Raw genomic sequence first — 72,089 nt, forward strand, 5'->3', positions numbered from 1 at the left:
GAAAAATAATATATACTTATTGCTGGCTTACCGAGATGCATATTATTACAGAACATTGCAATGCATGACTATTTTATCATCCCGCAAAACCCAGGTAGATTTGTTTCTCTAGTTCTAAGACTCATTCCTGACGTTACGTGTTAAGTATTACGTAACCACCAGCTTGCCAGAGGGCATATTCACTGGAATGGAACAAAATGGCTGCTCCTGTTACATCTAATAGCCACCACATTTAACCATTTTATTAATTAAATATAATAATATACTTGTTGATATTAAGCAATAATGTGCATTATATATCGTTGAATATGCATACCAGTCCAAAAGCATTGCTTAAGCATTCCTTTAGTACCATAATAGGACTATGCAAAGTCAGGGCTTCTAGATTATGGTAGTCCCATGCACTCCCATGGCTAGTGATATTCAATGTTGGGCTTGTAAATAACTACTATTGCCATGCCCAACGGCTAATAAAAAACAATTTGTGAAATGTTGCAGTTAAGTCTATTTTGTAACTATGAATATCCTGACCCCACCCCAACCCCCTAATGTTAGTGTTTTTAAGCTCTATCTCCCTCGATTAGATGACATATCTGATTATTACTATTATTTAGTAAAATTGTATTAACTTGAAGTAAAATAAAGCTCATTAATTTTTAATCATGGCTAGTAAATTAAAAAAATTACTGATCCCATGGCTAAAAAAATGTCTACAAGCCCTAGTAAAGTGACGTCAACATGTTTTGTTTCTTAAAGTTTCATGCAAGAACAATTAAATATGACCTATAGAATGGAGCTCTATATAGATTGTGAAATTTATTTATTCCCCACTCCCAAATGTTAATGAAGTAAATTTTAAAAGATGACACTTTAAATAAACGAGGCCTATATACATAGGCCTATTTTTACATACCTCTTCTACCATTTCTTGTAATTCTTAATTTTTTATTCCGCCTACTCTTGAATTGTCTTTGCTTATAATTCCTTTTTTTTTCAAGAAAGTAGAAAGTTGTACACTTGCCATTTTCTGGACCTCAAGCAAACTTGTATTGTTATGAACTATATAATCAAGACATTTGGGCAAAAACGCCGACATTGTTAATTTTTGACGAGAGAAATTTTGAAAAACATACTCCTCAGAAATTATTCAAAATTATGTTCATTTAGTTGTGTATGCATTGAAGGTCCTTTATCAATATTTATATATATATATTTATTAATATTACTGCAGTGAAACTCTGCTATTACCACCCCTTATTAAATGGTTTTATTTTGGGGAGATCTTAATATCGGATAAATAATAATCTATTACAATGAACTGTCAAGCCTAATTTAATGACGTTTGTGAGTTTGACCTTTATGTCCTTAAAGGAATGATCAGGCAAGGCTTTTGGACTCCGTCTGGTGTGCATATTCAACAATATTTAATGCATATTAGCTTAAAATGTTGGTATATTAATTTTCAAAATGGTAATGATATGAGTTGACTAAACAGTGTGGAGCGAGTTGGTTTTGAGGCGAGTTGACCTGCTCCCGTTAAATAGTGATAATTATGATTATAACTTGTGTTGTATGTTTATTTCTGTAGTGGATGTGATTATTGCTTGTACAGATTGCTGTCAGCTTAGTAATATTTTTTATTCCTTGTCATACGGTCATAAAAGCACCTTATTCACTTTGGTAAAACATTCCAGATGTTTGACTGTGGGTCCCGTGACAAAATAATAATTAGAATTTAATTACAACAGTTTGTAATAAAACTAAAACAAGTTCTGTTTCCTTCTTTTGTGTTGTTATTGTTTGTATGATATGATAACATGTTTTTAAAGTGCAATTTAAGTAAGTTCTTTTTTAAAACGAAATTCGGTCACTGGCCATTCAAAAGTTGTACGGGCGAGTCAAAGTGCTGCTGTGAGTGGTCCCATTGACCAGTCAAAAAATATCCCAAGTGCATACCCTGTAAGGTTTCCCAATATATTTAGCAACAATATGATATTTTAATCACATTTGGCGTGTTTACATTGGGATATTTGAAACAAGTTGAATATATAACGTTATTATTCAAAGTTGTTTGCGTTTAGTTTTTCAGTAGGTTTTTTTACATTTCAGGTTTATATTTTCAACTCTTAGATATATTTATAGCAAACAAAAGGACACCGATTTATATTAGCGCAATGCAATACAACACTATTCACAATAATTCCATTGTATATTTACATCACATAATATAATTTTCAGATATCTGCACACACATTTTCAAAGAAGTGGTTGTGTAACATTTTATTTATTACAATACCTTAAAAACAAATATGTATGTGTACCTGCTGGAACTTCTCTATTTAGAGTTACAACTCGTTGCAAAATAAATGTAGTATCAAAAGCTACTTTAACATGCATTTAAATGCTACACTATTGTCCCAAGATTATTTTAGCACTTTTTTGTTTTGTCTTGTTAAAAATATTACTATGAAAATAAACTATTACACATGACATATCGCATGATCGGTTTCCAAATCGTTTTCTTGAGTGGCACAGTTTGTCATTACTGCAGATGCATAAATATGCATCGTCATGCATGGCTAAGATGCCTATACATGGATTTTTCTCTTGGGTAGACTGTGTGCACACATTGATCTTATTTCGCTTTTATTTGTTGTAACAATGTGACAATTGTGAACTGGACTGAATGTCAAGTAAGCTAGGTGTTAAAACTTTAGTTTTGTTTGCATTTTTCTGTATTTTCCTTTTCAGTTTAAATAAAAATAAACCCAAAAAGAATGATACTGTTTCCTATAATTAAAAAAAAGCGGGAAAGGTGTTTTTTAGACTTGTTTTCGTAATCATCAGGGATGAAGTGGTCACTGCAGATCCTATCGCATCATGACAGTCCTTTCCATTACACATGGGTTCGGTTTATAAGAACCGCTTCCATGCCAACCCTGCGATTGTTGGTTTGTCTAAAGTTTGGAAAAACTGCAGCTTTGATAATTCCAAAGACTAAACAATGGTTTACATTTGAAAACAATCTCCAAAAGAATATTCCATCCATACAATTGAATTCACTGGAATAACATTTTCGCGTTTAAAAAACAAAACGTTTTCCAAATCAAATGTGTCAAAAGTCAGGTCAGGTCAGGTGTGAAAGCCTGTGCACAATAACGCTTTCATAGTATGCCACCTAGCACGTCACAGGGTCACACATGAATTAGCTAGAGGTTTTTTGGCAAGTGATGGGAAAAACACGACTTCTTATTGCGAATATATTAAAAACGGGTAAAAATTTTGGAATTTGTTTTATTGATACTTCATATATACACAAAGAAAAAAGTTAAGCACCCCTAGCCCCATTTGTAAAAACTGCAAATTATGTGAGGAATATGTCAAGAATGGTGAAATAATAGGAGGGTACAATGACAACTGTGACGTCCCACAACAGAACGACATGCACGTGCATCATGCCACCCATGCTTTTCTCAAAATGCAATATCAACACACTGCAATTGTTGACATTTAACATCACTGTCTTGTATTGTTGAAGTTTAATTGTTGAATATGACAATTGGACGTTTATCAGAGGCCCAAAGATGGCGTATTATTGGTATGCATGCAACCAGCATGACCTTCAAAAGTATAGGACGTCAACTGGGGTATCATTACACGGTAATCAGCAGACTGATACAAAAACACGGGCATACCAATGCTGTAAAGGATCTCCCACGGTCAGGGAGACTGCGCATGACATCACAGCACGAGGACAGGGCCCTGCGTCAGCTCATACGTCGTCAACCCTTTGCTATATCTCCTGTTCTAAAGAGCCAATGGTTACCCAATAGACGGATGTCAGCCAGAACAGTGAGGAATCGTCTGAAATTTGCGGGATTGAAGGCCAGAAGGGTCATGAGAGATGCCGTTTAGCGTGGTGTTTGGCTCAGAGAGGTTGGAATCTGAGGTCCTGGTGAAGAGTCCATTGGTCCGATGAAAGCCGGTTCCTGCTCCATGTCACAGATGGCCATTTGAGAGTTTGGAGGCATAACAATGCTGCCTACACACCCAGGAACACACGTCCTATGACCCCGTATATTGGAGGTTCAGTAATGGTTTGGGGTTGCCTGTCACATGATTGTACGCTGGGTCTTGTCACCATTCAAGGCAACCTCAATGATGATTAGTACATCCGTAACGTCCTGCAACCAGCTGTTGTGCCATTTTGACACCATCCACTCGCCACCAGACCTCTGTACATTGATGACAACACTAGGCCACATCGTTCCCGAGCAGTAACAGCTTTACTCCAAATTGAAGCTGTGACGAGCCCTGACCTAAACCTGCTAGGGAATGTTTGGGACATCTTGGGGCATTGAGTACAGACAGTGACCCCACTTGTACAGACTCTGGCACAATTAGAGGCAGTTCTTCATCGAGAATTGCAGCAGATCAGACAACTTACTGGAGGGATGAGACGAAGGATGGAAGCTGTCATCCGGGCACGTGGCGGGTTTACCCGCTATTGATGATTTGTGTCATGAATGTCATCTGTGGACTTCAAATGACATTAATCATCATCAATCATGATGCTGACTTGTGTTTCTGCCTCCATACTTATTGTGCCTCAGTTTTTGGCTCAAATACAGCATATTGGAATTCTTCTCAGAATTATGATTAAAATTTCAAAACTGGATACACTTGTTATGTTTTCTTACTGTCAAAGATGTATTCTTGCAAAACACATTTGTTTTTCCGAGGTTATGTTATCAGGTTTTCAACGCCAAACCTCGCAAGACAAGTCATTGTAAAAAATACAGGGGGTGCTTAACTTGTTTCTTTGTGTATATATTGTAAAAAGTATACGCAGATACCAAACAATAGTAAATTATGTTTTCAATAAGCCTGGACCTTTAAGAGCCTTTTTTTTTAATGGTCATTTGTAAAATAATTGTAAATATAAAACTATACCTTGACTAGAAAAAAAAAATACAATTTTTACCATGCCATGATAGCATGTTGGGTATGGGATACTCGGGCAATGTTTCCCCCAGGATTTTAGTTTTAGAACTGAGCACTGGATTGGGGTGAGAATGCTAGGGGGCTTTGGGAGCATTATAGTGCAATAAAATTTTCTTGAAAATTTAGTTGCATTTAGATGCATTCTGGAGTACAAAATATATGGGGGTCATGAACACTTATTATAGAAGTCTAAAAAAAGAAATTTCAGTAATATAATGTTGTTTATTATTATTAGCCAGACCTGTCAACCCTCCCGGATTCCGCGGGAGTCTCCCGGTATTTGATCAAATCCCCTTTACCTGTGCGGGAGACAGTTTCTCCTGTTAAATGACATTTTTGTAAGCATAAAAAAAATCGATCCTCTTTTTGTCAAAATAACAGAAGGGAAGTAACTCTCATTCGGAAAATGTCGACTACTTTCGGTTTCCGAGAATGTAACAGGCCGAATTGTCCCCGACTGTTTAACCTTTGCCGAAGTGAGAATTGTGGGATAGCCTATTTATATTGTTAAAAAAACACATGGAGTTTATAAAATGACGTGTTATTATAATGTTTGTTGTCATCGTAATGGCTACGAAGCGTGTTGCCGCTAATTTAGTTCTAATATTAATAACACCTCCCCCCCCCCCCCACCACTGGATTACATAATGCAACTATGACGAATCTGAACTGCCAGACTCCCGAGTTGACAGCGATACACATGCATGTTAAAATCACATGGTACACTTCAAGAAATTATTTTTGTGTTTGACATTGACATAAAGTTACTCACGGAAATGGGTATAATTCCGGTATATTTCACACGATGTTTTACTTATGATTAATGAAAATACAATGTTTATTGCATCATTATAATGATTTTAAATAAGTACCACGCCACCGTTCCTCATTATAGTAAAAACTGAATATTAATTTATAAGATTTATACAAATTTGTCTTTGGTACTTAGGTACACTAACCACAAATGATAATGTAACGCAACCTGTAAGGCTTTAAGTGTAATACCGTAAATGTACTAATTAATTTTTGTATTTCTTGTTCATGTTCTTGACATTTTTGGATAAAATAAATTTTTTTTAAAATATGTATTAAATCATAATAATATTAAACTTAAAAAATTTTTTTTTTTAATGCCAAGATCTAAGGTTAAGAAGTATATAAAGTATTCATATAACTTATTGTAATAATGTTTTTTTTAAATCTTGCGATTTTGGGTTAAATTGTGTGAATTTAAAAAATCTCCTGCTTTTTGACAAAATCTCCTGCTTTTTCAACACACACCTCCTGCTTTCTCTTGACTAAAGGTTGACAGGTCTGTTATTAGCATAATGTGAAATCTTTGATAAACAATAATTTGAAAAAGACGTATGGAATAAGCACAATAGTACATAATATCGTATAACCGGAAATTTTCGAGGATTTTTATTTTCGTGGGTTTCAAGGGTAAGTAGACAGCATCGAAAATATAAATCCTTGAAAATATTTGAAAAAATCAACAAATTCTATCTAAAATATTTATTGTGAAAACCATAACACACTTACAATTTACCGGAACATTTTATTTCCTGTCATGCGCAGTCCACCGGATAATAGTATAGTCAAGACAACAAGTTAGAATTTTAAAAAAGTTATTGCGTGAATCTCACTGTTTGTAGAATATAATGAAATATTTTTAAATTTCGTATATTGTTTTAATTGTCAATGTCCGCCCACACTGCATCACTGATTCTGGGGTGGATGAAAGCAGATTTCAACATTTTCTGGTGTATTTTTAATTCTGCCATAACTTTCATAATCCACCTTGCATGAATTGGTTTTATCGCCGAAGTACGCATTTCGATCTTGATGTCTGTTACAACTTCGCCGTCTTTCATAGCCAGGGAAACCTGCTTTGAATACCATGTGGTAAACTCAGACTTCATGGCATCCTTAAGTGGTTTGTTCACACATACGTCGTAATTGGCTTTACACAAAATCAAAGACTGATCATTTGTCTGTCGAATAGCATACCGGGTATCACAGTGGCCAATTAGGCTACAGGTGACTGTTCTATTGTTTAACTTTACACATCGGTGGTATCGAACAACTGGCAGCCGAGGTGAAACTTTAATAAACAATAGCAAGTATTCTCGCAACTAGACTTGCTAAAACTCAAAAATAAAATCACTTTAAATTTAGATTTGGCAAACGACGAAAATAAGAAACCTTGAAATGTTTTTATACCCCAAACCACGAAAAATTAAGACCACGAAAATGTCCGGTTGTACGGTACATAGCATATACATGTACTGCTGAATTATTTAATTGACCACAAGTTACATAAATGTTATCATTGAAGTTTTAGTTTTTTAATATAATTATGCACATGCAAAGACATACTAATATATAATAGTGAATTAGTTGAATTTTTTTTTAATCTGCAATTCATTTTTCAGCTTTATTAATAGTTTTTAACAAATAAATTATACTCAATAAATTAAAAATACAAGGCTGCAATCGATGTACACCCCCTCCCCGTTGTTGCACTATTTAAAAACATTTGCGAGTAACAGAGCTCATGTTTACTTTGAGCCCAGCCATGGCTTTTTGGGAGAGACTTTTTCTCAGCTATGAGTGTATAAATACCCCAGAGAAGTGTTTTGGGACAAAGAATGTTAAATAATATACTCACAATAATGACACTTGGGCCAAAATCCCTAAACATTTTTGAACCAATGCCAGCCATCAAAGAATAGCTCACAAGTGGAAAGGGATCTCACCACATCCACGGCCATACAAGTGGTCACTAAGGCATACATTGACACAATAATTATATTTAGATGAATAAGTGGACATGCACTACCAAACAAATAACAAAGTTTAAATCAACAAATGGACACTATTTAAAAAATAAAGTTTAAATCACTAAATAGAGAAGACAGTGGACAGACATATACATTTAGTACTTCCTGGGTAAGTGTTGTAACCTATTGGCAAAATTCTTTATTTATGCAATTGGTAACACAATTGGTTACCTTAAGAAGTATGGGCAAGTGGAAACATGTATGGGGCATCGCTTGCCCTGTGGAAATTGATTTTTTTTTTTTTTAATTTAACCCCTGCTTGTCGTAAATTACTGTGTTTATTTACACTGTGGATACAGGAGTTGGTAGGAGCCGACATCACTTCATCCCAAGCTAAAGTACCGGATGCAAAGAAAACTAAACAAAATGGCTGCCCCAAGTTAGCAGGAATAATCAAGTTTTTTTTATTAACTCTAAAATTGTGTTTTTCATTTCTTAAAAGTGTCAGTATGTGTTGGTGGTTCGGGTATGCATCTTCCCAACACTTAAGGCTCATATTTGACTTATCCTCCCCTTTAATTTGCCATTGTGCTCCTAGAGTGTCTCCCTTGCTGCTAATCGGAACAGTAACCCATGAAGTGGCGACAGCGGGTTTCCTCTCAAAATCTGACGCCATATAACCGTAAATAAAATGTGTTGAGTGTGTCGTTAAATAAAGCATTTCTTTCTTTCTTTCCTAGAGTGTCCTCAAATGTTTTGTGATGTCCTGATTTCATGCCCCTCAAAGGCAATACCGTAGATCTTTGCCTATAAGTCGAATTTTTTTCACCCAAAATTTATTTTATAATTTGTGGGGGTCGACTAAAAAGAGGGTAAAAAAATTTCACCCAAAAATATTACTGTTTTGGGGATTATTTTACAAGTTTTATTGTTGAAGTATGCCTTGTATTTATACTCAAATATGTTAATTTGACACATTTATTTTTTATAACCTATTTTTATTGGCATTAGAACGGTTTTGGTTATGCGAAAAGGCGTGCGATCTCACTCACATGCCAAGACAACAGTCCACTTAGTTAAAATAACAGTCATCACTAATAGCAAAAATGTAAACAATACTAACTACCTGTTGCCTGAGTTTATTTTGAAATCTGGTCACTAGCATTAATGGTTGTTCAAACAATGTTTTGTCAGTGATTAACTTCATGAATATTAGGGGTGCAACGATACGGTCAAAACCGTATTGCGATATATTGCGATATAAGAAACTGTATTGCAATATGTATTGCAATATGGTTGATATTATTTAAATTTAATATTTATGGGTTGTTTTTGTAATGAAAACAGAAGCCATAACTTTTTAATGATCTTTATTAGTTTTAGCTGTCAGGCTAAATATTTTAGGCCATATTTTTATGTTTTAACACAATACTAGTCTACTAGAACACCGGTATGACGGTGTCAAACTATTTATAAATTGTCACATTCGGAAATCCTTACTATCGGGCTTTTCCGAGGTTATTAGCCGAGGTATTTTGAACGATCGGCCGAAGTATTTTGAACGATCGGCCGAAGTATTCAGAGTTCAGTGAAAAACAGCAAAGTGTGATTCTTATTTGTTGGTTTATTTCTTTGAAGATGATAGCCGTAGCCGTAGCCGTATTCCAACGTAAATGAACAATGAATGATAATGTGTAAGTAACAAAACATTTATTTATAATTATTGTTAACTGGTTATTTTCATTGGACTTTTAACACGTTTTGTTTAGAAGTTAGAACCCAAGTATAACCGACCTATCACTTCGTATGCCAACAAGTAAGCCGACTACGCTTGACGTGATTGTTACATTTTCTGTCATCACCAATTAATAAAATGATGTGGTTTTTGTTTGTTTGTTTGTTTGCCTATTTCAAGTCAAATAAGATACAAGGAACAAAAATAGCGTATAAAAATCGCGATACGCAAAACTGTACCGCGGTTTGTATCGAGCTGATCAATTATCGCGGTATACCGGTATACCGGTTTATCGTTGCAGCACTAATGAATATTACTGAGCTTTCCCTTAAAATAACTTAAGACTGATCTCTGCAGTTTACTAGAGCATCATTTGGTACAAAAACCAGTGTACTTTCCAGAGTTATCCTCCTTACATGTATTAATATGGCGGCAAAACATGTGAAAAAACGATGATACATGGACTTTCAGTTTTATCGTAGTGATCTGTTGTCAGTGTTTACAAATAAAGTTGTTGTCTGTGCATAAAATCATGCTGTACAGTGCCATACAGTAACAGTCAAACAGCTTTCACTATCTACTAAGGGAATATTTTGTTTTGATGCAATGTGGGTTGACTGGAATATTGCGATGAACAAAACGTGAAAACCGAAGTTTGTAAACTAATTTTCTTTTGTTCAAAATATTGTACATTATTTTTCTCATGTGCTGAAAATAAGAAATACTTCAATATTTATAAGTTGTTTTTCATGGGTCGACTTATAAACGGGTCAATAAACAAATACATTTTCAGGGCTGGAAATTAGGGACTCGACTTATAGGCGAAGATATACAGTAATTGTAGTGCCCCATCTAACAACAAAAACCCAACCCTGATAATAGTATAAACAGAAAACTAATTTTATACTTGTACTCACTTGTGAACATTTTTAAAATGATTTTTAGCCTTTCTGGTTGTCTTTTTTTCATCAAACAGATCCACATCCAGTTTGACATGGGAACTTTGACCAACATGAGAAAATACACCAAGATCCACTTCCAATCCTAAACCAACAACAAATTCTGTAATTGATTTAGTCAGCTCTCCGTTGTGAACAACTTTCCTTATTTCTTCAAATTCTTCCAAAGAGGATACAGTCAGAGTTATTCTAAGTTCTGTAGATATTTTGACCACTCTGACATTTTCATATGCTTGAAAACATTTGGTCAGTAAGTGGGTTTCTTGTAAGCATTGATACACAGTTCTATGGTCTTCTATCTCCTCATCGTCTTTACCACTGTCATGTACAAGAAGAGGATCAAGACTTATATCAAATTCTGAAAAAGAAAAAAAAAGTTTAACAAAATTATTACTGATATGGTTTAAAATAAATTGCAGCCATTTCAAGGAAAAGTGTTACTTTAAATGGGCAAAATGTGAGAACACAAAAATCAAAACTGCATTATTTACATGTATGAGTACTCATATGACATAGCTAATGTTTTTTGTTAATTATTGTACAACGTACATAAATGACAGTGAAAAAAAATATATATTGTATATAATTTTCATAGTTTAAACAATATTGCACTTTATTAGGGACTCCTTATTAGTTAGGGACATTATTGTACAGTGAATATTGGTCCCATTTTGCTGAATATACAAGAGGTGAATATCTTTTTTACATTGCATACTTTTTTATTCCTCATGTGATACCCGGTAAACAAAGAGTACCAGTGAGGTTTATGATACACCTGTCAGGAATTTGATGGAAAACAATAGATATTAATGAATATGTTACAGGTATGATTCAATACTAATTATGTGAAATGTTTGCAATGGGATGGATGAACAGTTTGTATTGGACCAACTACATGTGAGGTTTGGTGGTCGTGTATGCATCTGTATGCAAGATATGGTCCGGACAAGGATTTACTGTTATGTGTAGTAACCATGAAAAGTAGGTCACCGTGACCTAGTAATAGTATGCGACACACCACCATCCCAAGTTGTTCCTACATGTGAGGTTTGATGGTTCTGTATGCATCTGTATGCTAAATATGGTCTGGACAAGGATTTACTGTTATGTGCAGCAGACCGGGAAAAGTGGGTCACAGTGACCTAGTAATAGTACACGACACACCACCACCCCAAGTTGTTCTTACATGTGAGGTTTGATGATCCTGTATGAAAGATATGGTCCGGACAATACAAATTTAACAGACGGACATACTTATAGACAGACAGACAGACGTACGGACAGATGGAAAACACCATACCATAATACGACCACATCATAGACAGGCATATAAAAAGACAACAGATATCTATAAAATACCAAAATATTGTTTTGGCATTTTTTGATAACCATGCAGTGGTCAGAGTGTGATGACAACATATTTCAGCAAAACGATACATGCATGTGATGATCAACTGCATGGAATCTTGAACAAATAATTTGAATGAGAGTTGTCTTTATTTTATCGGGCTATTCGAATATAGCCAATCTATTAATTCATCATTAAAGACATATAAATTTATCCTGCAATCACTTTATATATACACTGGCAAGATAGGTCACTTGACATAAATCACTTGACATAAATAAGTCCGACTCAACTCTAGATTTTCAATAAATTATTGGTTTCAATAAATAACATTTATTATGCATGAAAATGTATGGTAATGAACTGTTGAGCTGAAATCACACTGATATTCTTCTCATATAAGTACATGTAATTTATTCATGCCATGTCAGTAAACAGGTCACAATGACACACTAAAATAAAAACCTATAATTATGGTAGGCCATTAAAAGTAGTTGGTAAATTATGAGTTGTAAATATTAAAATTAAAAAAATATTTAGCCCTAGAATGCATTAACATAATTTTTGTTTTTTTAAGTTAATGTTTATTAATTTGTTGCAAAAGTTATTTGAGTCATTCTGCAGTAACTGGCAGATTTCAGGTCCAATTCAAATAAAATTTTGACTACTTTTTGTCTCTATTTTTCTTCATCAGCTTGGTAGATTAGTATCATTAGTAAATAATCATAATAGCAGCAGTAATCTATCTGGCCGATTTTGATTTATAATTTATTGAAATCTGCATGGTGTCCCATCTCAGTGTCATCTACGTCACGACATGTAGGCTTTCTTGAACTTCCATTTATTTTGTTTCCCATATTATTTAACCTAATAATGTGAATCCCAGTATATTTACATTACTTTGTAAAACTAATATTCACATTTTGTTTGATATCTTAGACATAACTGAACAGTGTTCAGGTTCTCGAACTGTGACAGTCTGTAAAATGTCAGGCATTCACCGTAACCAGATGTAGATAATCGCTCTATCCAGATACTTTTAATTTTAATTAATGCAGGAAATTGTGTGAAGTTAAACAAGTGCATTCCCTCTGGACACCACTATCTTTCAGTTTGATTAGTTTTAACAGTTTATACTTGTTAAGTAAAAATATCTGTTGTGACTCACCGTGACGTAGATGACACATCGTGATGTTTATGACATTTGTATGCATAATGATAGCCTTAGGACTCATGGGGAAAAGTAATAACACAACTGTTCAGTTTCTTTGTTATTTTCATATTTATTTGTAATAAATAACTGGAAAATTATTGATCCCACACATAATCTTTCCATAATTAACTCAATAATATTTAATTTTTTTAGACTTGTAGGCCTATTGGACAGCAAGAGGGTTTCCCTGAATAATTTACAGCTAAATATAGCATGGTCACCATCTTTGTTTCTTTGTCAGTTGTCTGCAAAGGATCATAGAAAACACTTACACATAAAACAGTGACGTCACTATAGTTAATGCGTGTAACAGACTCCAGATTCTGCACTAAAATACTTTTGTTTCCTACTTGGATTTGGATGTAATTTTGTATAGGCATATAGCTGAAGGTATAAACTTTATTTTTCAAAGCAACATTTAATAAATATTTTGGCGTGAACCTCAATTATTGCAACTTTGATATAGCACCTTTAATACTAAGCAAAATCTTAGAATACCAAAAGTCGATTCTTATCTAGGTAACAGATTGTTCGCTTATGTGACACAGATTTTAATGACAGTTTTTTCCAGCTGATACTATTAGTTTAAACAAAAATATTGTATTGCCTTTCATTAAATAATAGTTTATTTGATACTTCATTACTTGGTAAAGTGAGTTTACCATGTAAGCAATTTGTGGGCACTAGTGAAATAGTGTATTCTGCTAAGACTCAGCCTAAGTGGTGTTTATTAAATTTGAGCAAGGTTCTAGCAAAGGTTTACCTCTTGGAAAGTTAGCTTGGTTTGAGCAAGAAAGTATAGGCAAAACTGTTACAGTGAGATAGAGGCACATGTATAGCTGTCAGGGGTGGGGAAAAGCCCTTTTTTTTCGGTCTGGGACCGATTCTCGATCTCTGAGACCAAATTTTTTTTTTTTAAATGTGCTAACCTAGACATCAGTCTCTCGTGCATGATTTAAAATAATAAATTAATAGTGGTCAATATGGCTGGTGTTTCAGACGTTTGTGATTTTAAAGTCTGCCTAAGTATATCGCCAGTCACTGAAGTCTGACCTACAGTAGTGTCAATCAACTGCCACTAGGCTACACATTTGTCAAAGTCCCTGAGCCGGTCAAGAGATTAAACAGACGTTAACGATAGCACCATCTTGGTTTAGAGAGCCATCAAGGTATTATACTCCAATTAAAACAAAGGACCCAGAATTTGCAACTGGTTACAATCAACACGTGTCAACACCTGTGTACGGAGCTCTGTCGGATCGAGTGTTCTAGTCCGAAGCAAGAGGCTTTTGTGCAATACAAACTGCTTAAAAATAGCATAAAATATACTGAGATAATCTATAAATGTATTTATTGTTGACTGTTCAATGTAGTGTATCCAATAATTATAAAGGACTTTAAAATTAACAAAAGGTTTCCACTTTTTTTGTTAACAAGTGGGAGTAAGCAGAACAGCTACATGTACTGGTTATCTCAAGAGCCAGTAGAGGTCAAATTTCATTCAATCAGTGATGACGTTATTACTCTCTTTGTCTAAACATGTGCTAGTTCAGACTGTCAAACGCCTCAACGGTGCCATCTTTTATTAATTTTCAGGACACAGTACTGAATACTCGTACTTTTTATACATATATGGGAATTAAAATTCATAACTTTTATTCTTTTTTATATTATTTATTCCATTATCATGATTATGTAAAATATATACAATTTGTGGGGGGTTTTCACTGATGTGATAAAAAAATAAAATAAAAAAGTTTCATGTTTTCATGTTTATCGTTTCGCTTTAATGATTCAAGATAAAACTATACAAATGTCACTATGATTTTTAAAAAAACTATTTGGCAAATATCGTCTTTTAAATGTTTTTCTTTCTCTCACCCCCCCCAGTAGTAACGATAGCAAGTGGGACTGATTGACAATTTTATTTTTTCCCATCCCTGATAGCTGTTTTAATTAATATATATATAGAGGTTATTACCAGAGTGTTTTTCGGTATCATCAATATCATAAATTAGGAATAAAATTTGTATTATGCAAGCCTCTGGCGAGCATAATACATTATTTTTATTCCTAATATATGATATTGACGATACCGAAATACACGAGGGTAATAATATGTTTATCATATAAGCTCAAGCTTAATACAACGTGTTTTTGTAAACTGTACATGCATCTTTAATTCCAGTCCTCCATTACTAGATATTCAAATGACGTAAGAATATGTGGCGCTGTGTATTTTTGAATGAAAATGACGTCAAACTCGAATGACGTCATTTTAGATGTCCTTACATCAAAATAAAGTTATGCCTAATGTTTTTTGTTTTCTGAACGCTGGACAGCTTTCAGTGTCAAACTGCCATTGAAATGTTTTTATTTGATGACTATGAATGCATACGTCAATCATGGAGTGTCACCCAAGTACGTTTGCTTAAATGTCAATAAACCAAGTGACGAGACCTCGACTAATTTACATCTAATTTGCAAAGTTATCAAATTCTCAAAGTATGTGATCTGAAAAATATCACATACTTTGATTGCACTGAAAATGTAAGATATTATATGATATATATATCCCCCTCTAACACCCCCCTCCCCCCCCCCCCCAGCCATGTGTTGGTGGAATAATGGACAGAAACAACTAAAAACTTAGGAGATAACCATATAATTTTTTTTTAGATTTATGGGTGTTATATCCATTTGATCCAGCAAATATCATTTTTAACTGAAGATGTTAAAAATGAAACATTTGCGGTCATCAAATAGACAATAACACCTGCAAATCTTTAAAAAAAAAAAAAAAAAAAAAAAAAAAAAAAAAAAAAAAAAATCCATACGGTTATGTCCAATGTAAACTGATTCGTTTTTCTATGGAACTAATTGTATATTTGGTATTTCTTGAAAACAAACCGTGAAACCCCTCAAAACCGGACAGCCAAGGGACCAAGAAAAAAGTCCGGTTGTGAGAGGTATTGGGTTTACAGAAGTTTCAGTATTGAGGTAAACCGATTGTTGGTTGGTGTTCTCTACTGATATTGTAATTAATAAAACTGCCAAAAAAACAGGTACACTTTCGAACTTTCAAATTATTTTATGTTTATCATCAAGTGATAATTCAACATAGCTGCATTTCATTGCGGTAATCATGAGACATACATGTAGGCTATGAAAAGGAGCTTAATCAAATTCGTAAGTTAATCTAACTTTGTACCAATCGAGCTCAGAATAAAGGGAGTACATGTGTTTCCTCCAGTTATTTAAACATCAAAGCTGTTAATTAATCCCTTAATTGGTATTTGTCAACTGCACAACAGTGACACTGGAGCGCTCATGTAATTAGCTCTGCATACGCAATCACGTTATCGGCTGAGTGGGTATTCAAAGTATAAGTAATGCAGTAATGATTGACGTCGGTGTGACCGTCCGGTTTTCTGAGGTAAAATTTGCATTAAAGGAACACAATGGGACCGGATAATTTCGTCCAGTGCAGTTTAGAGGGGTTTCCAGTTTAGAGGGGTAAATTTTAGTGTTAAAAGATATGAAAATCACTGGATCGTGTAAAACGTCTGGTTTTGAGGGAATTCCGGTTTACTGAGGATCCGGTTTTGAGGGGTTTCACTGTACATGCATGGCTACAATCTAACTGTAGACCCGTGAACCATCAACATGACCAGAGCCCTCAAAAGTACCCGGTCTCCGGCGGCAAATCGCCGCCTGAAACAGCTTTTGCCGCCGCCTACTTTTCGTTGATGGTAAAAAAAAAGTGCTTTCTCTTCTTTAATAAAGTCTCCTACAAAAGGGATCCAAAAACAAGGTGCCAAAATAGTTGTTTATTTGTCTTGAAACGCGATTAGTTCACATCGAAATTTTTATCAAGCAGCGTTACCGTTTTGGGTGATGTCGTTGGTTCGTCGTTACACGTGACTTTCAACATGGCTGCTAGAAAATGTAGGAAGCTACCGGTTCCGACATGCTCCAATAACCTTTTTCAAATGTTTCTTGGGGAGGGCCCCCAGACCCCCCACTTTACCCCTGCTATCATCACTGTTGTAGCCTGCTACTTCTTAAACTATTGAGGGCGCTGCATGGCCTGTTCCAATTGCTAATGACATCACTTTCGAATGACGTCATTAGCTTTGCAGATGTTATTTTCATTGGATCCCCGAAAAAGAATGTAATTAACCAATAACAATACAGAACACACTTGCCATCAGTTTTACAATATATTGTAATTGGCCAGTCTTTACCCCTTAATGAAGGTGTGTGTGTGTGTGTGTGTGTGTGTGTGTGTGTGTGTGTGTGTGCATATGTGTTTGCGTGCACATGCATCACTTAAATCATTGTGTATTTCATCAACTGGGTGAGAATAAATTGTTAGAAGTATGCTGTTTTGGGAATACATGTTCTGGGAATGTTGACAAATTAGTGTAAAGATTTTAAAATTAATTTGTTCAAAATTAATAGCAATAGAAAGAAATTTTTATTTAATGATGCACTCAACACATTTTATTGAGAGAGGAAACCCACTGTCGCCACTTCATGGGCTACTCTTTTCGATTAGCAGCAAGGGATCTTTTATATGAACCATCCCACAGACAGGGTAGTACATACTATGGCCTGTGATATACCAGTCGTGGTGCACTAGCTGGAACAAGAAATAGGCCATTTTAATATCAGTGCCTATACATGTATCTTTGTTATATGATGGACATTGTTTCATCTAAGACACACTCAAAATGTCGGCTATCATTTCAACAAAAACAAAATGGCTGTTGTGGATATTAAAAAATGACACTATCACAAACTTGCAATACCACATGGAAATAGTAGTTTTATGGAAATTCAATGTTTCTAGCACCTCGAAGAAGTCGTGACGTAGATGACAAAGAATCTGGGGACATAGATTTGTTTAACTAAAAACTTTGATTATTAAAGATATTTAGTATCTAACAAGTCCTTTTGGACAATGAAGCAAGGTTGGAAAAATCCCGTGCCCGGACGCCTGGGATAACCAGATTTCATGACAGGGCAACCAGTTTTGCTCATGACATAAGCCCGGCTTATTTAAAAAACAAAATCACATCTAAAATAAAAATAAAAAAATCCCACCCAGTATGCTCCCACCCAGTATCCTCTCTAGCAAAATATTTGAAATTACTATTCAATTACTTTACCAGCCGCTAATCCACACATGTTCACATGACCTAAGCAAACTTCAATCAGCCGCCAGCCATATGACTCGGACATCGCAAAAGCAATAAACGTGATGCACCGTGTCTGTTTTCACAGTGAACATACCGTATTTGACAGGAAATTAGCCCATGTCTTTGAATAAGCCCCCTCCATTTTAATAGCATTTACGAAATTAGGCCCTTATTCATAAATAAGCCCACCCCCAACTTTGTCACCTTAAATAAAATAACAGAAAATGCAAGTTTGCTCTAAGTTCATTAAAAAGGTCATATACCTCCTGCAGACAATTAAACACAAATGTAACACAATCTTTTACCACCAGTGAGATTCATCTGATTAAAATTAGTTCTACTGGTCTACCAGTAGATCTAACAGCATTGCGTGGACTCCCATGTCCAGGTGACATTTCATCTATAAATAACAATTTAAATATTGACCAATTACACTTCACCTTTTATAGCGTTATTCGGGAGCATAAAAATTCTAAAAATATCGGACGAGACTAGTTATGCAATAGGCGAACATGTTGGTCTATTTCAACATTAAAAAACAGGGGAAAAGTGCAGTAATAAACTCTGGATTGTATACTATTATAAACAGATTTTATGGTTATACCATCACATTTTTTTTTTTTGTCTTGAAACGAATTTTATATAAAATTTTATATTGAAATTAGTTTCTGGCATACTTCGTAATTCAACTGAATCATTTCGTATACCCTCGGCATAATCCCAAATGTTTTCAAATTCTTTTCAAATCATTGGCATGATTTTGCAAGTAAAGTTTTGATTGGTCGAATGAAAGGTCAACTGGACATGATCTCCAACTGGGTGCTGTTAGATCCACAGGTAATAGTAATTAACCAGTGGAGCTAATTTTAATTATATTGAGTGAGATTTAGCAGTGCAACAATAACAGCGTGTAACATTGTTTTTAATTTCATGTCTGCAGTATTTCTTTGAAGTACCCAAGCCCAAATCTGAACTAAAACCAATATCTATTTTTAAAACCACACTGGGTCTGGTGTTAATGCTAATAATAATTAGGCAAATACCTTCTTCTAATATTGGCTAAGAACAATTGCAATGACCTAGATTGACAACTACATGTATACTTAGCTGTAAATTTAAGTGTAAGCTGGCTGTCTGTGTCAGAAACGTGTATATGTTACAGTCAATCTGTGAAACCAGTCATTACGCGTAATGCCTAAACAAATCAGTCATTTCGCGAAGTGCCTGTGATCACCAGGCGATACGCGAAATGACTGAAAATTCCAGGCATTTCACGAAATGACTGATAATCATGGCCAGCCATTACGCAAAATGACTAAAGTGATTCAAGTCTTATTTGTGACACTTGTATACAGGCTTCTGGTCTTAAATATTGATAAAATCACATTTTAAGAACAAACAAGGATAAGTATATTGACTATACGATTTAAAAATACTACTTAATATTAATTATTATTCACCTTTTGCTATGACTTTCATCTCTATAAAACTAAACATGTTTCTGGAGTTTACTCATAAGTTCTTCTGTTGCAACCAGTACATGGCAGAGTCCTTTGAAGATAAATTTAAAACTAAGCCTTACATAAAGTATGAAGTTTGTAGAAAAGTGCTAATTCCAAAAGATGCACATTTCACAATGCTAGATCTTAAAACAGCAGCAGCTGATAGTGGAACAAAGAGCAGACATACCAATATGTTACTATAATTATTTGAGACTGACTACTTGGTAACATTCAACCTCATATTCATGTACAACTTCTGAAATGATTTGATTTGAGTTTAAATAAAGCGTTACATTAGGACTTGAGTGGTGTGGTATTATAGATAGCACTTTAGTCATTTTGCGTAATGGCTGGCCATGATTTTCAGTCATTTCGTGAAATGCCTGGACTTTTCAGTCATTTCGCGTATTGCCTGGTGGTCACAGGCACTTCGCGAAATGACTGATTTGTTTAGGCATTACGCGTAATGACTGGTTTCACAGATTGACTGTAACATATATATTACAGTCAATGTGTAAAACCAGGCAATCTGTAGAATGCCTGAAAATTTCAGGCAATCTGTAAAGTAACTGATTCACTCAGGCAATCTGTATATTAAAATAGATTGTTTTTTCAATGGATTAGAAGTCCATTGAACATGCATTCATGATAACTTTTGATGTTAACCTGTTTTAATCTATTAATTCTATACTTTGAAAAAATAATCGTAACGGTTAATTACCTTAAAATAGATTGCTTTTTCAATGGATTAGAAGTCCGTTGAACATGTATTCATGATAACTTTTGATGTTAGCATGTCTTAATATGGTATATGAATGTTTTTGCAACGGATTAGAAGCCAGGGTAAAGGTGTTTCTCCATAAATACAGTATGGATAGGCAGGCATATCATTGCTCAGCAATGGCAAAGTTAATGGATGTTCGTTTTAAGGAATTACTTCTAGCAAAGAAGGCCAGTGATACAAAGTTAGTGCTTATGCTGAAAGAGGAATATTTCCAAACAATGGATGAGTTGAAGGAAGCTTGTTCGGTCAAATTAAAAACTGTTAGACAATACTACATTCTAGGACGGTACGAAATACTCCAATGTGGTGATGTGGAGAAGTGAATTCGCAAGTGTGCCAACTCGGCAGAGGAACCAATATACTTTGTGGACATTGATGAAATGTATGACATCATTAAGCATGCTCACATTTCAACTGGACATGGAGGTCGCGACAAAATGGTTAGGTTTTTGTCTAGATATGCAAACATTACAAGGGAAAGCATTGAACTCTTCAAGTCTCTTTGCACTGAGTGCCAGAAGAAAAGAAAACGTGCTACAACAAAAGGGGTTGTCGTGAGACCGATATTATCAAAGGATTTTGGATCACGAGGGCAAGTGGATCTAATTGATATGCAATCCATGACAAAGGCACCACACTAGTGGATCATGGTCTATAAAGACCATTTTACAAAATACTGTGTCCTGCGCCCACTAACATCTAAACGTGCAGTAGAAGTAGCCTTTCAGTTGATGGACATATTTCTGCTCCTCAGTGCCCTTCAAATTCTAGAGAGTGATAATGGCAACGAGTTTACAGCATCTGTCATCACAGAACTCAAGATTCTGTGGCCCGATCTCCTCATGGTTCACGGCAAGCCTCGGCACCCTCAGAGTCAAGGATCCGTTGAACGGCTGAACTGTGATGTGAAAGATATGTTGATTGCATGGCTCGGTGATAACAACTCAACAGACTGGCCTATGGGATTGTGATTTGTTCAATTCCAGAAAAACTGCAGTTATCATTCTGGCATCAAGCAGACACCATACAAGGCCTTATTCGGTACTGATACACGAATTGGATTGCGTACCTCTGTCTTACCAACTGACATTCTGGAACGCATGGTGTCTGAAGAGGATCTCATTGCAGCATATGCTACAACAGACAGTTCATCAAACATGGATGCTGCAGAATCTGATGGACCTGAGCAGGACAGTCAACGTCACCAATGATATTCCCGAATCCTTGTCAGGTATGTTCACACTGTTCGTCACTATATGGCATGCTGTGTATGATGTTATCACCGTATAGTATTACTTTCCAATGAACCACTTTAAAATTAATTTTACTCTGAACTAATATATTATATATAGCATATTATTACTTTTTCATACACAACAAAAATAGTTCACCACTATGCCACAATTAGTACTATTAATAATATGTTATAACAGGCTTTTTGGTTAATGGATGACAAGATTTTTTCTCGGTGTTTTTTCATGTAATAAAAAGTAAACTGATATATGTATTATCAATACTTAAAAAAATATTTAACAATGTTTTATTTTACATCTAGAACAACCAGCTCAACTCTCAGTGCAGCAAGAGAACATCTATATTCAACGTAAGCAAGCAGCTGATGGTCAGATGGCACAAGCAGAACGCATGGCCAAACGAAGTCGTCTGGAGCATGTTGCTGGTAACCCAGGAGACAACATGACCATTCCTATCCCTTTGGTAGACAGTGGTAAAGGGGATCCTCGTAACATCATGGGTGTGATTGTTGATCGAGATCAAAATGACTTGTACTGCATTGCAGTTCACGCAGGACTACTTAAAGGACAATACAGCAGGAACCAGTTTGATTTATGTAACCAAAAGTTATATACTTTAAGTGACATGTGTACCGACATTGAGGTGGGACTCAGACATGCAGTGAAAGATGAGACACAGACCTGTCAACCCTCCCGGATTCCGCGGGAGTCTCCCGGTATTTGATCAAATCTCCTTTCGCCTGTGCGGGAGACAATTTCTCCTGTTAAATGACATTTTTGTAAGCATAAAAAAAAATTGATCCTCTTTTGTCAAAATAACATAAGGGAAGTAACTCTGCCTTTTTTTCTCATTCGGAAAATGTCGACTACTTTCGGTTTCTGAGAATGTAACAGGCCGAATTGTCCCGACTGTTTAACCTTTGCCGAAGTGAGAATTGTGGGATAGCCTATTTATATTGTTAAAAAAGCACATGGAGTTTATAAAATGATGTGTTATTATAATGTTTGTTGTCATCGTAATGGTTACGAAGCGTGTTGCCGCTAATTCAACAGGCTGTGTTGCCATATAAAAAAACCTATCCAATTTAGTTCTAATAACACCTCTGAATTGTAAAATGTCTTCCCACTGGATTACATAATGCAACTATGACGAATCTGAACTGCCAGACTCCGAGTTGACAGCGATACACACGATGCATGTTAAAATCACATGTCACAGCAAGACAACGAAAAGATCAATTAACTGTATAAACATACTTGTGTCAGTTTGTGTGTTTGTATGTTTGTGCAGTAAAATGTTGGTTATAAGGGTACACTTCAAGAAATTATTTTTGTACAATTAAAAAATGTTGTGTTTGACGTTGACATAAAGTTACTCACGGAAATGGGTATAATTCCGGTATATTTTACATGATGTCCGTAATGAGGTTTTACTTATGATTAATGAAAATACAATGTTTATTGCATCATTATAATGATTTTAAATAAGTACCACGCCACCGTTCCTCATTATAGTAAAAACTGAATATTAATTTATAAGATTTATATAAATTTGTCTTTGGTACTTATAGGTACACTAACCACAAATGATAATGTAACGCAACCTGTAAGGCTGTAAGTGTAATACCGTAAATGTACTAATTAATTTTTTTATTTCTTGTTAATGTTCTTAACATTTTTGGATAAAATATTGGGGTTTTTTTTAAAATATGTATTAAATCATAATAATATTTAAACTTAAAAAAAATAAAAAATAAAAATAATTAATAAAAAAAATTTAATGCCAATATCTAAGGTTAACAAGTATATATGACATTATATAGTATTCATATAACTTCTTATAATAATGTTTTTTTTAAATCTTGTGATTTTGGGTTAAATTTTGTGAATTTAAAAAATCTCCTGCTTTTTGACAAAATCTCCTGCTTTTTCAACACGCACCTCCTGCTTTCTCTTGACTAAAGGTTGACAGGTCTGATGAGTCATTGGGTGGAGGTCAGGGCTATGCAAAATGTAATTGTGCTATTAGTGGCAAACGATGCTCATCAAACCGCTGCAAGTGCTACAAGGCAGGTGTAAAGTGCAATAGCAGATGCCACTCCAGTCTGACCTGTCTAAATAAATAAATGTATAGAAGTGCTATTTTGTAAATGTTTTAATGATGTATGTGATGTATGTTTTAATGCATTTATCTCAAATCTGTAGTAAAAATATTCAAATTGTTTTAATGATGTGCATCTATGTATGTTTTAATGTATTTAACTTAAATCCGTAGCAAAAATATTCAAATTGTTTTTAATGATGTATGTGATGTATGTTTTAATGTATTTATCTCAAAACCGTAGCAAAAATATTCAAATTGTTTTAATGATGTACATTGTATGTGATGTATATTTTAATGTATTTATCTCAAATCCATAGCAAAAATATTCAAATTGTTTTAATGATGTGCACCTATGTATGTGATGTATGTTTTAATGCATTTTCAGGCATTCTACAGATTGCCTGGTTTTACACATTGACAGTAACATGTACACTACTGAGTTTGTTGTTAATTGCTGTTGTACCTGTGCGTTAAGTCTTCTCAGCATTAAATTTTGGATGTAAATAAACAGCACTGGTAAGTAATTGTAAATTAGAAAGTGTGTTTCTGATAATTAGATACTAGTAAAAAAAAAAAAAAAAAAAAAAAAAAAAACATTATTATTTTTTTTTAATTATTATTTATTAATAACAAATGGAACCCTAATTAATAGATGCGTTATTGAACAGTTTTTTGTTTTTCTTCCAGGTTCATTTAATTATTATTTATTTTATTTATTATTATTATTTTTTTTTTAAACAAAACTGCATGTCCCCCTAATATTCTGAGAATAAGCCCACCCCAGGCTGAGACAAATAGGGTACTTTAACAATTTATCAAAGGTGTTTTCATTTCTCAAATGATGTCTGACTTACAAATGGACATAAACAGAAAGGATTAAGGAAAGAGGTTTCCATTGTAGAGGAAGTTGTGTTGGTCATTATATACATATATACACTACCGGTAAGTACAGACAGCACAGACACAGAATGAAAATATCCTACCTGTACAAACGATAAGATGCTTGTATTATATATATTCTTTATTAATAAATGAGACAAATGATAATGCTTATTTGTAGTTTATTATTCTTGAAAATAATTATCAGAATCTGAAATATAAAGCATAGATAATACTGTATAAGAATATTTGGGGGCCAACAGAATATGATGCTGGGCTACCACAATTTAGGCGGGCTCGAAAATATGGTATACTTAATTTCACCAGTAAATGATGACTTTCATTTTTTCAGCAAAAAATAAAAATGCAGGATTAAAAAAACCCCCAACATTATATGATATCCCGGTGAGATACTGGGTTCTTGAAGTCTGGTATCCAAAATTAAATTCTGGTATCCCCAGGATATCGGGATACCGTTATTCTCGAACACTGCCTTCTCAGGGAAATATTACAAGAAAATGCCAGAAATATAATTTACTATCTCAAAATAGTGTAGATATTAGAATGAATTATCTGCTAAGATGATTCAAACATAAATATATTACTTGACTTCTTTTGTTTTACCGAGTTATTCAGTACTAAAGTTAGGGGACACCAATTTGCCCTGTTACTGCAGAACGACTCAGTTGTTTAAAATTGCTGTAGGTGATCATTTTGCTTTTGATAAAACCATTTTAAAGTTATCATAGGTAATAAATGTTTGAATTAAAATCCTGGGAATGGTTGAGAAAGTTACGAACTAGTCATTTGGAAAACATTTTTAGCTCTTGTCAGGAAGCATATATTCTTTTTAATTTTATACCCAGCAAACACTTAAAGGGACATTCCTAAGGGACATTCCTGAGTTTGCTGCATTGTAAGATGTTTCCAACTAATAAAATATTTCTACTAATAAACTTACATATTAAATATATTTTCTTGTTTAGAATATCAGTGTCTGTATATTCAATGTGTTTTTGGTCGTCTTAATATTTGTAAGAAGCTCAAACTGGATTTTGTCTTCAAATAATTTCGTACGTACGAAAAAATAATATTTTAGGAAATAAAATGAGATTTAACCTAGTACAAATATTAGAACAAGCAGAAACAGGTTTAATATACAGCCGCTAATATTTTATGCAGAAAAATATATTTGGTATGTAATTACAATTGTTAAAAAGTCTCTGTTAGTCGATAACATCTTAAAAATTGCAGCAAACTCAGGAATGTCCCTTTAAGAAATATGTGACGACAAAAATGCTGGCTGCCGTCTATTAAAGACATGTCTCTAGACAATGTTTAAACAAACTTACCAAACGGCTGCCCACTGCTTGCAGCTGCCATTGTGGATGATATTCTGTGACTACCTCATAATTTAATCAGCATTGTGAGGACATCTGTTGAAGTGCTAGTTTTCTGGAGAGAAAAAAGAAGAAAAACATAAATCATTAAGTATTAAAACATTGTATAATTTAATTTACTGGTAGAAGAAAAAAAAATATTGGAGAATTTTTACAAGAACTGGTCAAGTTGAATTGAACACTTAAATAACATTAGCTCCTTGAATTTGGCAAATTAGAGGGCACGGCCATTTGGCCTCAACTGATAGAGATATTCTTAGTGCATAACAGACAGAAGGCAAATTTCAACAAACATCTTAATATAACAACAGAACCGTGTGTGTGTGTGTGTATGCGTGTGTGCATGCATGCGTATCTGTGTGTGGTCTGTGCATCTAACATTCCTCTCAATAATAAAGGCTTATAAGTTATAAGGTTGTTGTATATGTACATGAACCACCCTGATCTCTAGCTACTTTTGGAAGAGATTAGCCTTATACCAGTAGTGGGTTCTCTCTCTCATGGCCAATTGTTGAAATAGCCATATAACATATGCATGTTAGACACAAAATACATGTAGTCATATTTTAATGCTGTATCAGTTAATTGTTGTTAAACCAGGCCCTTAGGAACAATATCTAGAGGTGGGGGGGGGGGGGGGGCACAATCTCTAATAGTGAGGGACACAGTATCTTGTAGGATGCATGGGCACAATCCACTTTTATCTTCATTTATAGAGTGACAAAAAACCACAAAAAAACAACATGCCTTTTCGTCCTCAAGTGGGGGGGTCCCCTGTTCCAACAAACATTACTTGAATATATATATACATGGTACTTGTTGTATCCAGTATTGAAGACACAAGTTACATAATCATCAAAGCTACATGCATGTACGGTCAACTTTCAAGTTGCCTCTATATATACTTCCCAAAAATTAATGATCACTAATATCATTTCATTTCAATCTGATGTTTGTGCTTATAGCCAATTATGGTTCAAGCACATACCTCTGCTATCTGGGATGTCTGTGTAGGACAGTAGGTTAATGGTTAGTTGTTAGTGTGAGAATATTAGATCTCCCTGTTCACAATGGATGGGAGCTGGTACCAGAATGTGGACCCAGCACTGGTAGCAGGATGTGGACCCATGCAGTACCTACCAATGGCTTAACTACTATATCACGGAGGCTGGTACCAGGCATTGAACCATGCAGCCACTGTACTGACAATGCTTGAAATTGATAGGGGGAGAGGGGGAGAAAGCAAATGCCACTTAAAATGCACAATATTATTATTAGATAATTTGAATAATCTGTTTCACAAACAGCTTTAATTGTGGGTTTGTTTAAACAGTAATTCAGATACATATTGATTACCCCTTAATTTCATGAGTGATAATATGAATCTCAAACTTTTATATGTGCTTTTTTTCAAGTCCTCTGCATGAGTATCTGTCACTATCAAAAGATTACACCATCAATCTATATGACTGGTATATCACAAGCCGTGGTATGTACTATCCTGTCTGTGGGATGGTGCATATAAAGGATCCCTTGCTGCTAATCAAAAAGAGTAGCTCAATATCTGTGTGGTCCTTAACCATATGTCTGACAGCATATAACCGTAAATAAAATGTGTTGAGTGTGTCGCTAAATAAAACATTTCTTTCTTTCTTTCTTTCCATGTCTATAATTAGGCATCTCACTTTCTAGCATTTGTTTCCATCTTACAATTTGACAATATGAATTTTAAGCCTTGAAATTTAAATGGCTCAATGGCAAACTTCTAGCTGAACTGTAACTCTCAACAAGAAAGATTCAGCAAGACCATCAGTATCAGCTTCTAAATATGAAGTTCAGACATACTGTGGTGGACATCAATGCATGTACCGGCCTCGGTGGCATCGTTAGGTTAGGCCATCAGTCAACAGGCTGGTAGGTACTGGGTTCGGATCCCAGTCAAGGCATGGGATTTTTAATCCAGATACCGCCTCCAAACCCTGAGTGAGTGCTCCGCAAGGCTCAATAGGTAGGTGTAAACCACTTGCACCGACCAGTGATCCATAACTGGTTCAACAAAGGCCATGGTTTGTGCTATCCTGCCTGTGGAAAGCGCAAATAAAAGATCCCTTGCTGCTAATCGGAAAGAGTAGCCCATGAAGTGGCGACAGCGGGTCTCCTCTCAAAATCTGTGTGGTCCTTAACCATATGTCTGATGCCATATAGCCGTAAATAAAATGTGTTGAGTGCATCGTTAAATAAAACATTTCTTTCTTTCTTTCAATGCATGTATATCTATCAGGGCACTTTTATTCATTCTCTTCATATGATGTCACTGAATTTAGGAGCGAACCAAATGGCAAATTTATCAGCATTGTAGTCTGTCTTTTGAACATGATTTATTGTAATACAGGATACACTAAAATAAATATTCTGTTGCAAGACATATGGATATGATTGGACTTTACATTTGTGAGCGGTGTTTCAACCTCATATTGAATTATTTCGAGGACTTTGATGGGGTAGGTCTACATGTTTATACCTGTTGCTAACATATTTTCACTTAAAGTTTTCATAAATACATAAAATAATATGCATTTACTAAAGGGTAACTATTATTTTCAAAAGATTTTCCAAAATTGTGTGATATTTTAAAGCAGTTAATGTTGTTTAAAATTGCATTTAAAAAATCAAGTCATTTCCATCTTGTCTTCTTTATCAATTTTAGTGTCCCAAAAAGTATATTCAAAACAAAAATAAGGTACTTAAGATTATGATATAATTATTTCTTATGCATCTGCTTGCACCCTTTTGAGAACACAATTAAACTGAAGAGCAGACAATAGACACATGCTGGGGACTGCTGTAATCGATCAGTGACCGGACCTTACTTGGGGTGGGTGCATGTTCAATGCTGCTAACGAAGTGTTAAAAAGTTACAATTGCACAAAATAATAACAAAATAGTAACAATAACATCATTTTCATCTGAACTTAGTAATTGTTTTGAAAATTATTTATATCGACGTTTAAATATAATGGAAGACCCGGAATTAATATATAACGAAAACACCACACGTGAGGCTAAGTGACAGAATATTGGACGAGTTCGAATTTTGTCATCGTGATAAATCCTGGCTGTCCATAATAGTGTACATCTATCGTCTGATTTATCACGAAAATTAACCAATGGAAATAAGGCTTATATGTAAGTTGTATTAGAATTTATTATACTACCTTAGTTGCCCTCAGCCAATGCTAATTTTCAACCCTACTACTTGAACATGCTTCTAGTAAAGCTACCAACTTTATGTTTTAATTATAATTCCATAAATATTGTGCATGTTATCAGTTTTTGCTAATTAATGCAATATTTTGGTAATTAATCAAATGCCTCACATACCAAACTCTATAATTATCAGAAATACCTGCAAAGTTGTCATCTGCTATGTTGACATTATACCTGTCAAAGTTAGATGATATGTCATGTGAACAATAAAAATTATGGATGACTAGTTGGATTACTGTACCTAGCTCTTATGTCATTCACAGCAAAGTTCTTTTAGGAAATTTCTGGTGGGGCCCTGTTACAGGAACATTTACATTTAGTACAAATCAAAGTGGTTTAGTTGGTCAAGTTTTTGAAGATATATAATTCTGTACCTCTGTCATGGTAGCAATCCGAATTTTGGTGCCCTTAATTAATACATAGGACACGAGGATTAGACATTAATCTTTGACAAGAACATAATATAAATATGTTGTCAGTTAAAACTGTTTATTGTTCTGAAAATGATTCGATATTGTTTAACAAGTTTTAAACATTTCATGATTTTATTTTCAAAATTATATATTGCATGGAGTGTAGACCCTACACTACTATAAAAAAACAACAACATAAAATAGACAGCCAGTGAAACTACATGTATATCGAAAACATATGACATTTGTTAAAATATAGTGAAAGCACCTGTACGACTTAGCGACATGTGTTTTGGAGGAAAACTTGATGTTCATGAGAGATTATTGCTGTTTTTCACAATAAACTAATGTGACTTGAGATAGGTAAAGTATTATTGTATTTACAAAGTATTGTTTTTATTTTTTTTATTTTTTTTGTAACAAAAACACATGATGCAGGGGACTATAGCTATTTAAAAATCTGAGGTAACCAGAAGTCGGTTCACATGTTTTTTACCTAGCTAATCAATTGTTCGGTTACGTGAATTATATTTGCGTAACCTGTGGGTTACCTGTCGGATACCTCAAAGTTATGTGGAAATCACATTTTAAATACATAATTTTTAGCTCAAACCTAAATATCAGCCCAACAGTACTAACTGAAACAAAATAGATGCACTTCCAGATTCTGTTTATTGTCTCGTTTTGCAGTGGTTAATTAAGGCGCTCAATCACAGATTTAGTGGGCCTTATTTCTCTAAATATGGATTATAAATGACAATTACATTAATTTTGAATACCACACCTTGCTGTTGTATCACCCAAAACATTTTAATTGAACCATGATTGAGGGAATCCCATGACAACCTGTGAGCAGCTTCATTTTTAAAAATTGGAACTCTTTTATTAGGAGTCTGAAACGTACGACAAAACCAAGTATTGATGAGGCTATATATACGACAGCCGTGTAAAGTACCTTTGAATTGTATATACAGTGCACGGCCGCCGTAGAGCTTTCAAAATAATTTAAAATATATTATTTCTTGACAACCCCCCCCCCCCCCCAAAAAAAAAACCCACGGCAAATACAGAAATAAAATAACAAATAGTTGAAACATAAACTCACGATTTTTGTTTATTATTATTATTTGGTTTATTTTTATTTTTTATTGTTTTTATTATTGGTTTTGGGTTGTTGTTTTTTTTGTTGTTTTTTATGGAGCTATCTTAAGGACCACTGCGGACGCGTGTGCAGGAATTTTGGCAAAGGGAGAGGGAGGGGTCAGACTGAGGTGAGCAACGTTTATAGGGGTTGACACGCTCCACAGGACAATTATTGGGGGGAAAAACAACAGAAAACAAAATTTGCTTAAACGGGATTGAGCAAGCGATTATTATTATTATTATTATTTATTTTTATTTTATTTATTTTGGGGGGATGAGGGGGAAGCAAGGGTTTGTTTGCTTTTGGTTTTTTTATGGAACTCCGTACACAGTACCACTGCAGACGCGTGTGCAGGGATTTTAGCATGGGGAGGTCTACACGGAGGCGAGCGAAGTTTACGGTGAGGGTCGAGACATGTTCCCCGAAAAATGTATCACCAAAAACATTTGCTTGTACAAGGAGATGGGTATGTGTGCATGTGTGAGACGGGTGGATACATGTAGTTTAACCCTGGGCTACACCTCACCCATGTGTGCGTATGTGAGATGGGCGGATACATGTAGTTTACCCCTGGGCTACACCTCGCCCATGTGTGTATGTGTGCGTGTGTGAGATGGGAGGATACATGTAGTTTACCCCTGGGCTACACCTCGCCCATATGTGTATGTGTGCGTGTGTGAGATGGGCGGATACATGTAGTTTACCCCTGGGCTACACCTCGCCCATGTGTGTATGTGTGCATGTGTGAGATGGGTGGATACATGTAGTTTACCCCTGAGCTACACCTCGCCCATGTGTGCATGTGTGAGATGGGTGGATACATGTAGTTTACCCCTGGGCTACACCTCGCCCATGTGTGCATGTGTGAGATGGGTGGATACATGTAGTTTACCCCTGGGCTACACCTCGCCCATGTGTGCCTGTGTGAGATGGGTGGATACATGTAGTTTACCCCTGGGCTACACCTCGCCCATGTGTGTATGTGTGCATGTGTGAGATGGGTGGATACATGTAGTTTACCCCTGGGCCTGCACAGACAGAAAACATTGTGGCACAATCATTTTTGCTTAATACACAACATAATGTCCTCTAACCGTACTGATCTGCGAAACTAGCTCAACTGTTAGTACTGTTCCCGAATCATAGTTATTAATTATGCTTATCCATAAAAATAATGGTACACTGACAGTTCAAAAACACGCTGCTTAAGAATTATTTTGTTCTATCTGCACTTTTTCGAAATGTTGGGAAATTGAATTTGAAAGTTTGAGGTGTTGGTATTACTAAATAAGCTTTTATTACAAGGCACCAGGTATATCATATGTATTTTTAACTTGAACACTGTCAATTGGGCATATAAAATTCGACAAAATATTAGTAAATACTCCAAAACAACAAAATAAGACTTTGAGATAGAACATAATAATTACAACAAATGAAACTTACGCAGAAAATTATACTGTTCTATCTGCTTTACAATAGATTTGCCCATAGGTTTCTTATAAAGTGGAATAGGCAATGAAAATTTCACATTTTCTTTATCCTGCAGCTTCCAGTAAGTGAAAACATATTTCGTAAAGATCAAATATACTTTAATAAATGATATCCATGTAACAAATAGAAAAATATTTAGTTTTTTTGTTTTTGGCAATGCAAACTATAGCACTTAGTTATATGCCAACTCTGAAACGCATTAAATAAAATTAGTATTCTATTAAAACATGTGCTTTTAATAACTTGTAAAACAAAAACAAAAGGCCAACTTCTGGAAACTGTTTAATGTTAACAGAGAAAACAATAATTCCATTTTGTAATTTAGTTAGTGTTGATTTCTGCCTGTGGAATATTGTTCCATTCCTGAATAAGTGCTTGACGAAGTTCGTTGACGTTAGCGGGTGGGTTGGGACGACGCCTCAATCGTCTGTCCAGACTATCCCAGACATGCTCGATGGGGTTGAGAAACGAGCTCATTCAATAACACAACAGTCAGCATAGCGTTCATTTCTCCTACGGTAGACGCGCACCCTGCCATCACCACATTGTAAAGAAAATCTGGATTCATCCGAAAAAATAAAGGTATTTCAGCGTCGCCGTATCCAACGAGTGTGTACACGTGCCCAATTAAGACGATTTACACGATGACGTTGCGTTAAAACGCATCCGACGTAAGGACGTCGTGCATGTAAACTGTTCTCCTGCAGACGATTACGAACAGTTTGCCCACTGATTCGGTTATTATGAAGCCCAGGTGTGTTAGCAGCAGTAGCAGTGGCAGTTTGGAATCGATTGCGCAAATGCGTGTTCATGATATAGTGGTCTTGACCATGTGTTGTAACACGCGGACGTCCACGACGTGGCAAGTCGTTGGTGCTTCCTGTCGTTCGAAATCTTACACGAAGATTTCGTATCGCTCGACTAGAACTCCCAACATGCCTTGCAACGTCTTCTGTCGACATGCCAGCATCAAGCATGCCAATCGCCCGTTCGCGTAAATTATTGGGTATTCTTGGCATACTAAAAATGCTACAATGTAAAAAATGTTAATTGTTTTACAAATTTTGAAGCGTTTTCGTTCACTTGACAACAATGTCAGTAAGACAAGTAAAACAAATTGACCGAATACTACACGGGACATGTCAAACCATGCATGCACGTGCAAATTGAATTTCACGTTGTCGACAATTAACAGTGCAAAAATAATCGATAAAATTCATGAATCCTGATAATACAGCTCAAGGCTACCTATATAATTTCATTACACAATGAATTCTTTAACACAACAAATACTATATGTACAAATTGGAAGTTTCTTTTTTTGTTCAGTATACATTTAGAAAACCACCACAAAAAAGAAGAAAAAAACATAAAACAATCCTTAAACACATTGCAGAAGAAATGGGATCCGATGGAAAACAACTACAACATGTACATGTAATCTCGACTGTGGTAAATAAGAGAATCATGATTTAGATGGTGGTAGGTACAACTGTAACTATAACTGTAAACGTAAATGTAACTGCAAACTTTAACTATAGCTACATATGCAAACTTCAGCTAACTGTACCTATAATTGTGTCTGTAACTATACATGTAGGCCATGTTACCTAAGGGCATGAATTTAAGCATGGATTTATGATCTTGTCTTTTCTTAACTGTGGAATCGGTTTTAACACAGACGGGGTAGGGAGTTGGAACTTAGTGTTTTGGTTTCTTGCTTTTTGTCGAAGATTACCTTCATCTTCCTCACCTGAAAATGATAATTTAAAATGTGCTACTTTGGGTTTTCGAGATGAAATACTGATCATTTTCAATTTTGTGAAGGGTATATTATCAAACTTTACGCATTTTGATATAGACTGATAATCTAAGAACATGTTGGCTTTCATTTGAATGATGACCATAGGCTGTCTACCGACTTGTTTCAACAAACGAACAACTCTTTGACCTTCAATGTCGTTTCCTTCAATTTTGCAGTGGAGATTATCTACTTCCTGAATTGAAGAGAGCCCTGGTTCACAAAAGTTTTGCTGAACAATTTGGACTCTAGATCTGGCGATAAACTATTTCAATGCTGTGAGCGTGATAGAGTTTCTGTTTTGCGTGACATTTGAATCGGACAACAAAATAATGTTTTTGTTATCTCGGGGAAATCTGTTACAAACCTATCTAGAATTGCAATCAGTGCACTTGCCTACAATAACAATTTGGACATTTCAGCAGAGGATCCAAGGGGTGCGAATGACAATTTTTATCCTGAATACATTGTAATGAAACTTTGCATGTGTTTACTTTGACATTCCATTTTGGTTACAAACACAATAAACTTGTTTTTGGAGATATATTTGTACCTGATTTCAATAGATTAAAATGACCGGTTCTGAACTTACCATCACCATCATCAAAGGATTTTGGTGTCACATGTCATATTTGATAACATATGACTGGTCAGCTAAGATAGAACAGTTTAACATTAGGATCGAGTGATTATTTTGAGATAGAACAAAATAATGCCGTTAATATCTTTATTACAAGTAACAGTTTGCAACTGAAACCAGTTTCATCTTCAAGATTATAATGTCAGCTTTCCAATGATACCCATGCGCATATCTCCATTTGACCCAATTTCGTCGATAATACAGTATAATTCTCAAGAAGTGAACAGATAACATGTTTCCTTCCGACTGTTTCCAGTTACAAGCCCCCACTGTTAGTTTGTGTACTGTCCGTAGTTGGTGTGTGTGTATTTTCTTTTTCAGATAATCTCAGAAGCTGATAATTTTATTTATTTATATGTATTCATTCATTCATTTATATAATAATAATACATGTAATAATAATAATAATAATAATTATTATTATTATTATTATTATTATTATTATTATTATTATTATTATTATTATTATTATTATTATTATTATTATTATTATTATAGTACTGCAGGGGCAATATTACACTATTCATATATGGTAGCAGGGTAAAATGGGTATGGCGCCATACCCAAATCTTATTGCAGATTTAAAAAAATTTTAAGTTAACCTTGACAAAATTAATGACTCTTTATTATTACTGTGTGATTTTCATAACCCTAACCCTACACCTAACCCATATTATTTTTTGGGGAGACCCCCATACCCCCTATCGACTGCTGTTGCATTCAGCAAACACATTGTAAATATTTAATTTCATAGTGCCATACCCAAAAAATTATTTCCGGCAGAAACACTGAGTAGGTGTCTATGGAAAACGTACACAAAAGGGTCCGCTAGATTCACATTCACCCCCCATTCCCCTGTTTGTAGTTAGTATGTATTCCTCTTGTTCCAAGTGGTTCGGGAATATGGATCAATCAAATGCTTATTTACCGCCTATATACATTTTTGCTGTGTTTATAGGCAGCCCTTGTTAGAGGAGACCATATACACGGCCGTCGTATATATAGCCACTTCGTATATAAACACCGTCTAGTACACAGTATTCTTTAAAAATGTAGTAATTCCTATTCCAAGCCATTTGTAATTACCCATGGGGTTATGGCATATTTTATATAATAATAAATTTGACAAACTGAAAAATGAATGCAGTGTTTAGGTGTTTAGATTTTCCCGCGAACAACAAACAATAAATTTATCTGTACATGCAAAGGCCTAACTAGTTGAATCGTCGCCGTTTAAAATGCTTCTGTTGCTAAAATAAATTAATGTATAAGCTTATTATCATTCAGTACATGTTTATATATCTTTTTATAACTTATTTTCATAGGATGGTCAAGCGTTCTCGTTACACGAGCTTGGCAAATTGTTTTGTCATTGCAGTTATTCGGGGGGTTGCCCATCACGTGACAACAAAAATAATACATCACACCTCTTCGCTCCAAATAGCCATTATTTTTACAAAATATCAGTAATTAGTGGGTTATGGTAGTTATGTAGATGGTTAAAAAAAGGTACTTTTAGCGACAAATCAAATGTATATATTTTAAGATAATACTTTGTTAGGTCATTAATTAGGTCAACCATCCGTGACAGAGCGCCTTTAAGTTACTTTCATTTTATCAATGGTACTTCTATACTACAGTGACATTCCAAATGTTTGTTTTTTAAAGCTCATTAAGTATTTTTCAACTTTTGTGACACTTTTGGACTTTTTCAACATTTCAAAAAAAATTATGTCTAATATATCCTTTACACTTTAGAGATAAAATAGCAGTAGATAATTTAGCCTTTTGTAAGTTTTAATTTCTGAACGTCTACAGGTCACAGCGTAACCGATATCATTTGCACTTCGCGTTAATTTAATTTTGCATAACCGACACGCGAATAGAATGGTGGTTCACGTGAAATATTGTGCACTGATGGCGCCAGGATACTTTTGTGCTGGCTAGGTGCCATTTTGCATTTTTATAAAATATTCTCCAAGAGGGTTGAAAGGATATGAGTAATTCAACAGCGTCATAAGTGTTATGATATAAAAGCAAACCTGGTGAAGTCATATTAATTATGTCACACACTTCGGAGTCTTCCATCCCTTAAAAGCCCCCGCACACGAGAGCTATATCAGCTGAGCAAAACGTTACTCGAGACTTTTTGCTAGAGTGACGTCATCGTGACAGTCGTAAGCAAACTAGCTCAATACTTAGCTCATCGTGTGGACTGACATTGTTATGAGCTGTCTGAAGTAACATTTTGCTCAAGTTGATAGCTCTCATTTACAAGAATATTCCGTAAAATAAAGTAAAATGGCAGACGGCAAAAAATGGCATCCTTTTTGTCCTAGGAGATCTTTGCGAAATCGTTATAGCTAGGTAACATGTTGTTAATTGTTTAGGCAAAAAAAAAAAAAAATATTGTTTCCTATTACATGCTGGAAAAATATAGGGTAGGTATAGGTAGGAAAAACATTTTATTTTGGAAAATAATTTTATTTATGGATATTAAATAAATGTATGGACTACCGGTATCCAAAATAACCTCTGCATGTATAGAAATGCATTATGCAAACCAACAATACCATTCATCACTGTTTTCCCTAGAAATGAAGTAAGGCATGGTAAAGTGACGTTTTGGGGGCATATTTTATGTGCAGTTTTAAATATAAGGGCTTTTTTTTCCATTATACAATTTTCAAAAGGACAAATACCTTATGGCCATTTTATTTTCTATATCTATTTCATAACTTAATTAAAAAAAGGAAATATGTAGTACTATCCACATAGGTGTGTTTAAATGCTTCTTTTTACATGGGAAATTTATAAAAGGCAAGGCATTTTGATTTTGAGGGCAACATGGTGCTAACCTATCTGTGGGAGAGTACATACAAAAGACCATTTGCTGTTTAATAATAGGCAGAATTTAAGGTTTAATACTCTCATACTAACACTTAACTTCTGTACTGGTCCAGGACAGACTTGGTTGAACCTTAATTGGATAGAAACCAGTAAATAAGTTATAACAATTTCTTTTAATGAAAACTGAAAAGAAGGGTTCTATATTTATCTGTCCAACAATAACATTTAAAAAAAAATTGTATGAATATTATCTTTCCTAGTGTATCTATAAAATGGTAGACTTACCAATTTTATAATTTAATAATTGTTGAAAAGTAAAGTTTGTTTTATTTAACGTCATTAGAGCACATTGATTTTTATCTTTAATATCATCGGCTATTGGACGTCAAACACATGGTCATTCTAACACTGTTTTTAGAGGAAACTCACGAAGTTCCCAGTGACCACTTACAAAAAATAACGAAACGCATCGAGATCTTACTGACATATTTAATCATTTGATCGGAACACCTCGCTACGCTAGATGTAGAGTAAATCGGAAAAGATCGCATATATTCATGAAAACAATTTTCCGACTCTTTGCCCAATATCTCACGAAAGTTACCGAACTTCAATTTGAAGGGAAGTAACTCCATCAATCAATTGTTAGAAGAAAACATTTTGTGGCTAACGGGTCGCCCATAAAACTAAATTTGCGACAGTAAAACCACCGATATACATGTACGTCTGCAAATCGGAAAACACAGTAGGGATATCCCCTAAATGACACCAAGTTAGTGCTTGTGATAGTTTTGGAATGTTTTCGTGGAAATCGTTGTTATATTAAAAAAACCATCTTTGGATATACAAAAAAAGTTTTAGGGTCGGCAGGTTCAAATTAGGGTCAGTCGGGTAACTGGAAACAAACAATATTTTATGATACGCCTTATCATCTAGTATGTGGAATTTGTATCATTGTAATGGTTTTTTCACAATTTCTCTCTGGACAAAAAATATCGTAATTAAAATTTATCGTAGAGGCAAACTAACTTGCATGTAGCGACAGCTTTGTTTTGTTTTGAGATATTTTATTGATCAAAAAAGAATCAAAAGGATTTCACCACAGGCAGAGACTATATAAGTGCTCTCCTAAACAAGATGGACATCAAGACAATATTCATAATCATATATATATATATAAAACATAATAACAATGTCCAATGGCATAAAATATTTAACATAATTAATATTTTTTAATATATATATATAGTAATAAAAGGTAGAGAGTAGATAGAATAGAAATGGGATAGTTGAGAAAAAGTATAATAGTAATGATCCTATTGTTGGAGCTAACCTTATATGGGACAGTAAAATCAGAATAATAAGTGAGTTCAACTCGAATCTCTTACTTTCAGCTATATATTTATGTACTGATTTAAAAATTAAATTGTTTTCTTCAATTGGTAGGTTTATTGACCCGGATAGTAGTAGATAAATGTCTAAGATATCAAGGTAATTCCGTAACGATGCAAATAATTCATATCTTTGTCTGATGAACAGAGGGCAGACATTAAAATAATGAAAATTATCTTCACAGTTATCTCCACATGCACAGCTTGGGCTATCAGAAAGATGGCTTAAAAATAAATGATAGTTTAAGTTGCTAGCATAGTTACGAAGCTGACAATGGATAATGTTACATTTACGATTTCCATAAATATAGAAGATAGGATTGGGATTTCCCTTTTTTATTAAAAAAATGTATAGGTACAATGTACGCAGACATGGTTCATTTTGAGTTAAACTGTCAAGATTATTCCATAACTCCAAAGTATTAGGAATAAAGCTGTTTTTATATGAATTAGTATGGCATGTTGGTGGAGTTAAATGGACGTTGATTTCTGAGTGTAAAACGATTAGTGGGATTAACATAGAGCAAGATTTCATCCAGCAGATATTGAGGTGTTTCGCCTTTAAGTATTTTATGCATTAGAATTAATTTACTATTTTTGAGACGTTTATATAAAGGTTCCCAACCAAGTTCCTAATATAGTCTGTCTAGAGATGTTCCTTTCCCAAGTCCTGTAATGATACTGGCAGCTTCAAGTTGCACTGACTCGATTGTATTGGATTCTTCAGCTGTACAATTATCCCAAATTATATTACCATATTCTAAGACTGGTCTTAAAAATGCAACATACAATTTAGTTAGGGAATTTCTATTTAATTTATATTTTAACATACGTAGAATGTCGTTTACAAGCTTTAGTATATATGTCATTAATATGATCTGTCCATCTACCATTGGAGTTTAAAGTAAGCCCTAGATGTTTGTGGGAGGTTACATTATCAAGAGGAATTCCATTAAGATATAGCTTAGGAATATCAATATGTAGTTTTCTTGTGAATAACATTGATTTGGTTTTAGTTATACTAAATTCAACTCCCCAGCTCATGTATAGATTCTAAGACTTCATTTAGCATTTAGGCTGTAGAAGTATGGTCACTGACAATGCAGTATAAAGAGGTGTGTCGATCATCAGCAAATAATTTTATTTTATTAGATACATTGTCTACTACATCATTTATGAATATTAAGAAAAGATATGGCTCAAGTATAGATCCCTGTGGTACTCCAGCATTGATATTCCTCCAATTTGAGAAGTAACCATTAAGTTTTACTTTCGGACAAATAACTGCTGAACCAATTATGAAGATTATCACAGATACCATATTTCATTAGTTTAAAAATTAAACCTTTATGCCATACCCTATACAAATCTAATGTCCTTGCCATTATCTAGTTTTTTAATTATATATACATGTTTGTATAGTATCATAAATAATTAGTAGCTGATTAGTTTTAGAATCTTTTGATCTGAAGCGTGACTGATTATTAGTAAGAATATTATGATCATGAAGGTTTTTAAATATAATTTTTTTCTAAGATTTTGCCAAAGCAATTTGTTACAGAAATTAGTCTATAATTTGAGGGACTCTTACATAATATCACCTTTACCTTTATATATGGCTGTAACATTGGCACACTTCCAGTCCCGTGGCACACAACCTAGTGAGAGAGATTTGTTAAAAATTTTGGTTAGTGGTGTTACAAGGGACTGACAAATGGATTTTATTAACTTAGGTGACATATTGTCTGGTACCGGCGGTTTGTCGACATTAAGGGTTTTAATCTGATCGAGAACATCTTGTTCTGAGATTACAATATTAGATAATTTATATGGGGACAGTAGATTGATATTGGGTAGATTTGGTTCGTTTTCAATTCTCGATATGGAGGCAAAATAATCATTTAACGCATTTGCTTTATCTCTTGGATGAAGGTGAATGTGATTACCATCAATAATTGGGCTTGATACTGTTTTTATTTCTGAATTTGCTAATGGATTTTGCCAGTTTTCACCATTGGTTAATGGGGGTTGTTTTGTCCATCAGTGTATTTTGTAATTTTGTAATATAGTTTTGTTTGGCCTCTCTAATCATATTAACTCCCTTGTTACGATGTTCTCTGAAGTTTTTCCTTTGCTCAGGACTATTTTTAAGTTTAGCTTTTTTATGAGATCGGTTGCGTTTTCTAATGGCTTGCCTGATACCTTTATTTACCCAGGGTTTATCATTGGGACGTACACCAATAATCTTCTGTGGAATATATTTATTGATTGTGTGATTTAGTACATTATTAATAATTTCGCTACATACATTAATATCATTTATGTTATCAAGTTTCTGGTCCCAGTCAATTTGTAATAAATGGGTTGTAATTAAATCATAATTAGCATTTTCATAATCTAATACTGTTTTTGTATAGGACTGTTCACGAAGTGAACTGAAGTGTATTTCAATAATTGATGGACAATAATCACTACAAAAGTTTGGCAGTACCATACTATTCCTAATAAGATCAATGTTATTGATAAAAATTGGGTCTAATAGTGTTGATGTGCTAGGGGTGATTCTTGTAGATTCGTGTATAATATTTTCCAGGTCATATTTTCAATAGTTTGTGCAAAAGGATGATTGCGATGTATTTTAACAGGTCCTCGTTAAAGTCACCTACAAAATGTACAATGATAATATTAGGAAACATATTTGTACATTTATCGATTAATGAATCAATTTTGTCCCAGGATGATATTCTGGCATTGGGTGGTCTATATACACATACAAGGAGAAATTTATTTGTACCAGTATTGATTTCTACACATACTACTTCAAGGTCCATAAAGACAGGATCATTAAAGCGTTTGGCAATTAAGTTGTTTCGGATATACAGTATAACCTTGATTTAACGCCAACAAATGTTCCAAAATAATTTTAGCATTATATCGAGTTGGCGGTATAGTGAGGGTGCCTTGGTTTACTACCAAACTTAATTTTTTTTTAAGTTGTTGAATGTCAAGAATATGACATATGTTTTAAATGTAAATAACAGTAACAAAAGTAACAACAACCAGGTAACAACATTATTATTTTATTTGTCTATAAACATGGCAAGTCAATACACAAAAACGTAAAACGCGCACATGTATGTGTTTCAATCGATCTGTGAAATACATTTATTTTTGTTCTTTAATCTTTTTTGATGTACACATCTTTTAAGACGTAATTTTTGATAATGTCACTGGCCTCGGTTCGCCCATTAGCAATCAGCTGTTTGTCAACCCCGGCACTTTCACCTGAAATAACATGCTGCGCGATGCTGTGTCGACTTGAACCTCTGTAGCCACCCATTAGAATATGCGAAGTCGGAAATGTTTAGTTCATCACCAAGGACCTGGCTTTGACTCTCATCTTCCCACTTTTCCTTTTGAAGTAGAATATCGCTAACTGTCCTTCGTTTTACAGGATAGGCCCACAACGCTGAGAAGTGATTGGCTATATCTTGTTGACTTTTAGTTCAATTTATCTTAGAGTACTGAACAATTTCTCTTTTTTTTAACTGCGTCTAATACGATACGTTTTTGCTTTAAATCCATTCTGCTGTAATAAAATGCGTTACTGGTGTCGTCGTATTTATGCCAAAGCTAAATAGCAACTTAACATGAGGCCATGGTCGAAATATGCTTGAGCATAATAAAACTTACCTAAAGTTTGTTTATTAATTAAACTTGAGTCGTTGCTGACAGCACTTCAAAGACCCGATGTAACAATCCACGATTGAAATAATGAAATCTAATGCACCCCTCTGTCACGTGATCACTATAGCGGCTGTTCTTTCTATACCGAGTGTGCGCCTGCGGAAACAATTCTAGCACTTACATCCGTTAATTGCTACACAATAAACAAAAACAGATTCAGTGTGTACTGCCAGTGTACAACGGTGTTAGGATTTCCCCAATCAACAGATCGCTAGTAATTATGTCACTATAATCAACTTTGTGACCAGACCATTGGCGGCAAAATCGAGGGAATTATAATGGCTAAATGGAGTTCGGTTCAAAAACGTCGTTGGCGGATGGCGGATACCGAGAGTGGCGTTATATAGAGGGAAATAAACATGAATGAAAACGGTACTTTAAAGAAAGTTGGCGGTATGCGAGGTTGGCGTTAAATCGGGGGGGGGGGGGGGGGGGGGGGGCAATAAATCAAGGGTACATGTATATTAATATTCCTCCTCCATTATCAGTTTATTTGTCTCTATGGAATGGTTCAGGATTTAAGAAGTTATCAATTGCTATATCAGAACTATTCACATTATTACTTAATCGGGTTTCTGTTATGCATATAATATCACAATCACCAAGTTCAGTATTTATTAGGTCTATCTTATTCCTTAACGAGTTGACATTGATGTTAGCTATTTTAATATTACGTCTACCCTATTTAGAGGTATCTGGACCAGGGTTGGGATGAATATCTGAGAAGGTAAGGAGAAAATAAGATATTAGAGAATCGAGATGAGTTGCTGTTCACCAGGGAATCCTGCACGACAACAGGAAAATTATGGAGGCAACTCATTTTGTAATATTATTTTATATGGTTTTCCACTGCAGTTGCAGGACCCTGTGAGCACTAACTTAAATTTTATTTTAATATAATTTTGGAAAAGAAAGGAAGGCTCTAACCAATAGGAAATGATATAGAAAAAGCAACAGAAAGAAAAATAGTATAGGACAATATGTACAGAATGTACAAAATAACTGCTATGTATAACCATTTAATACATGGTATATATCGGTGAAGAAAAATTAATTATAGTTGTTACTATTTAACAACTAGGAATCACCTCTTCACGAGTTCATTCGAATGCATTCCTAATAACAATTATGACATTAGTAATGTGCCATAAAATGGCAGATGAATCGATTTAATTACAAGTATATATTAGCTGGCTACTAAATATAAGTGACTGGTGACTAAAATATTATACTTTACTGGCCAGGGAAGAGTAAATTTGAACTTGCTTTGGAGCATAAAAAGAATCACTAATAAGATATGTAACGGGGTAAAAATATATGATACTGTATGTATATATGTTTTATTTTATTTGCTACTTATTTTATAATATTTTATTAATTGGTTATTTCGTTTGTTTTTAGGATATTCGTCCTAGAGAATTACCCTATTAGACAACGCCTTAACCTTTCTTTCGCATCAAATTGGAGTTTAGCCAATGATATTGTATTCTCGTGTTATATGACATTGGTCACGGCTAGTCTGTGCCATATTCACACTGAACAGCAAGCCATCAACACACGACATAATACTGTGCTATTCTCAACTATTTCTAGATTATTTTTTCACCTTTTCTGCGACGGTTACACAGGTTTGGCTAACATGCATTTATACATTTATATAATTGTTGTGCACATTATTTTCCATTATGATTTAAATATTAACTATTGATAGATATAAAATCATAATCTGCATTAATAACTATTGATAGATATAAAATCATAATCTGTATTAACTATGGATAGATATAAATTGATAATGTAGTTGACACTAGGGTTTATAAGTATTTAAAAGTATATTTAATGTATTTTAAATATATATTCTTAATTTACTAACTGTAAAGACAACAATTATTAGGGTAATTATATTGTATACAATAACAATAAATATATATAGGTCTAACCATTATATATTTTAGCTTATATTATGATGTTTGTTTATAGGATGAGGAATTGCCATTAATACTCAGCAACCAGTTTGGTCCATAGCCAAGGTGTGTAACTTAACTATTTATAGGTGTTTGTGTGTACATTTTTCAGTAACAATATATGCACACATTTTTTGTGGGTTTCACAAGCGTGTTGGCTAGCGCTTGTCATTTTGTAAGCTGGATTGATGAACCAGTAGTGTATTTATGTTGTATTGAATCAGTGGGTTATGTCCACGGATGAGGTTTTGGATGTATATACATGTTTATTCTGATAACGTATAACTGTGTGTTAAGTAATCTATATATTGGTATCCTTGACGATGTGTATTTTGTCAAGTTGTGAGATGTATAACATTTGCATTGTATGATGACACATTGTTTTATCAATTATATTATATTACATTAGTTTTATATACTATTTTCAGGACCTTTATTTGACGTTTATAAATCGAATCCTGCCCAGCATTGGTGTTGTTCCTAATTAGAGAGATTTAACCTATATGCTACAGAAATATACATGTTTAGTGTCCAACAAATAAGCACAAATCATTGGGATAGTTATGATAGACAGATAAACAGAAATAAAGATAAAGACAGGAAAGTATATAGATCTACATATATGCACAAACATACATGCAAACACATATACATACAATTATGCACACATACATTATTACACACCATACGTAAAAACATATAGCCTGCATGGGCACATATACAAACAGACATACATATAGTTATATTTATGGTTGAGAACATACATGTACTATCACGCTAAATGCACATACATCATGCTAAATGCACATACATGTACTATCACGCTAAATGCACATACATCATGCTAAATGCACATACATGTACTATCACGCTAAATGCACATACATCATGCTAAATGCACATACATGTACTATCCTGCTAAATGCACATACATCATGCTAAATGCACATACATGTACTATCCTGCTAAATGCACATACATCATGCTAAATGCACATACATGTACTATCCTGCTAAATGCACATACATGTACTATCCTGCTAAATGCACATACATGTACTATCCTGCTAAATGCACATACATCATGCTAAATGCACATACATGTACTATCATGCTAAATGCACGTACATGTACTATCATGCTAAATGCACATACATGTACTATCCTGCTAAATGCACATACATCATGCTAAATGCACGTACATGTACTATCATGCTAAATGCACATACATGTACTATCCTGCTAAATGCACATACATCATGCTAAATGCACATACATGTACTATCATGCTAAATGCACATACATGTACTATCATGCTAAATGCACATACATGTACTATCCTGCTAAATGCACATACATCATGCTAAATGCACGTACATGTACTATCATGCTAAATGCACATACATGTACTATCCTGCTAAATGCACATACATCATGCTAAATGCACGTACATGTACTATCATGCTAAATGCATGTACATCATGCTAAATGCACGTACATGTACTATCATGCTAAATGCACATACATCATGCTAAATGCACATACATGTACTATCATGCTAAATGCACGTACATGTACTATCATGCTAAATGCACATACATCATGCTAAATGCACATACATGTACTATCATGCTAAATGCACGTACATGTACTATCATGCTAAATGCACATACATCATGCTAAATGCACGTACATGTACTATCATGCTAAATGCATGTACATCATGCTAAATGCACGTACATGTACTATCATGCTAAATGCACATACATCATGCTAAATGCACATACATGTACTATCATGCTAAATGCACGTACATGTACTATCATGCTAAATGCACATACATCATGCTAAATGCACATACATGTACTATCATGCTAAATGCACGTACATGTACTATCATGCTAAATGCACATACATGTACTATCCTGCTAAATGCACATACATCATGCTAAATGCACGTACATGTACTATCATGCTAAATGCACGTACATGTACTATCATGCTAAATGCACGTACATGTACTATCATGCTAAATGCACGTACATGTACTATCATGCTAAATGCACATACATCATGCTAAATGCACATACATGTACTATCATGCTAAATGCACGTACATGTACTATCATGCTAAATGCACGTACATGTACTATCATGCTAAATGCACATACATCATGCTAAATGCACATACATGTACTATCATGCTAAATGCACATACATGTACTATCCTGCTAAATGCACATACATCATGCTAAATGCACGTACATGTACTATCATGCTAAATGCACGTACATCATGCTAAATGCACATACATGTACTATCATGCTAAATGCACATACATGTACTATCATGCTAAATGCACATACATGTACTATCCTGCTAAATGCACATACATGTACTATCATGCTAAATGCACATACATGTACTATCCTGCTAAATGCACATACATCATGCTAAATGCACGTACATGTACTATCATGCTAAATGCATGTACATCATGCTAAATGCACGTACATGTACTATCATGCTAAATGCACATACATGTACTATTATGCTTAACATATGAAGTTACCTAGTAAATTATGATATGTTTTAATTATTATGTACACAAAACAAATACATAGCAACAGCTTTTGTCATTGGTGTGAAAGCTGTCGCTATGCATTTGTTTTGTGTACATGATAATTGTTGGGTGACGGGAGGGTCCAGTTTTTCATTTGACCTCAAATGTCAAAGAAACTTTTACAGTGTGCAAAGTTTCATGTTTTCTAGTCCGAAAGGGCGTATAAATAAAGTTTGGTTAAGAAAAGTATTCACTTAATGTGTGCGCTGCACAACATGCTATCCTGAAAGAGTGAACGATTTTTTCAGCTTAGCCGCTCAGCCCGCTGGACTACAGGTTGCACTATACCAATTAATTTCCGGCTGGGTCGAAGTTCGAGGTGTACCGAACTTGTGATAGAGAAGTTAACACCACAAGTCCTGTGATTGGTTATAAATGTGAGTGTGTTGGTTGTAAAAAAAATTAGTTTCATCTGGGCTAAAAATGTATGCAATTTTATTTGATGTAGTACCACCGTGTCAAGTAGCCTTGTGCTTGGAACATGTATGGGGTACCTGTAAAAAAAAGTACTAAAATTTTGTGCGAAACTAGGGGTGTTGCAGAAACATCTGGTTATACCGAAAATGAGCCATGAAAGGTACCATTTTCTGCAGTTAATACTTTGAGGTAGGGGTTGTAGTACTGATATTTATGGGTCACAGTTTGGTTGATATATTGCATATAGTGTTTTTAAACACAAACGTTAACATGGTCGCCTATGGGATTTGAATTGGTATAGTCCAACCTATAGCACATATTCAGTGCATAATAAAAAAGATTATGATTTTTGTGATTTAATTAAATTAAACTACACTATTTGATTAATTAGCCGTCACTCGGCCATGCAAGTTCGCAATGACCTTGACCTTGACAATAATTACTGTACATAGCTCTGAATGGAGTTTGAACAAAAATTAGCACTGAGGAAAAGTTGGTTTTGGCCTATAATTCATACTATACAGATTTGAATGTTCTTATTTACATGGTGTTTGACTTGCCATATACAACTGCTCTTAAATATGTTAATATATCTAGGCAGTCTGAACTTAGATTTTAATAGCAATTTATTTTTACATTAAAAATAACATGTGCCAATATTGGGATAATGTCTTTAACTTCTATAAACATAGTTAATGTTTCATGTGTGTACTTCTGATAGCTTAACTTTTTAAAGACCTTGATTTTTATTGTCCTTTTGGCATATTTATAGGGTGCTAAGTCATATTTTAGACAAATTTGTAGTTTTAGGGGAAACATTTTTTTACTTTGAAGAATTTTTTTACCAAAGCCATAATTAAATTTTTTGTCACTATCGTGCCTTCTGTTCTCTCTTATACATAACAATAAGCTTGTTAAACATATCTTTAGGTCTCCAGATCAAATTTTTTTTTAAAATAATCACTTAGTTTGCTCCCATGAAGTGTATTTTAAGTGTATACTAGATTTGGAACCAATTTTTCCAGATTTGATTATCTACCTTGGTGTAATTTGATGATTTATTTTATTGTTAATGCTGTATTATCCAATGTTAATAGCTAAATGATATGCTGGATTACAGATTGTAGGAATACATCCAATATACATATTGTATTGATCTGGATTAGAAAATAATGCAATAAAATAGATGTTCGGGTAATTATGTCACTTAAAAACAGGTTTTTTTAGTAATGAATCAAAAATAAATATGCGAAAGCTGCATGATAATTCCAGATATCACAAATTTTTAAAACCTCCAACTACAGTAGGGTATACATAAAATATAGTCAGGAATATTGGTGGCTGCCAATGGTTTTGATGGTCCAATTTGAAAATCTGCATAGCTGATGGATTTGAAATTCCCGCACATGGTAACTTGAAGATGCCCACACTCAGCATACAGGATTTTCTTCCAACAGTGATGTGCAGGACATTAAGTCATTACTTCATACAGATGCAGTCATGTTGGTTTTTCCTTCCTCAGACATTGTATTTTTTTAATACTGATATTTCTTTGATGTGCCTATTGAGGTCTTCATAATCTAGGGGTCAGTCAAGTACACGTGTTTCAATGGAATAAGTTTAAGGAGTTGAGGTTCTCTGAATAGCCATGCTGTCTCTACATATATAGCTGAGCACACACACACATCTGACAATAAATATCTTCATGAGTATTATTTTTTTTTAAATTATTTTTTCAAATATGACATATTGCATTTGTACAAAACTGTACAAAATACATGTGTTTTGTGAGGTGTACATTAAATTAGGTTGCACTGTAGAAACAACAGTTTCAGTGAGGTTGTCAGTTTATGTCAGAAGACACCAGATCCTGGTTGTCATAAAAACACATGATTCACCACCTTTTGAAACATGTATGTTATCAGTATAGGTTGCACTATACCAATTAATTTCCGGCTGGGTCGAAGTTCGAGGTGTACCGAACTTGTGATAGAGAAGTTAACACCACAAGTCCTGTGATTGGTTATAAATGTGAGTGTGTTGGTTGTAAAAAAAATTAGTTTCATCTGGGCTAAAAATGTATGCAATTTTATTTGATGTAGTACCACCGTGTCAAGTAGCCTTGTGCTTGGAACATGTATGGGGTACCTGTAAAAAAAAGTACTAAAATTTTGTGCGAAACTAGGGGTGTTGCAGAAACATCTGGTTATACCGAAAATGAGCCATGAAAGGTACCATTTTCTGCAGTTAATACTTTGAGGTAGGGGTTGTAGTACTGATATTTATGGGTCACAGTTTGGTTGATATATTGCATATAGTGTTTTTAAACACAAACGTTAACATGGTCGCCTATGGGATTTGAATTGGTATAGTCCAACCTACAATTTGTACGGTACAAAGCATATTTCTCTAATCTTTTCCCCCATTAAAATACCTTTATTGGCATATAATTACTGAAAATAATACTGCTTAATAATAAAATATTTAAAAGAGTCACCTGGATACGACTAAAAAGATATATTAATTTACCTTTAGCCTAAAAAAAACATTCCTTAGGCTTTGAACTGTTTCTTAACTTCTTTCCAAGCTGATGACGTGACCTCTCTGGATGATAAACCAGTCCATTAACTTCCAGTTGGGGAAGAGGATTCTATATTTAACTTTTCTAAATACTACAGTGTTTAAATGTTTTGGGGTTTATGAATCCATCCAGAAGGAACTGTGATACAAATATTGAGTTTATCAGTCACAAACTTTTTAAATGTTGAATTTAGTTTGTTTCTTTCATTCATGTAAATATTGTTGGAACCTGTCACCCTTTGTATTTGGAATCACCTGATAATTAGCTTCCGCGAAACAAAAGCGAAAGTAAAACTGTCTCAATTCTTGGAATGGGTGGATAGCAACAATAGATATATTTTCTACGAATTGAGGATTTGAACTTTGTCTCTTTTTATCTACGCCCTTTGCTCCCCAATTACTAGTCATCGTACTAATAGCAGCCTATGTTAAATTCGAATATATATGTAGCCTATATATTATATTGATATAATTCTGGTAAGTATAAATATGATAGCATTAATTTCAGGAACTATACATCATGTATATATATATATATATATATATTAGTTCATCAAGATAAGATAAATGTCTGGCAGATATTTATTATTATGATGTTTATTGTTGTGCCATAATAATATTTTGTTCTAATTTTATGTTGTTTGCTCTGACTTCTTTTCCCTTTCAGGAATGGAGTTATTCAAACATTTGAGGAGCAGTGACATACTCTGATGCAGACAATTTAATTTTTTATATTATATGTACTATTCAGATAATTTGATGCAGACAATTATAGATACCTAGCTTCTGCGAAATAAAAGTGAAAGTAAAACTGTCTTAATTCTTGGAATGGGTGGATAGCAACAATAGATATATTTTCTATGATTTGAGGATTACAACTTGGTCTCTTTTTATCTACGGTCTTTGCTCCCCAATTACTAGTCGTCGTACTAATAGCAGCCTATGTTAAATTCGAATATATATGTAGCCTATATATTATATCGATATAAAACATTTCTGTCCACCACACTTAAATTTAGGTAAGTATAAATATGATCGCATTAATTTCAAGATCTATACTTCAGTAACATCATAACATGTATGACGTCATATTTAGCAGTTCCTTTCTGAAGATAAGATGAAACATGTAAAAGGATAGTTATTTCTTTAAATTGTTTGTTTTTAAATACAAATATATATATGGGGCCGTTGAAATATTATGTAACGCTATTTTTGTCAAAATCGCGGGTTTTCACTTGCGCCATTTTAAAATGTCTGGTGTATTAAAGGTAGGGTCAACTCCAACAAGAGCATTATGTGTTGGAAAGATGCATACCCGGACCACCAACACATACTGACACTTTAGCAAATGAAAAACGCGTAATTTTAGAGTTAATAAAAAACCATGATTATTCCTGCTAACTGGGGGCAGCCATTTTGTTTTGTCTTTGTGACGTCCGGTGGGATAGCTTGGGGCGAAGTGACGTCAGCTCCTGACCATCTCCTGTATGTACAGTGTAAACAAAAGCAGTAATTTTCGACAAGGCGCTTCTCTTTGATCAACCTGACTTCTAAAACAGCATAAATGACGTAATAATATAATAAACTATTTAACTAAATATATTTCAAGTTGCGTTAACGGAACAAAATGGGGTTATAGTATTTTTCTCTGTTTAATAATCCAAAGGAAAAATGTACACTATTAGGCCTATTGATATGCTACGTTGGAGCAAAAACGACAAATGATAATTTTCTTTTCTTTGGGACTACGTAATTGGTCAGTTCTGTGGTTGTAGATGGAAAAGTCTACTTAATCAATAGTTTTACAGAACTATTTACAGTAATAAACCATGTCCATTACAATTTTAGGGGTGACAGGTGATATTCCACAATACTGGTATGTATTTTTATGTCTAGACAGCGTCAATTAATTGGCTCGTCTGGTTACCAATCAAATACACACCTGCCAATCAGAAATCACAGGTAGAAGCAACTAACAGCATAGACCAATTAACTAAGAAAACACTCAATGTATCATTTCAGTACGTAGGTTAATGCATGGGGAAAACATTGTTAATTGTTTCGACTTGTGTAGCCACTTTGACAATGGTATTTTATTTTGTATTGAAAAATAATATATATAGTGCTGGATATACTTACTGTTGGCTTACTGGGATGTGTATTATTACAGAACATTGCAATGTATGACTATTTATCATCCCACAAAAACCAGGTAGATTGTGTTTCTCTAGTTCTAAGGCTCATTCCTGACGTGACGCGTTAAGTATTATGTAACCACCAGCTCGCCAGAGGGCGTACTCACTGAGATGGTACAAAATGGCTGTGCCCATTATATATAATAGTCGTCACATTTAACTGTTTTATTAATTAACTATACGATTATACGTGTTGATATTAAGCAATAATGTGCATTATATATCGTTGAATATGCATACCAGGCCAAATGCCTTAATCGTCCTCTCCTTTAAAGCATTTCAGCTTGATTTATAATTGTTTTGGGTTTACATTTACCTCTAAAAACCTATATTATATATTGTTGTCATGGCATGGCACGTTTAAGACAAAACAAAATTGTGTTACTCTTGAGTGCCTAATAAACATAGGGGCTTAATAAGCATAGGGTCTGAAATTTTTTCTAAAATCAATTAAAAGTAGGGTGCGGAATTAGCATAGGGTGTGGCAATTAAAAAAAACCCCAATAAGAGTAGAATGTGGAATTAGCATAGGGTCTGGAAATTTAGCTAAACTGTAAAAATTTACTAGTAGCCTAATGAAAACAATTTGGTTTGACGTAAAAATAAAAATAAGTGTTTTGGAAATAACAAAAATATACTATTGTGTGTACATGTAATTTAGAAAACAAGCAGCTCAGAAATGAATAACTTGTAGTAAATTCCATAGTATGAAAAAATGTGTTCACTATAAACATATGTTTCTATTATCTAACTGTTACAACTGTGTGACTGTCACACACAATTAATTAAAACTGTAAGTGTGTTTGTACATTTAAATGCAATTATGATAATTAATGTGAGGCGAGATTGCAGCTTTGAAAAAAAAATCCAAAAGTTCCATGCAAGAAAACCAAAACAATCAGGGTGGATGACAGCTCGCTAGATTCATCTCCTATATTTAACAAAACGTAATTTCATCAACTTAATTTCTACCTTATCATTCTTTATTTTTAAAGCATAGGTGGGGACACTTATGATGCCAGGGGCTGGCATGCATAAATCTCAGCTGAAGATTCACAAACAACTGTGGTCATCGGCAATGCCAGCCATTAGCGGAACGCGCTGGAACTGGAACGCGGTTAGGGGATGTAACTCTGCCTAATTTTTCTCGCTAATTTCTAATATTAGTAATAAACTCTATTTGCAAGTGAAAATAAAAAGGTTGAGTGGAATTTGTAATTAAAATGAGTGGAATTTGTAATGTAAAAAAATATATATAAAAAGAGGATAGAATGTAGATAAAGTTTGGGCCAGTTCCCCTTATCCTAAAGGAACTGTACTTTATCTACTCTAGTATGTAATTGATTAATTTATATAAAGTGCTTGCATGAACTGTTGCATCGATTTACAGGCGAGCACTCAATCGAACGCATCCTAGGAATTTACCCAACCGAATAAAACTGAACCGAGCCGAGCGATAAAAACAAAATGGCAGCCAACAATGTTCGGAAACGTGTGTTTACATTTTGTCGTAGAGTAACATACTTTGTTGTGCCGTAATGGTTCAAATGATCAATTAAGCAGAAAAACAATGTATGTATATTAATAAATAAATAAATGTATTATCTGACCACAAAAGTTGGCATTTTATTTGACAACTCAGAAAATTGTAAATTCCGTTTAAGATTTGCAATTCCGTCCTCGATTCCGTGATCGCGGAAAATCGGTACCCCTAATAGAGGCTATATGTAAGCATTTGATAAATTAAGAATTGTAATAAGCGTTGGGTGCCGAATTAACGTAGGGGGTTACATTTTTTAAAGATGTAATTAAACGTAGAGTGCTGAATAAGTGTAGACACCAAATTTTTTCCACAAATTTAATAAACGTAGGTATACGTTTATTTGGCACTCGAGAGTACTTAACGCTGTTCAATACACCCCCTACCCCTTTTAACGTCACATAACACTTGGATTTACACCCCCCCTAAGCATTACGTAATATTTGAATGGCCCCTAGTATATTAGTTAATCAAGATAAGATAAACGTCTCTGGCACGATATATATTATTGTGATGTTTATTGTTGTGCCATAATAATATTTTGTTCTAATTTTATGTTGTTTGGTATGACTTCTTTTCCCTTTCAGGAATGGAGTTATTCAAACATTTGATGAGCAGTGACATACACTGATGCAGACAATTTGATTTTTTATATTACGATATGTACTATTCAGATAATTTGATACACACAATTATTGGTACCTTTTACACTATTAGATTGTTTGATGAACGTGCAGCTAAACGTGTAGGAATCAACTTGTCTTGAATGTCATTATTATGTACAACGAACATGATTAGGATAGTTGGGATGGGAAAACCCATTGGTTCCAAGGGGGTGGTTTATGAACTACAACCCAAGAATCTCAGGTGTGCACTACTGAGTTAAATCCCTCATATTATTATTTTTATTTTTAAGATAACTTGTTAAACGTAGGCCTACAATTAGTTCAATTGACAGTGTTGGCATTGAAATTCACGTGGTATTATTAATTCAACAATTAGGCAACCAGTCTCCCTCAACATTTTGTAACATGTCATTTGACGTAGCTACCAATACCAGTCACGAATGGCTCTGACATCTATGTCAGGTCAGCATTACGATATTGATCTAGAACAGTCACAACGTTGTTGATAAAAAATATACAAACTCGACAAATATGTCATTACAAAGGATTTTATTCCAAATGGCCATAGTAAAGATACATGTAATCTTTAAAAAAACACATAATTTTAAACACCATCATAAATGCGAAACAGGTTGTCAAGTAGACCAGCGTGTGCGTGCACCCAGAGTTCCAAGAGTAAAAATAATCTGACCCTGAACAGACCTTGCCTTTTAAGGTGCATGGGTGCGATCGCGCTCGTACAGTGCACATAATTTCAATCTGGCAAGTGTGAAAAATAGTGCACGTTACACATAACAAACAGCGTGCATAAAATAATTTTGTATATTGATTGCCTTATGTAGATGATAGAAAGATCTGTTTAATAATACCAGAAAAAAAAGTTTTACAAGAACGGTAGCGTCCATGCAAGATTTTAATATATGACTGGTACTTATCTTTGCTATACAGATCGGAAAACACAGGTTTAATAGACATCTTCGAAGATGTACCAATCCGATCAAAATGTCTGCCTATTTAATTTATTATTAATTAGAAACAGTCCACTTTTGTACGGTAATAGATCACAATGTCTGATAAGGATAACTCATTTATACTGTTATGACAAAAACAGAAAAGGGATTGAATTAAATAGTGGCTTCTGTAGCCTACACAAATGAACTCATTATGGAAATCAGCGAAGTCGGTAAAATTGTCTCGATTAGTTCATAACTGTTAGCCTACAAAGCTTACGTGATGTCCCGGAAATGTAATTTTATACTTTCTTTAAAAAAAACAGAAGAAAAGAAATGAAATTTAGACGGAATAATAAAAAGAAGGAAAAGAAATGATAATAGGTATGTAGGAATAATATTTGTATTTCAGCCAGAGGTTAATGAATGTGCATATGTTATTTATATATGTATATACATGTATGTACACACTATATAGTAACAGCAATCAATGATCATTGCAGACTATTTAATTTTTGTTTCATTAGTTACAAAGTCACAGACCATGTGACTGGAACATGATCTGATGTGCAGTGCAATGTGGCATATTGACCAATCAGAGCATTGATGATGGTGTCTAAAATTATGGGTTTTTTTTATTATCTTTATTATGGCATCCCACGTTTCGAATAAAATCCTTTGTAATGACAGATTTTGTCAAAGTTAGTTTGTCCTTTTTTTTTATCAACAACATTGGGGCTGTTCTAGATCAATGACGTAACACTGTCAGAGCCATTCGTAACTTGTAGCAGTAGGTCAAATGACGTGTTACAAAATGTTGAGGGAGGAAGACTGGTTGCGTAATTGTTGAATTAAAAATGCCACGTGAATGTCAATGTCCCAACCAACACTATCAATTGAAGTAATTGTAGGCCTACGTTTCACGAGTTATTTGAAGAAAATTTTTTAATAACATAGTCGGTAGTGCACACCTGAGCTGCTTGGGTCGTAGTTCATGTGGGTTTTTCCCATCCCAACTATCCTAATCATGTTCAGGGTACATAATAATGAAATTCAAGACAAGTTGATTCCTATATATGTTTAGCTGCATGTTCATCAAACCATCTAACACTGAAAAGGTATATATATATATATATAACTGTGTGCATCAAATTATCTGAAAAGTACATAAAAAATCAAATTGTCAGCATCAGTGTATACATGTCATAATTATATTTCTATAGTACTACTCCTGAAACTTTTTAATAAATTATAACTCCATTCCTGAAAGGGAAAAGAAGTTAGACTACACTAATGAACCAAACAATATAAAATTAGAAGAAAACATTATTGGTTTATTGGTTAATTTTTTTATCTACACCATTACGCATTGATAATTGATGTCTAAAATTATGTTGTTGGTTTTTTTATTATCTTTATCCCACGTTTTGAATAAAATCCTTTGTAATAACAGATATTTTTTTGATTTTTTTATCAACAACATTGGGGCCGTTCTAGATCAATGACATTCGTAACTTGTAGCGGTAGGTCAAATGGCGTGTTACAAAATGTTGAGGGAGGAAGACTGGTTGCGTAATTGTTGAATTAAAAATGCCACGTTTATGTCAATGTCCCAACCAACACTATCAATTGAAGTAATTGTAGGCCTACGTTTCACGAGTTTTAAAAAAAAAATGTTTTAATTATACGAGTCGGTAGTGCACACCTGAGATGCCTCGGTCGTAGTTCATGAACCACCTCCTCAGAACCAGTGGGCTTTTCCCATCCAAACTATCCTAATCATATTCATTGCACATAATAATGAAATTCAAGACAAGTTGATTCCTATATATGTTTAGCTGCACGTTCATCAAACCACCTAACACTGAAAAGGTACATGTATATATTAGTATATAATTGTGTGCATCAAATTATCTGAATAGTACATATTGTAATTAAAAAATCAAATTGTCTGGATCAGTTTATACATGTCATAATTATATTTCTATAGTAGTAGGCCTACTCCTGAAACTTTTTAATAAATTATAACTCCATTCCTGAAAGGAAAAAGAAGTAAGACTACACTAATGAACCAAACAACATAAAATTAGAAGAAAACATTATTGGTTTATTGGTTCATTTTTGCAACATATGTCTCTGCATTTACATGTACCAATTACTTCATAAATTAATAATGCTTGGTTTTCACTCTCCTTAGCATTTTGATGAGTGTGATTTTTCACTCGCCTAAGCGTTTTGAGGTGTGCGATTTTTCACTCGCCTTTGTTTTTAAAAAGGCAAGGACTGTACATGTATAAAATAAGACAAGTTTCTGGATTTTAACCCACATTGTTTTCGTGGTTTTTCATTGAAAAGGCCCCCAAAACGATTTTTCCGATTTCAGAAGGATATTGTTCCATTATTAATCCTCACATAGTTGTAATATTTAAGATTTATATATCAATTGGGATGGATATAATGTCATGTCAGGTCATAGCTGTTGCAGCACATGTCTGTCATGGGTGCAGGTGTCGTCTTAAGCAGGCTCCTTTGTCCAGGACAGGAAAGGGGTTGGGGTGGGTGGGAGAAAGGACTGCCTGTGCTGACAAGTGCAAGATGGCATCAGCAGCTCAACCAGGGATGGATTTGGATTTGACAAATAAAAAAGTTAAATGTGTGGACACCTAATGTTGTAAGACTTTAAAGACAGTGTGTTTGTACCGGTAAGATAAAATGGAATTTGAAAGATTTATTAAGTTGTCTACTATCATGACTACTGAAAACTACCAGTCTGAGTCTATATCTATTATCAGACCTTTATATGTAAAGATCTAAGTTCCCATACAAAATGTCAGATTTCAATGTACATTATTTGTTGGAATAATGGGACTTAAAACATAGGATAAAAATGATGGCGGAAATTTTCAAGCTACATTTTACACTGGGCTACCATGGCTTGCAAAATGACAAAAACTACTTGGAATACAGAGTCCATATTTTAGGTTTATCCATGTAGATGACTGAAACATATTTCTTACAAAGTAAATCTGAAACCGAAGTGCGTGGGGCACTATAACTGATTTAAAATAGACTGACCCTAAAAGGTTACGATGTCTGCAGCTTATTTCACGGGATGGATCAAATTAATGTTATTAACGAAACCAAAAAGTGTGATTTTGAAACTCCTTCAAAAGCAGGAGGAAATCAGGAGAAAGCACACCAGGTTGTGCTAAAGAGGGGTCAGTATTCCAAAGTAACCCACACAGAACAAAAACAAAAAAAAACCCCCAAAAAAAAAAAAAAAACAAACCAAACCCCCCCCCCCCCCCCCCCCCCCCCCCCCCCCCCCCCCCCCCCCCCCCCCCCCCCCCAAAAAAACCCCCCCCCCCCCCCCCCCCCCCCCCCCCCCGCAGACAAGAAAAGATGATCACATGCATGAGCATACTATACAACTGCACACACACACAAAGTGCTGGATCAAATCCTCAAATTTTGCCAAAAATGTTAAAGATTTTCAGGCAAGATAAGCTGGCCTGAAATCTTTTCACCATGTTTTTCCATCATTCTATCCACAATATTAATGGTTGTAATCCATGTAAAAATTAGTAGTGTTTAGTTTGTAACCCTATATAACTGTTTGGCAGTAATGCTAATAATATGAATAAATGTTGTTATCCAGATTCCGGCGTTTTCATTTAATTCGGGCAAAAAGCTGCCTGCCCCCTACAAAAAATGGGAGCCTGTATGCCTATGGTTACATGAAGGAAGGAAATGTTTTATTTAACGACACACTCAACAAAAATAATTGAAATAATAATTATTAATAATTTATATCTGCATCAAATTAATTCAGCTATTTAAGTACATGATATGTTGTAACTTTTTTATGTGCAACTAATAAACAAACAAAAAATGAACTAACTGTTAAGTGTTTCGTATATACATGTGTATGGGAGGACTGCCACTCCAGAATGGTATTTTAGTAAAGTAATTGTTCCACCAGGATTATTACAAGGCATCATGAATTACTTTCTGATGTAATGCTCAATAGATAATTATAGATACCTATTCACCGAGTACATATTTGACCAATGGTTTACACACAATCACACACACGTGTGCACGCACAAACACATGCATACACATACATGGTGGGTCATTCCACAGAAAAGGTAAAAAATCATGGATGATTTTGTCCCCATCCATTTATTCAGTAAAAAATACTTCACTTTTATCTTTTATATGAAAATAAATATTGTGGATCATGCTTTAGCAAGAACATCAATATTCATCATCTCAATTATAATTATTTCACCGAAACTGATGGTAAAAAACCAAATTTTGTCAAATTTGTCCGCTAAGTTACTGTCCCAAACAGTAAGTCTATACATACACTGCTGTATGAACCAAATTAATATACAGGTAGTATTATTTTTCATTCAAAACCATTTTATTTTGGATAGTGTCCAGTGTTGAAATCAATTTTATAAATGACACAGTTGTTGAAACTATAGAAATTATTTAGGATTTCCTTTGTGTCCCTATTTATTATGTCCACTATGTTATTATTTTATTTTAGACAAGTACAGTCACCGAGATATACATATGGAATGTTGTTAAATACTCACCAGATGGCGCTGCAATCTCTATCAGTAATGAAAAGCATGTTTTTGATCAGATGTGACATATTTCTAATTTATTTTCAATTTTGGAAACGTGAGTCAGTCGTACCTTTATTATATGTCTGCAAGGTTACCAATGTAGTAATCCACCAATATACTGAATGAGTTTGACCATTATACCACAAAGTAGGTTAAATATACCAAAGCCTAAAACAAAAGCCTAATTAAGTGGTAATACGCCAGACTAGCTAGGTCATAGGATGAGACATTTAAGAAAATGTCCACTATGTTACCATCTGCTAAGTTACATGTACCTTCAACAAAGTAACTTAGTAGACCAGTGTTGGTAACCTAGTAGACAAAAACGGGTAGAAATGCCATCATTACATGGAGTTAATGCTAAAATGTTACTATTAATACATCTCATACATGTGTATACTGAATAATAGTTTACCTATTTAAAGTGTAGTCCTAGAATATAGGCCTTATATTACTGTAAATTTGTGACACTTTAGTAACATAGCGGACAACAGATTAACTTAGTGGCCACACTGTCAGTATATCAGTTAGCAGTATAAAACACATCACAGCTGTCATTACATTGATTTATACTAATACTTACTGATGGACACATACTTGCTTTCAGTTATTTTAATAAACACAGGTACATTTGATTTAACTACCATCAGTGTACCAGTTAATTACTATATACTGTGTTTATAACATTTGCAGAGTGCCAGTAAAATTAGGATTAACTATTTTTATGTGGAACTAGGATAGTCAGAAGTCAGAGATGTGTCCCGATATATAAATCATTTTAAGGGTCAGGTGTTATGATGTGCACTGTATTAAGATTTCAATTTTGTGGTAATATGTTGATTAAAATAATAGTTATACATATAGCTGCTGTATACACTATTATGTTTATTACTAATGGCATTTTTTCAATTTGATTTAGCGTTATATATCCTAATGAATGTGTTCTCTACTTGGCACATGAAAGTATCACCGAAGTAAATAATAATTTTTAAAAATTAACCAACACAAAAATCCCCCCCCCCCCCCCCCCCACTGAATTCTGACCAGGGATGCGGGATGCCAGTTATGTTGTTCAATAGCTGACATGTGCAAATGTAAATACAATCCTTCTGCAGAGTTCTTATATTCTAACTTCTGTAGAGTCACGTTAATTATGAAATATTGGCTAACACTACTCTTACTCAAACTACAGCACAAATAGCTCAATCAACACTGAAGTGACTGTTGTATCTTCTTGTATATATAATCCCATGGGTCGCTGTTGATGTGTACACTCCTTATTCTTGTACCTCAAATTGCTACAAATGAAGGATATTCGTGCATCTTTGCATTAAATGTATCTGGCTGGGTTTTTTTTTTTACAATTCAGTGTTAAACTAGGCATCATAAGGTTGTACAATGAGACAGCTATACAGGTGAAGTGTATTCTGCCTCAACAATAAGGACATTTATGGGTATATTTATGAAAACTGTTTGTCTCCTTCCCAAACCAGCCACTAATGGTAGTTAGCATCAACAAACTGACACAAGTTATGAGACCAAGTCTTATAACTGATATAAGCATGTACACATGCATGCATTTAAAATATAAAATTTCAAGTGTTGAAAAATAAAAACAGAAAAAATATATGATTCTGTCAGCTGAAGTAAATTTTTCAAAAAGAAGTGCATTGACTTGTATTTTGTATTTGTTATATTGGTCCATCAGGGTTTCTGCCAGAGGGTAAAACGGGTATGGCACCATAGCCACATTTTTGGGTAGATTTTTGTTTTAATTAACTTTTGACAAAATGAATTATTCTTATCATTACTGTATGATTTTCTTAACCCTAACTCTAAACTTAACCCATTTTCTTTCTGGAGGAGGCCCCCATACTGTGGTTGCATTCAATTTCATATCCACCAATTTCTTTCTGGCAGAAATACTGTCCATGGAACATTTTGTTTGATTCCAAATATTATGATATTCATGCTGAGGTGTCTTTAATCATTCATTTACTCACTTGAATTAAATGTATAACAGTTAAAATTTTAAATATTATTTATTGTCAATTTTGATTGAATCATTTAATATGATGATGACCTCACATCAGTAAAATAATTATTTATCTGTATTTAGACATATGACCTTGTTACTCATTCTTATTACTGTATCAGTCTGTTCTGATCATTAAATATAGATAATCAGATACGTCGGTTCTTTCAATGGATGGTTATTTTAAGTAACTTAGTGGAAGTTAAACCTGGTCTACTATGTTACAGCATGTCCACTAGGTTACTTTCATGAACAAATATTTTGTAAAAATTAAAATGTATGTTGTTAATGATATTAGCATATATTTACAATGGCAGTAAAAGGATGTGCTGGTTGATATATAGCAAAACTACTTCTCGCAACATATAGGAAATATTTTTCAAATTATAAATGATAGTTTGTAAGAAAATATATGATAAGAGTAAACATTTAGGTGATTACATAAAATATAACCTTATCTTGTAACAAAGTGACGTTAATTCATAGAAAGGGACAGCTTTCCTAAATTGTAGTACCATACAAAATGTCCCTTGTGTATGTTTAGTGCAATGCTTGATATTGCTGTTGTCCATAACTTAGTGGACACTATTTCTTACCTGTGAGAGTTTTAAACAACACACATACAACACTGAAATGGTTATTAGCGTGCCAAACCATCATTTCCTGTGCAGAAATATATATAGAATACAGTACTGCAAATGAAAAATAGATTGCAGTTGTTTCATTTTTAAGAAAAACAAAATCTGAATTTTTCACCTTTTCTGTGGAATATAGCTGACCCATTGTATACATACATTATAGCAGAATATAAACATAATAATAATAATAATAATAATAATAAAATTCTTTATTTTCAGAGGGTAAACACATTCAGTACAAGGTGACTGGTCTCCCATGAGGCCCTCTCTAATCTATACATGATATTATACATACATACATTCAAAGAAACAACATCAACATACATGTAATATGTATAGCATGAGGAACAATAACACATATTATGAATATATAAATAATATTTAAATCAATTTGTTAAGAAACTTGAGTCAGTGATAACTCAATACATCATAATTATTTTAACAAACACAAAATCAACAACAAAGGTATATCTTAAAATTGATTATTATTTGAATAGTGCTTAAAATAACTGGATTTGAATTTGAATGAGGCGAGGGATTGAGAATATTTTATCTTTGAAGGTAGTGTGTTCCACAGTTTAGCTCCCCTGCATGAAAAACTATGGCGATAAAATTCTGTTCTTGGTTTTAATTCATAAAGGTGATTATGTTGAGTTGACCTCAGATTTAAGGAGTGAATTTCTGAAGTTGTTTGAAACATTGTTTCTAGATATGATGGAGATAGTTTGTTGAGGACTTTGTAGACAAACTGGCAGGTTCTAAAGTCAATTCTCTCTTTGATTTTAAGCCATTTGAGAGAGCTAATTATTTCTGCAGTGGACATTTCTTTGCTTTTTTCAGTAATAAGTCTTGCAGCTTGATTTTGGATTTTTTGAAGTTTTCCTATAGAATGTTTTGAACAGGTTCCCCAAATTGTGGAGCAATAGTCTAAGTGAGGTAATATGTAAGAGCTGTAGAATATTAATCTGGTCTTTTGGTCAAGATATTTTCTGTTTTGTTGAAAAATGTATAATAAATAAGAAGATTTTTTAATAATGGCATTTATGTGGTTAGCCCATGTCAGTGTTGGGTCAATGTGTACACCAAGAAGTTTTTCAGAAGTGGAACATTGCACTGGTATGTGATCTACATATACAGTCAATGCTGTTGAGGTTTCTGCAATCGAGGTCAGTTTTTTTAGAAGAACCAATAAGCATGATTTTAGTTTTATTTAAGTTAAGAGACATCTTATTATGGTTGCACCAAAGACTCACCTCATTCAAATCTAACTGGACATGTTTTTCTAACAGAGATATGTCATCAGCTACAGATGTGGAGCTTACATCATCAGCAAACAGATCCATGACACAATGCTTTGCATAGAGTGGCAGATCATTGATATATAATGCAAACAAAGTGGGGCCAAGTACTGATCCCTGTGGGATGCCATATGAGAGATTAAGAGGATCAGATCGGGCTTTGCCAAGAACAACAGTTTGTTTTCTACCCGAGAGATATGATTCAAACCATTTTAGAGATTTTGAATCAAAGTGATAGATGCTTAGTTTCTTCATGAGTATATCATGATCTATCATGTCAAATGCTTTTTTAAAATCAATGAATGTAGCTGAGACAAATTTACCATCATCTACTGACTTTTGCCAATTATTAACAATTCTAAGTAGAGCTGTTTCACAGGAATGTTTGGTTCTAAATCCAGATTTAAATAAAGGAGTTTGTATTCTTCGAAGAATTCAGATAATGCTTTATGCACATGTTTTTCCATTATTTTAGACATTATTGGCAATATAGAAATTGGTCTATAGTTTTCACACTTTTGTCTATCCCCAGTTTTAAATAATGGAGTTATTTTTGCATGTTTCCATTGCTCAGGAAATATCCCTGATGTTATGCTGTTGTTGATGATGGTTACAAGTGATGGGGTTATAACAGCTGAAGCCAATTTAACAAAGTGTGGTCCTATGTCATCCAATCCCATTGATTTTTTTACATCACAGTTCTGAAGTTGTTCAAATACAAATGCACTTGAGACTAGTGGAATGGTGAACTTGACAGTACTTGTTATTTTACTATCAACAAAAATCTGATAATTGTTTTAAAGGTGTTGTTATTGGAAGGTGTAATGGTTGATTTTGCCTGTTCAATTACATTGATAAAATAATGATTAAAGTGATTACATATGTTTTGTTTGTTTATTACTTGGTGGTTGCTGTCATCCTTAATGGAGGCTATGGAAGTGTTATCTTTGGGATTAAGATTTCGAAGAATTTTGTGAATGGCAGCTGGGTTTGATGTGTTTTTTTTAACAGCATTTCGCAGGTAGTTTGTTTTAGCTTTGTCAATCAATGAGTTGACTGTATTACGCCAATATTTGAATTGCCGTTCTTTTTGTTGTTTTTTGCAAAGGTCTCTCATTTTCATAGCACCTATAATTTGATCTGTATGCCATGGTTTAAGTTTGGTATGCATAACCCTATGTTCAGTGAGTGGTGCATGGTTATTCACTACTTCAGTTAAACAGGCACAGAGAGTATTGCGAGCAGTACTGGGGTCAGATACATTACTTACTGGTTCAAGAGTATTTGATAAGTCATTCAAAAAGTGACTCTGGTCAAAATGCTTCAGGCATCGATATTGAAGCGTGATGTGATGATTCTTTTTAATAGGTGCAGCCTTCGATTTATAAACAATGCAGACAGGGAAGTGGTCACTTATTCCAAGTTTGGGTACAAAGCAGCGATTAACCTTTGCTTTGCTTGTAACATAAACATGATCAATAAGTGTTGAAGAATTTTCTGTAACTCTTGTTGGCTCATTAATTATTTGCTCTAGATTATATGCTTTACAGATATTAATAAATTCAGAATGTTTTGATGTTAGCAGGTCTATATTAAAATCACCCATTATAATCAGTTCTTTGTTAAGTGTGATAGCTTTTTCTATATTGGCATGAAATTGTTCAAACCATATAATCTTGGCATTTGGTGGTCGATAAAGAAAAGCCACAAGAATAGATTTAGATTTATATGGAAGTATTTCCAACCATATTACTTCAAGTTCATCGCTCCTAAATTTGCTATTGGGCGTCTAAAAACATAGAAGTCCTGAACAGAAAAGTTAATGTATAGGGCTACATGTGTGTTTTTGTTTTTTTAGTACTCAACATTTGCTGGCTTAAAAATGAAGTGCAGAAAGTGCAATGAAGAAAAGTTAAGATGTGCTTTTCCCCCTGAAGATCTGTCCAAGAAGTGTAGACATCCACGATTTTACTGCATGAGGGTAAGCTTGTTTCACTGGTCATTAAGTTTGATGACAGTAACTCTTTTCACCCTTGTTTTGGCTTCATACACAATAAATAAAACATATCTTACAGTAATTTAACTTGAAATTCATATTTCGTAAAAGGTACAATTTTTTAATTACAAGATTTTCTTCAAACACATTCAAGTGCATTAGTAATGTTGAAACAAAAAAATTTCAATTGTAATTTTTCCAGCATTCTTAAAATGGAAATGTCATATATTCAGTTTATAGTTATTGTAAGGAGATGCATGCAAAGTGATGTCATTGGAATACTGACATCATTCAAATTCAAAATGAGTTATATTATTACAAATCAATGCTTCACCATATTAAAATAAAAACTGGTCTACTAGCTAACTTTGACCCCTATCAAAATTCTATAACAAGCAGATAACACTGTTTACAGGTCAATCACTACCAGTATTATATATTGGCAAGCTGTGATGACTACCAGTAGATAAAATTTCAATATTTTTGGTCAGTGATCATAATTTACAAATGTAGCTTTTTGGGACAAAACTGCATTTACTCTAGATATAATCAGCAAAGAAATATTGTCTTTTGATCATACAAAAAAGTGCAGTGTAAACAAACGATGAAAGGTTAAAAAAATAATTAATAAATAACTTTAGACAATGTGTCCACCTACTACATGTAGTTTGGAAAATGGTACTGTTGATATTTATTTCATTTATTTGTTATATTATACTACTCAAAAGAATTTAAGGGTCAAAAATTTATAACCAAATAAGTTTCAGAGTGTATTAGATTGATGATGTAAACTACACCAAAAATTTAATTTATTGTTCCATATTTACAAAAAACCACAAATAAACGTCACTGTATACAAGAAAGTCACATGACATGCTGTCAAAGTTGAAGGTTGTCAAACATGGATTTTACACATTAGAACATTCGTTTAATAGTGTGTGAATCCACCCCTGGCGCGAATACACTCGACACATCGTTGCCTCATGCTGTTGATCAGACGTCTGAAGGACTCTTGGGGAATGGCCTGCCACTCTGCCATAAGAAGTTGACCCAGATCATGAAGGTTGGCCAGAGGGGCATGGTTATCCTGAACTCTCCTGCCTAATTCGTCCCAGGTGTGCTTTATTGGGGCCAAGTCAGGCGAATATGCTGGCCAATCCATCCTGGCGATACCTTGTTGTCTGAGAAAGTCCGTTACCAACCTGGCGCGGTGGGGTCTGGCAATGTCATCCTGCAGAACTCCCCCGCCCCGCCGCCAATCTGCTGAAGGCCTGGGAGAACCAACGGCCGGATAATCTCATTCAGATAGCGGATTCCATTCAGATTGCCATCCACCAAATAGAGGGGGTCCTGTGGTGGATAGAGATGCCGCCCCACACCATGACGCTGCCACCACCGAACCGGTGACGTTGTCTAACGTTAACGTCAGCGAAGCGCTCCCCAGGACGTCTGTAGACACGAACCCGACCGTCGTTGAACTGGAGACTAAACCTGGACTCATCAGTGAACATCACTCGACCCCACTGAACACTGCAGACGAAGTGTGCACCAGTGACGTCTGGCCGTTCTGTGACGTGGTAGGAGTGGTGGTCGAACAGCCTGGCGACGGCAGCGTAGATTATTGGCTCTCAGACGATTGCGTATGGTTTGATCAGACACTCGAGTTCCAGTCGCAGTCCGCAGATTGTCACGTAATCGGCGTGCAGTGGTTGTGCGTTGACGTAGAGCCATATTGGTGATGTAGCGGTCCTCTCTATTTGTAGTGCTTCGGGGTCTTCCCGAACGTGGACGATTTCGAACAGAATTCGTTCCTTGGTACCGTTGCCACAGTCGGCCAACGACACTCTGACTGACACCAAGTCTCAGAGCAACATTTCTTTGCGTATTGCCATCCTGAAGCCAAGCAATAGCCTTCCTCGATCTTCGATAGTCAGTTGACGTCGTACCATTGTCGAATTTGGAGTGTGCACCGTACACGAACGCAAGCTCTAATTATATGGAAATTCAGCATTGGGAACATGGAATACACGTGCAAAGCATGCAAATGAAGCGCTTTGTGAAAAAGCAAGTTATAGGCACTTAGCAGACCTTTCGCTTTCGCCCTAATTTACGTGCAAATGTAAGCATGTTTTCGCCATTAGAATTAGTCGACAGTGTCAATGACAGTGGATTTTAATTCATTTATGGGTTGCTTAGACCCACTTTCGTCAAAATGGAACAATACCATGCGTGACATTATGGTCTAGCTAATATAATTGACATTCAGAAAATAATGTCGAAAATATCATCTGACCCTTAAATTCTTTTGAGTAGTATATACATAGAACTGCAGACAAGAAAAGATATATTTGGTAACCGAAATGTTTTAGAATCTTTTAAATTCCATCGAGAATTAAGTTTGAAGTTTTCAAAACAATTTGATTTCTATATAAAGTTTTGAAATGTATGTATACATGTACTTATCTTGATTTTTGTATTGTGTATTTTTCCACACAGCTTTTTACACAAGCTGTGGTCTTACATAATTACCATATATAATTAAAATTTTTACTATAAATAATCATATTCATGTACTTATCTTTGTTTGACACCCAATAGCCGATGCATATTGTTGTGCTGGGGTGTCGTTAATCATCCATTCATTCATTATCCTGTTCAGGTCGAATTGTGAACGTGAATTAAGGTTAGAATATAGCAGACAGGTAATATATATATTTTTATTTTTTATTTTTTTATTAGCAGCATTTGCTATCAGTTTAAAAATTGATTAGCATCACGACGCAATATTGAACAAAATGTTCCCTGTTCACTATTCAACCTTCACAGAATAAGGCCACGGTCTTAAATCTGAATGACAAAACTATATTTCCAGATCAAAATCGTATCTCTGCACAAGGCAGTCAAAAAGACATTAGGAAAAGTTAAATCAGTTATTCTATTAATATGAAATCTAGGCGTTGTCATAATTCAATTCACAGCTCTTTCTATGATATCTTCAATATATCACTCATTCTTTATGAATAATTTACATTTTCAGCTTTTTCCCGGGAGCAGCACTGCCGATTACCATTGCAAATTTTAAGGGCTTCCAAAATGTAGTTATTTCTTGTATTTATATCAGGGCTGCAGAAAGTACTCTCCCAATTGCCAAATGCGAGCAAAAATTCTGACAGATGAGTTAAAAAATACAACTACTAGTCCGACGGGTGATCTGTCTTTTTCTGGCTGACTAATTTAATTTATATACATATTTTGTTTTTGCATTGAATCCGTTGTGTGTTCTGAATAGATTGTTCTCTTAAAGCACTTTCGGGATATCACTTGAATTTTTTTAATTTATATAAAAGAAATGTGAAACACTTAGTATTTACCAGAGAATTTCAAAATCTTTTGATTTGTCAGTCAGGGTTTGGGTCTTGTTTTTGTTTGCTACATGATGTTGATCACTTATCAAGTGTCCTTAATTTGTTTTTGTCATTAAAAAAGATAATAATAAAATAATATGTATATATCATTTGAAGTGAAGACAGAGTATATTATAATATTGTTAAACAATAATATATTCTGTAGCCTGACAGACTAGTAGAAAGTCTGGTGGGCTAGTAAATTTTAGTTGGTTCTGGTCCAGTGGGCTAGTGAAATATTTTCCATTTCTGCACCCCTGTATATGTATATATGATTGCAGCATGCATGGCTTAACTCATGTTAGGGTCAGGGTTAGGGTTATGACTTTCAAAGTAGCAATACTTTGGAATAACGGACCGGCAGAATATAGACATGCCACCTGAACATTCGATCAACTCTTGTCCGTTTTGACAATCACTATGTTCAAGCATTCATTGAAACACATAACCCTGGAATTGAAAATTATTTCTTCATTTCAGTGTGTGATGACAACATCGGAGAAGACTGGACAGTGTCCACATCCTTCATGTGGTCAGCCGGTACCATTCAACAGCGATGTCATAAACCTCATTAAGCACACTTTAGCCAAGATGTTCAGAGAGTACACCTCTGAATATACTCCACCTTGCGTCACTGAGGCATCGGCCCACGGCATTATACGAGTGTCGGTCTTAACCGGAGACAGCACCAACATCCTGTTCAACCCAGCCATGACCGTGTTACAGCTGAAGGAGCAAATCAAGACCAAGCTGAAACATGATGTTCAGAAGCAGAAACTACTCCACCATGGAAAGGAACTACAAGTAATAGCCAAACATTAAACTTGCTATCTTCTGATGTCACCTGTGCTGTAGTATGTCAGGATTTAAGCTGCTGCTTGTCAAATTGCCAAATATGAACTAAAGTTGTACAGTCAATCCTGTATTAAATACCTTTTAAACAGGTGGCTACTTAATACAGGTTTTCACTTGAGCAGGTTTTACTGTATTTAGTAACATATTTTATTGCCAATTCAAGAAACCACCAACTAATTCTGTGTCTGATGTAGATGGACTGGCCATTTTTGTCTACAGATTTTTAAAAAATCAAATTTGGCAGTTAAATTTGCTACTAATTTTGGAGGTCCAGCTTAAACCCTCGCTATTTATTAAATACTCTTATAATGTACCTATTTAGGGTGAGGAGGATACTTCTTGACAAACTTGTTTAACTAAAAAAATTATATCATGACATGACCATTTGACAGCAATACTCTGACTCTTAGATGGTAAGGTGTATAATGTATTATAAAAAGAACATGGTGACAAGATTTGTATGTTGTATAAGAGCATTTAACAATATCCATTGATTCTAAAAACATGTTTGTTAAAGTTGTTTTTGTGTTTTACTTTATATTAAATACTGGATATTTGACCTTAAATTGAGACATTGAAATATGTTTACTTCCAAAATTAAATAACGTGACCTGTAATATTTTGCCTTCACTAACATAATATATTTAAAGGTAATTTTCTCACTGGCATATTCCTTTTTTCAGGCGTTTGGAAATGGAGGACATCAAATGACTCTGAGTGAATATAACATACAGCCAAATGAAACGATTCACCTGGTGGTTTTGCTGTATGCCATTCCTGATGCTTTTGATCATGTGGTCTTGTGGTCTATTGGGGATATCCATCCACTGGACGAGATTACTTGGATGCATCTTGCATGCTTTTCAGTGGGCAAGGTCATTATAAGACTGTTGATTACAGGCACCGTTATATAGATGGTAATTCAGTAACACACTCGGGAGATGTCATGAATGACATTCAGTGCATTGGTCATCACACCATTCATGTTTACTTGAAGAAGTTGCCCAGTAATGTAACACATTTGTTTTTTACACTCAGTGCTTGGCACTCCCCAACAATTGCTCGGTATCCTAACCCAAGTTTAAAATTCTTTGAAGCTTCTAATCAGAATAAAGACCTTTGCAAGACAACATTCACACACGCCAGACACAGCCAGGCTGTTGTCATGTGTTCTTTATCCCGCTCAAGTGCTGGATGGCAGATATTTGAATCTGGAAAGCTTTCTGCAGGAAATGCTAGGAAATATGGTCCTCTGAAGACTACTATTAGAGGTTTGATCTTGGAAGGATATTAACATGTTGTTGAATACAGCTAACAGAATTTGTGTCTTTTATTGTATTTACATGTACTCGTATTCCAAATTAACATACAAAGGACAACTTTTCATACTAATGAAAACTGTAATCAATTTTAT

The 72,089-nt window shown here is 34.4% G+C and overlaps 2 protein-coding genes across 4 annotated transcripts in view; one reads left to right on the plus strand and one right to left on the minus strand.

Moving 5' to 3' along the window:
- Positions 1–3,911: 3,911 nt before the first annotated feature.
- LOC121391057 lies at positions 3,912–26,225 on the minus strand. Its single transcript, XM_041522813.1, has 3 exons — positions 26,121–26,225; positions 10,440–10,839; positions 3,912–4,065 (listed from the first exon to the last, which is right to left on the minus strand). The coding sequence occupies exons 1-3, from the start codon at positions 26,149–26,151 to the stop codon at positions 3,912–3,914; spliced, it is 585 nt and encodes a 194-aa protein (XP_041378747.1). The 5' UTR covers positions 26,152–26,225.
- Positions 26,226–50,839: 24,614 nt separating this feature from the next.
- Positions 50,840–72,089, plus strand: part of LOC121391062 — a 21,339-nt gene continuing 89 nt past the window's right edge. Inside the window, exons 1-4 of one of the 3 annotated variants that reach the window (XM_041522819.1) lie at positions 50,840–50,975; positions 66,279–66,401; positions 70,301–70,624; positions 71,359–72,089. The exon at positions 71,359–72,089 is cut by the window's right edge and continues 89 nt beyond it. In XM_041522819.1, coding sequence (XP_041378753.1) covers positions 66,303–66,401; positions 70,301–70,624; positions 71,359–71,589 — 654 coding nt within the window. In that variant the 5' untranslated portion in view covers positions 50,840–50,975; positions 66,279–66,302 and the 3' untranslated portion in view covers positions 71,590–72,089. Of the gene's footprint in view, positions 50,976–51,498; positions 51,518–65,239; positions 66,402–70,300; positions 70,625–71,358 lie in introns of those variants that run through there. The other 2 variants (XM_041522820.1, XM_041522818.1) reach the window with 2 other exon arrangements.

This window comes from Gigantopelta aegis, unplaced genomic scaffold (genome assembly GCF_016097555.1).
Source record: "Gigantopelta aegis isolate Gae_Host unplaced genomic scaffold, Gae_host_genome ctg1361_pilon_pilon:::debris, whole genome shotgun sequence".
Lineage (NCBI taxonomy): Eukaryota > Metazoa > Mollusca > Gastropoda > Neomphalida > Peltospiridae > Gigantopelta > Gigantopelta aegis.

Bases quoted from the DNA above. Each gene is read 5' to 3' on its own strand.
- LOC121391057 (XM_041522813.1), bottom strand. From the start codon at position 26,151: ATGGCAGCTGCAAGCAGTGGGCAGCCGTTTG. The intron at 10,840-26,120 runs GTAAGTTTGTTT...TTTCTTTTTCAG, and splicing joins AAGCAGTGGGCAGCCGTTTG to AATTTGATATAAGTCTTGAT. The intron at 4,066-10,439 runs GTGAGTACAAGT...ACGGGGTCATAG, and splicing joins CATTTTAAAAATGTTCACAA to GACGTGTGTTCCTGGGTGTG.